Source organism: Syzygium oleosum, unplaced genomic scaffold, assembly GCF_021117445.2.
Source record: "Syzygium oleosum isolate NSW1041296 unplaced genomic scaffold, Sole_v2.1 Sole_v2.09, whole genome shotgun sequence".
Taxonomy (NCBI): Eukaryota; Viridiplantae; Streptophyta; class Magnoliopsida; order Myrtales; family Myrtaceae; genus Syzygium; species Syzygium oleosum.
In genome coordinates, this window is record NW_026607493.1 from 8,248,448 (window position 1) to 8,312,860 (window position 64,413).

General features: G+C 41.8%; 6 protein-coding genes and 1 pseudogene across 7 annotated transcripts; 3 read left to right on the plus strand and 4 right to left on the minus strand.

Annotated features, from left to right (window-relative positions):
• The first annotated feature begins 7,673 nt into the window (after positions 1 to 7,673).
• Positions 7,674 to 9,215, plus strand: LOC115692373 (protein NODULATION SIGNALING PATHWAY 2-like). Its single transcript, XM_030619212.2, has one exon. The coding sequence runs from the start codon at positions 7,674 to 7,676 to the stop codon at positions 9,213 to 9,215; it is 1,542 nt and encodes a 513-aa protein (XP_030475072.2).
• A 5,799-nt stretch (positions 9,216 to 15,014) lies between these two features.
• On the minus strand, positions 15,015 to 17,965 carry LOC115692369 (gamma-interferon-responsive lysosomal thiol protein-like). The gene is made up of 5 exons (XM_056314931.1): positions 17,685 to 17,965; positions 17,510 to 17,575; positions 17,181 to 17,378; positions 15,478 to 15,570; positions 15,015 to 15,393 (listed from the first exon to the last, which is right to left on the minus strand). The coding sequence occupies exons 1-5, from the start codon at positions 17,946 to 17,948 to the stop codon at positions 15,268 to 15,270; spliced, it is 747 nt and encodes a 248-aa protein (XP_056170906.1). The 5' UTR covers positions 17,949 to 17,965; the 3' UTR covers positions 15,015 to 15,267.
• Positions 17,966 to 19,064: 1,099 nt separating this feature from the next.
• On the plus strand, positions 19,065 to 21,508 carry LOC115692712 (40S ribosomal protein S4-3). Its single transcript, XM_030619665.2, has 5 exons — positions 19,065 to 19,222; positions 19,902 to 19,979; positions 20,084 to 20,264; positions 20,665 to 20,762; positions 20,893 to 21,508. Exons 1-5 carry the CDS (start codon positions 19,070 to 19,072, stop codon positions 21,325 to 21,327), a joined length of 945 nt encoding a protein of 314 aa, XP_030475525.2. The 5' UTR covers positions 19,065 to 19,069; the 3' UTR covers positions 21,328 to 21,508.
• Positions 21,509 to 21,703: 195 nt separating this feature from the next.
• Positions 21,704 to 24,959, minus strand: LOC115692723 (ferritin-1, chloroplastic-like). The gene is made up of 8 exons (XM_030619676.2): positions 24,566 to 24,959; positions 23,285 to 23,368; positions 23,139 to 23,199; positions 22,942 to 23,029; positions 22,745 to 22,806; positions 22,568 to 22,633; positions 22,342 to 22,405; positions 21,704 to 22,147 (listed from the first exon to the last, which is right to left on the minus strand). The coding sequence occupies exons 1-8, from the start codon at positions 24,871 to 24,873 to the stop codon at positions 22,098 to 22,100; spliced, it is 783 nt and encodes a 260-aa protein (XP_030475536.1). The 5' UTR covers positions 24,874 to 24,959; the 3' UTR covers positions 21,704 to 22,097.
• A 7,245-nt stretch (positions 24,960 to 32,204) lies between these two features.
• On the plus strand, positions 32,205 to 34,390 carry LOC115692705 (uncharacterized). 2 transcript variants are annotated; one of them, XM_056314985.1, is made up of 2 exons: positions 32,205 to 33,063; positions 33,737 to 33,876. In XM_056314985.1, exons 1-2 carry the CDS (start codon positions 32,293 to 32,295, stop codon positions 33,764 to 33,766), a joined length of 801 nt encoding a protein of 266 aa, XP_056170960.1. In that variant the 5' UTR covers positions 32,205 to 32,292; the 3' UTR covers positions 33,767 to 33,876. The 2 variants fall into 2 exon arrangements, with proteins under 2 accessions (XP_056170960.1, XP_030475513.2); XM_030619653.2 differs by having other exon boundaries at positions 32,212 to 33,063; positions 33,839 to 34,390.
• A 1,143-nt stretch (positions 34,391 to 35,533) lies between these two features.
• LOC130139008 (uncharacterized protein At5g01610-like) lies at positions 35,534 to 38,741 on the minus strand. Its single transcript, XM_056314902.1, has 3 exons — positions 38,494 to 38,741; positions 36,827 to 36,881; positions 35,534 to 36,051 (listed from the first exon to the last, which is right to left on the minus strand). The coding sequence occupies exons 1-3, from the start codon at positions 38,578 to 38,580 to the stop codon at positions 35,681 to 35,683; spliced, it is 513 nt and encodes a 170-aa protein (XP_056170877.1). The 5' UTR covers positions 38,581 to 38,741; the 3' UTR covers positions 35,534 to 35,680.
• Positions 38,742 to 49,781: 11,040 nt separating this feature from the next.
• LOC130138988 (protein trichome birefringence-like 34) lies at positions 49,782 to 52,138 on the minus strand (annotated as a pseudogene).
• Between the last annotated feature and the right edge of the window lie 12,275 nt (positions 52,139 to 64,413).

Below are 64,413 nucleotides of genomic sequence, written 5' to 3' on the forward strand. Positions count from 1 at the left end.
GGAAGCTCGGGACAAGCAACTGGATTCTTTGATGTTATAACGATATCCAATGCAAGTAACTAGGCTGTCAAAGTTATTCAAGAGTGGGTTGCGATTTTTTATTTCGTCATACTGAACCCGCTAAAATTTACGAAGAAAGGGGACAAAAAGAGCCAGTGAACTTTATCCTGCTTATAATTGGTTCTGCTAGTACAAGAAGCAGCAGGAGTCAACATGTTCTTTACAATGCTTTCCAAATATCATAGCATTAAAAGTTTTCCAGTTTTAGCTTAGCCTTTTAGTTTTACAAGGGCAGCCAAGATCTCATCTATGCGTGGTCGGTCTGCTAGATCTGGAGAACTGTACTAATGAGCCAGTTGGAAAAGCTTTTCTATGTTTTTCTGCTGTTCCTTGGAAACATTCGAAGCTAGCAAAGGGTCCGAGATTTGGCACATCCAGGGGCTGCCTTGCAGAGGACAGCGCACCAAGATCGATTGCCGGACACTGAAGGGCAATGAAGCAAAGCAAAACAAACACAAGTTAACAGCGATAATGCTTGATTAAAAAACAAACAATGTACAGCCTACCTAAACTGAAGGAGAACTTTTCGACCAAAAAAAAAAAACTGAAGGAAAACTTCGACAAAAAAACAACTGAAGAGAACCGGTTGCACTCCGGCACATCCTACATATAGGTAGGTTACAAACACCACCCTCATAAACCCAAGTAGAACAAACGATACACTATTTTTTGCAAAACGAGACTAAACTGCAAATACAAGTGAAAGTTCCCAAGTCCATGCGCTTCCATTTCACCTAGACTTCGTCTCATCTGCCGCTGGGGAGAAAATGAACACACGAGAAGGAGAACGCTCAGCTCAGTTATATGCTAAACCCAAAATGCCATGGCGGAGGCGGATCTGAGCTCGGGATGCGACCGACGGGCCTCTTGGGAGCGAGCAAGAGGGAGGAGTGGCTCCTGGAGCAGAGAGCGAGCGAGCGTCGGATTTTTTCAAACGAGCGCCGGAGCGAGCGTCGGAGTAGGGGCGGCTTAACGTGCTTCGTCGGCGACGACGGGGAGCAAGGAACGCCGAAGCAGCAACAACGCCACGGAGCAAGGGCCGGAGCAACCAGGAACGCCGAAGCCGAGAGTGAAATTTGAGAGCGAAGTTACAAATTCAAAATAATTTGAAAGCAACGCCGAACGCGTTGGTTTTCTTCTGATAATGAGTAGGAAAGAACGAAAGAGAGGAGAGAGGAGAGAAAAGAGGTGAGGGGCTAGCCTGCAGGCCTAAGGAGAGAGAAATAAATTAATTTTTGTGCAAAAATTCCACCTCAGTTGAATGGGCCCCCACATACCCAGGTGGCGTTTCATGATTGGTCCGGGACCACGCTGACGTGGAGCTCCCGGACCACCTAATATTTTCTCGACTGACTGAACCATGTGATCCAAGTTGTCGTCACCGTTGTCGTCGCCTGGGCTGTGTCGTTCATCACCACACTCACATACCCATAGAAATAAGTGGACACGTGCGAGTGTGTGTAGCCAAATCAGGTCACAGGAGAGGTCGTGGCCTCTAATCTAAGGCTGCCCCATATGAGGAGTCGCATGAGGTTGGCATCGCCATTTTGCATGATGATCCTAACCTCTCTTGCCATCGCCGCCATGTGAGCGAGCCGTCAACCTTCAAACCTAAATGGTCGAGGGCAAGGAAAGAGAGACTAAGAATTATCAATTAGGCGCGACGATGAGAGAGGAGGGATGGTCGCATCGTGCAACGGTAGCCAAGTGTAGTAACGGCTCAAATGTCAAGCGCGGCGGGCGTGGTGGCTGTGTGGAAAGGGCAGCATAGAGGAATTTTTTTTGGATTTTAAGCGAATTCTATTAGAATTTAGGGGTATTTTGGTCATTTTACTCCAAAGGTTCCAATCCTTTTTATTAAGGGTAAAAGCTACCAAAAACCTAAAACTATGCCTACTGTGATATATTTACCTTGAACTTTTTTTGTGATATACAAAAAATCCTAAACTTGTATCTGTGTGACACATTTATCTTTTGTCAAAATTCTGTCAATGAAAACCGTTAAAAATCTGTTCACATGAACGCTAGAAAGTAAACAGTATTGACATGATGCCCACGTGGCTTAAGTGAAATAAAAACGACATTATTTTGGCTGAAAATCATCTAATGAAACTTAGACAAAGGGTAAATGTGTCATATAGGTATAAGTTTATGGTTTTTATGTCACAAGAAAAAATTTAGGGTAAATATGTCACAATAAACGTAATTTGGGATTTTTTTATATCACAAAAAAAGTTCGGTCACAATGAATATAATTTGAGATTTTTTGTAGCTTTTTCTCTCTTACACATCTAACATCCCCTCCCAATAAGAAAAGACTGGGAAAAGCTGTAGTCCAACGATTTATTTCACCTGCAAAATCCACCTAAAGGAATACATAGGTCAACATGTCAATGAGATAATTCTTATTTAATGACTAAGCCAGTTGCCATCCTGGCTTCAAAGCACAACAAGAACTTCATGAGATAATTAATATTTTATATTTATCTTTTGAGATGAAAATGACAGGAAGAATCGCAAAGACAAAACTAAAAACAATTGGCCAAGAAGGAGATGAACATCAGAAGACAAAAAAGATCCCATTTCGTGGCCTCCAAAGCAGGAGGAAAAATCACCAGAGCCGTCAAATGCTGCAAGCAGTTTTTTGATCAGCAGTAATTGGCATTTGCCGATCACGTAGCAGGAAAATATTCTTTGCCGCCGCTTACGACACCAGGAGGAGCCTAGTGCATGAGTTAGAAAAGAGACGTATTTGCTTCAAACTTACAGTATTTCATGCATATGCATGGTCCCGCGAAAACATCTCTATCAGATGAGTCTCGTTCTCTTTAACCACCAAGAAGTTCCAAATCAACATTCTTCAGGCTAATTTAATAATAGTCTTTCAAGTACTTAATCTTGTTTCGTTTGACTTACAGAAAAGTTAGTCTTCACTTTTTTTTTGGTTATTTTTATGTAAGGGTAGCTGAGACTTTTTTAGTGCCCAATTAATCTCCACGGATACAAGTTACCCATCCCATGCATACGTTGGGGTAACATTCCTATGGAATTTTGATGATTCCAAAACCATGTTTAGTACTAATGTATATTATGACTGAGTGCATATTGTAAATTTGGCTAAAAAATTATCAATGATTCCTTGTATCAGCAAGATGAGAAACTTTGCTTTGACAATTAGGGGTGCGCATGGAATGCATTCCGGAATAAAAATTCTGTTCCGGAATGCATTCCGGAATAGAATGGCGTTTGTTAAAAAATTTCGGAATGCGTTACTGGAGCGATTTTTGCATTACGGAATAAAAATGTGTTTGTTAAAAATACTTGATTCTAGAATGCATTCTTGATTCAGAATGCATTCTTGATTCGGAATGAGCTTTTGGCAAGAAAAGAGAAGCTACTTTTTGTAGGCTTGATTCGGAATGCATTCTCCTATTTTCTCACAATGATTTTTTCAGAAAATGCATAAAAATTGAAAATTTCTAGAAAAATTCATAAAAATTTCAGAAAAAAAAAAAAGTCAGATTTCGGGAAAATATGAAATTTGATGAATTTTTTTAAATAAAAAAATCAAAAATTTCAAAACTTCTGAATAGCTTAAAACACATGTGGCCAGCTTTGAGTGAAATTTAAATTCTTTGAGGTGCCCAAAAAAATCAAAAATTTCAAAACTTCACAAAATGGCTTAAAATACGCGTGGCCACCTACTTTGAGTGAAATTTAAATTTTTGAGGTGCCCAAAAAAATAAAAATTTTCAAAACTTCACAAAATAGCTTAAAATACTGTGGCCACCCACTTTGAGTGAAATTTAAATTTTTGAGGTGCCCAAAAAAATAAAAAATAATAAAAAATTTCAAAGCTTCACGGAATGGCTTAGAATATCGCAGCCACCCACTTTGAGTAAAATTTAAATTTTTGAGGTGCCCAAAAATAAAAAAAATAAAAAAATTCAAAACTTCACAAAATGGCTTAAAATATTTGTGGCCACCCACTTTGAGTGAAATTTAAATTTTTTTAGGTGCCCAAAAAAAATTAAAAAAAATCAAAAATTTCAAAACTTTATAGAATGGCTTATAATACATGTGGCTACCCACTTTGAGTAAAATTTAAATTTTTTAGGTGCAAAAAAAATCAACAAATTAAAAGCAGAGTTACATTCGAGAAATCAATTACGGAAGCGAGAATTAGTCATGTTTTACCAAATGATTTCTCCTCCAGGAAATCAATTTACGGCAAGAATTCGGAAATCAATTTACAGCAAGAATTTGATTTACGGAGCGAGAATGGTTACCATTCGCACCCTAGGAGAACAAGTACCAATGTGAGTGGTATCTTAAAGGTGGGAAGATCATTGGTCCTGACATCATGTGTCATTTGGTCAGTATAATCATTGAAGATCGTCAACCAGATCACGCACAATCTGCGCCAATGATAGTATGCATTGGATCGTGTGGTGATGCATTGGCTCTGATGTTTGTGAGATATGTAATGGAAGATACCGTTGATGGTACATAAATAGCCGTTAAAGAACTAGACTCCATCACTGGACAACCAAGAAAAAAATCAGAAAAGCAACCAATAGTTTTCTACTTTAGGATAGTTACAGCAGACTCCATTTTAGGAAATCTGTGACAATCGAGCGATTGTAGGATTAGTCCCGATTATATCTGAGGTCTCCAATGACTCTCAAACGGCTAGCTAGGCATCCTTGAAGGTCTCCAACGGATAGATTGATGACTTCAATATATAAGGAGCACCAAAGCTAAGAAGAGGGTTGGGCACGTTGAATATTGCAACTACAATCTAAGCTAGAAATTGTCTCTAATCTTGTTCTAAGTTTCTCTCTGTAATTTTAGCACTGTGATAGTTGATAGTTGAGTGTACAAGTGCAAGTGCAATGATTGTGTCTTGATAGTGTGATTTATCATGTGAAAGGAGCAACACTAGCCAGTTGTAACTTGCTTTACTGATTACTGATGTAATCCAACCGTTGTTAAGGTTGTTATGAGATAGTAGACATAGGCTTAGATATAAAGCTGAACCATGATATATTGTTGTGTGATTTACTTATCTCACTCTGTTTACTTACTAGCATCACACACATAAACTTACATCTGACACTATTTTGTGTGCTACAAAGGTTTTACAGTATCATCACACAACCTATTCAACCCCCACTTCTAGGTAGTATTGTTATCGAAAATGCACACTTTTATGCTCCTAGGGTAGTCTCGAGAGAATTTGAAAGTGTAGTAATTTGAACCAGGCTTGAATGAGGAGGGTAAACATGCTTACCACTTGAGCATACCCACGGGGTAAATATGCTCTTCATTTTTTGATACCTTTGGACCTGCTTCGAGCTGACTAGTCCCCTCACTTTGATTTGTCTCAAGTGGGAAGTCGATATCCCATTCCTCCCAATAATTCTTGGAGGGTGAAGAGTTTCCCCTAGACTCTGATCGATTCATCTTAGTTGCTTGATTTCCTGAAGTGAGAAGAGCTTTGACAGGAAAAATTATCCAAAAAGTGATAAACTTATTGTATAATTGTCAATTCTGTCATAAACCTTTTAATTTTGCTAATTGAGTCCTGAACCTTTTCACGTTTTGCCAATCAAGTAAATTCGGCCACTTTTGGCCGTAAATTGATGATGTGGGCAGCGGTCGTCTTACGCGGCACGACCTATGTTGATGTGGATATTTTTATAATAATATTTTAGTTTTTTAATTTTTTTTCCTTTCTTTTTCCTTTTTTTTTGTTTTTTTTACACCTATAGTCGGTGACCTCGCCGGCCACAGGCTAGGGCCAACGCCCTCGTCAGCTACAAGCAAGGGCGTCGGGCCCTCACCCAAATCCAAGCAAGGGCCATGAGCCCCTTACCTGTGGCTAGCGAGGCGTCGCGGCCCTCGCCAAATCCAGGCGAGGGCCACGAGCCCTTCGCTATGCTAGCCGGCAAGAGGTGTTAAAAAAAACAAACAAACAAAAGAAAAAAAAAAGAAAAATTATAAAAAAAATATTTACGTTAGTGCTGGTCGTGTCACGTAAGGTAGCCGGCGTTCACGTCATCTTGGTCGGATGAACTCAATTGGCAAAACGTGAATAGATTTAGGATTCAATAGGTAAAATTAAAATATTTTCGAATGAATTGGCAAAAGTACAATATGTTTACGACTTTTTTGACGATTTTCCAGCTTTCACAGCAAATCCAATAGCAAAGGAAGGCCTAGGGGAGCATCCCAGCTTTAGCAAAAAAGGCAAGGTCGCTCTCCCAGTTGACGAGAAAGCTGTTGTACCCAACAAGGAACAAAAAAGATTCATGGCGCTGAAAGAGACAAACAAAATAGAAAACACTAATCAAGATCAAAATCATGAGAAGAGAAAAAGAGGGATTTTCCTAACACACCATGTAAATAATACAGAGTGAGGATCTACCTAAGCCCCTTATATGCTCTTGGCTAATCTATTTTGAAACTATAATGTGTCTTGCCGTGGGCTTCGAATGTTCTGCCGAAGGAGCGGTGGACGGTGGTCAAGAATGGAGGGTGCAAGTGATGGCGGGAGAGAGAGAGACTTTTTGGTGGGATGTTTGGTAGATATGAGGTGCAAATCCGATCGTTAATTGGGTTGGGATTGTAGATGAGTCTTTGGAAGTAGGATAGTACCCCTCATTCCATACTTTACATCTTAGTAAGCAGGTAATCCATGAAGTCATCTAATCAAAGACCATAATTCCTTTAAAACAAACCCGGGTTGCCTTTTGTTAAATCTAAAACATAAAAACATTGTGATCCGGGTCGTAACTCGGCTTAATAAGTTTTTCACTTATGTGATGTACTTAGGGTACTTTTGTTCAGAAATTAATGTGGCAAAAAAGTTGTAATTGAGCGGATTTGGACAGGGATCAAAACCGCATAAACTTATTCAAGTTGGGTTAGAAACTGCCATCAAGAAACCCGCCTTTGAAATTCAACTAGGCTAATCGAGTCCTTGCTTTGGATAGAATTAATCCGTTTTTAATCCTACATATACCGGCAGAACCTGTCTGACCGCAAGATCATTAGCCATGCAAAACTAATATTTATTTTGTGGCCGCCTTTCAGCGTACTAGAATAACTATTTCACGAAGACGAGGATCTCTATGTTCACGTGGAGGTTGCACTACAAAAGAGGGTCCCACTTCGACTCTCTTTCCGCTCTTTGAAGAGTATAATATAAAGATTAATCTATGGCCCGAAAGAGACCCGGACGGTCTTAATTACCAGTTAAAAGATAATTACCTTGAAAAGACGTGGCCGACTATGGCCCCCTTAACAATTAAGTAATAAATAATACATAATAATTTCCATAAAAAATTAAATAATAGTTAATTAAACATATTGCGGTATTGTAATGAACGCTTCCGCAACGTAAGAACTTCCAAGAATCTTCCAAGAAAAGGAAGAAGAACCTAGCCGGGAAACTTGCCGGAACAAAACTCTAGCTTCCTCATCTTTATCTCTATTATTATATTGCATGAACAGCATGTATAAGTACCCTTGCCGTCTCATCGATCAAACTCCCCCCAAAAACCTTCAAAAAAAAAAGAAGAAAATTCCACGGTATCTTCAACAAGATGATGCCGTCAGAATTCCATAGAGTACCTTCATGGCCTTTCTTTGAGGTCGTGAACGATCCTGTTGGTGGTGTTATGGGGTCTTGTCCCAATTCGGATTTCTACATTGGAGGAGATGAATTTTGTTCACCCTTCACCAGTACAGAGGACTCCTCTCAGTCTCTATCCTCCTCTTACTTGCCCTCCGAGTTTTCGCCGAATCTCGGTGAGATTCATAGCTCCAAGATTAGCGAATTGGAGACTCTTGAAGCTATCCTGATGGAGATCGATGGGTTCGAGCCAATCTCAAGCTGCAATGATAAGGGATGGACCGCTAGCCCCAGTATCGGTAACGATGTCTCATCAGTCCAACCGACTTTAATCCTGCCATTCGAGGGAATGGAGGTCGATAATAAACTCGGCCTCCCTCATCTCCTTAAGGCATATGGAGAGGCCATGGAAAGCGAGCAGAGCAAGCTCCTCGATGTGATCTCCGGATGCATCAGCGAGAGAGCAAACCCACTTGGTAACGCGATGGATCGCCTTACCTTCTACATGTTGGACAGAAAACAAGACCTTAATTACATAAAACAAGAGGCTTTCAAGAACTTTAAGCCTGCATCAAATGCAATATACCAAATATCCCCCCATGGGAGATTTGCCCATTTTGCGGCAAATTCAACGATTCTCGAATCCATCCCCAAACACATCGAGGCCGTGCATGCCATAGACTTTGACATGGGAGATGCGTTCCAATGGTGGGCATTCATTGAATCCATGGCAATGGAGAGGAGACGTGTAGCTCTAAGGATAACTTCGATGAAATGGGATGATGAGGACAGTTTGATCGGATTTGAGGAGGCGAAGAGGAGGCTTCAAGAGCAAGCAAAGGCTCTTGGTGTGGAGTTGGTGGTGGAAGAGATGAGGATTGATGCGTTAGTGAGTGAGATGAACAGACTAAGCAAAAGAGGAGGTAATAATAATGGTATGAGATCACAATGGATGGTCTTCAATGTAATGCAGGGTCTTCCACACATGGGAAGGAGGAGAAGTGAGAGGCTAGTTGGCGAGTTCTTGAGATTGGCCAAAGAAGTGATTGCACATCCCGCGATCGGAGGCATAATAACTTCGGGCCAAGGAGAAACTAGCTGCGAATCGCGAAATTGCTCGGGTTTTGGCGAGTTCTTCGAAGAGAATATCAAGTATTACCATGCAATTTTGGAATCAATTGAGTCAGATTTCCCAAGCCAGCAGCTTGTAGAGGCAAGGCTAGCTGTGGAGTCTCTTTTTGTCTCACCCTTTGTTTCTTGTCTTGACTGGTTCCAAACTTGGGAAGAAATAAGGGAACGTTTGGATGTTCCGTTGGGGTCTTGTTGTGTGGATGGTTGGAGAATAAGCCAAGCAAGTCTGATGGAAGCCATGAGGTTGATCAGTGGGAAGAGGTCATATTCAGTGGCAATTGGAGAAAATGAGAACGAGATGGTGTTGGAATGGAAAGACTCCCACATGCCTCTGGTCAGATTTTCAGCTTGGGGGAATCTCTTTATGTTCAAAGCAATTGTATAGAATTTTACGTTCCAAATGCGTTCTTTTTCTTTTGGAACGCATCGAAGAGTGAGAGTAAATATTTGTGTATATGATTTGTTTTATCTGTGAAAGGAAATCTGAATTCAGTCTAATAATTGTTTCTATGATTCCATTCCATGGTAGAAAAATTAAAGGGACGATTTGATGATCATTGAATCCTATGCGTAGACTATGATTAATTCGTATAAGACGACGTGGCATCTCACCTTAGTTTTACATACTTTTAGCACTAGACTGGTTAAATCTTGACCTGGTTAAATATTTACCGTATTTAGAAGGAAAACTCAAACTTGGCATAATTAAAATGTGCATAATGTCTCCGTCAGTGTTCATCTGCTCATAGAAAATCAATAATTTGATAACCAGTTTCCCTTCATTCCCAACTCCTTGTGCAGGTTCGTTCTCTCTCTCTCTCTCTCTCTCTCTCTCTCTCTCTCTCTCTCTCTCTCTCTCTCTCTCTCTCTCTCTCTCTCTCTATGTTCGCAAAACTCCTCATGCCGATTGCCTCAATCCGAGGTCACGGCATCACGGGCTTGGAGCTGAAGGAGGCAATTAATGGTAATCAAGAGAGAGATTGGTAGGATGTTCGGTAGATATGTGATGCAAATCTGACCGTAATTGGGTGGAGATAGTAGATGAGTCTTTGGAAGTGAGACAGTTCCATACTTTACGACCTAATAAGCAGGGATCACCATGAACCCTAAAATCCGTGGAGTCATCTAATCAAAGACCCCAATTTCTTCAAGATAAACCAGGTTATATACATCGTTTTATTGAATCTAAAACATACGAACATTATGATAGTGATTGCTACATGGCTTGAGATGATTTTCACATATTGTGTGTGCTAGAATACTTCTATTCAAAATTTAACGCGGAAGAAGAGTAGTAATTGACCGGATCTCAACAGGAATCAAAATCCCATTTATGCTTATTTGAGCTGGGTTTGAAACTTCCATTGAAAACCCGACTTTAAAATTCAATTAGGCTTCTCGAGTTCACGCTTTGGATAGAATTCATCCAATTCAAGGCAGTCTCGCAGACATTCCCAACTTCACAGGGAGACGTAACTTCCAGATATACGGGTAGAAACTCTCTGATCTTAAGATTATTAGCCATGCAAAACTAATATTTCTTTTGTGGCGACGTCTGCTTGTGCTTTCAGCGTACTAGAATATGTGTTCCTCGGAGACGAGGATTTCTATGTACGTAGTGGTTTTACTACAAAAGAGGGTCCCGCTTCAACTTTCTTTCTCCTCTTTCAAGAATATAATAAAAGATCATTTTTAACCCTAATGTAATACGATGCACACGGATGATTGCAATTTGACGTTGACACCCATCGCATTCCTGTCCTTTTCTTGTTCAACTTGGGAATATTTCTGACTAATGGAAAGGTAATTATCAAGAAAAGACACGATAATGGCCCTTAACGATTAAGTAACCATTATTTAATCTTATTGTGTTATAGTAGTGAACGCTCACGCAACGTAACAACCTCCAAGAATCTGCCAAGAAAGGGAGAAGACCCCAGCAAGGACACTTGCTTGAATAAAACTCTTCAATACATAATCCTCATTTATGTATTGTATAGCATAAACCACAGACATAAATACCCTTGACGTCTCATCGATCAAACTCCCCCAAAACCTTCGGAAAATAATGCACAACATCCTCAACAAGATGGTGCTGTCAGAACTCTATAGAGTACCTTCATGGCCATTGTGTGAGGTCACGAACGATCCTGTTGGTCATGTTATGGGGTCTTGTCCCAATTCGGAATTCTACATTGGAGGACATGAATTTTCTGTTTGTAAGAAATGTGTTTGTAGGAAATGAAATCGGAATGTAGTCGGACTTTGAGGCGTGTAGTCACTCTCTTTTATGATCAATTTGCCCCACAAAGTTGCTATAGGTTACTGGCAAATTCCCTTCAAGATACAACAAAGTCACTGTGAAAATACTGGATAGCAATTCTAATAAATCTCCTAAAATTCTCTACGAAACAATTGAGAAAATGGTTGTCTTATTTTTCTCTTAAGGAAGACGAAAATGAAGGAATTTCTGTTCATCTTTTAATTGAACAGAATTGTCCAATATATATAAGCAAATAGAACACACATCTTAGTGTCTAACTGCCAATACAGACACACCCATTCATGCCCAAAAAGTTGCAAAATTCGGACATAACCATTCACGTGCAAAAATCGCCATTCGAACACAACCGTTCATGTCCGAAAAGTTGCAATTCGGACACAACTTTTCAAGCACGAAAACTGTCAATTTTGTACATAACTTTTCGTATTCTAAAATGGACAGTTTTGTCCGAACATACAAAACGTTCCAAAGGTTGTAAGAGAAGCAGAAAATAAAAATTCGAAATTAAATTATTAAAATTAATCGCCACTCTATTGCAAATAGTCACACTGCTTTAATAGAACAAAACAATTATTTTATAATAAAAAATTCAAAATTTAATAAATAAAAATAAAATAAAATAAAAATAGATTGTTGATTAAGGCTTATTTTGGTCCGCGGCGCACTTGCGTGCTAAAGTGCGTGTTAAAATCGCACACCCGCACGCAGGTATAGTGGGGTTTAGCACATTCACCCATTTTCTTCATTTATAATAAAGGATAATACCTTAACTTATAAATAGACCAAAACTTTCCTTTCTTTCTTATGTGGGACAAGGAAATAGCCTTTTTTGTTTGTTTTACAAACAAACACCAACATTTTCCTAATCCATCCCTAAACTTGGAGATCACCAATGATGTCGGTAATAAACTCGGCCTCCCCCATCTCCTTAAGGAATATGGAGTGGCCATGGAAAACGAGCAAAACGAGCACCTCGATGTGATCTCAGGATGCATCGAGAGAGCGAACTCGCTCGGCGACTCGATGGATTGCCTCACCTTCCACATGTTCGATATAAAACAAGACCTTCATTGCATAAAAGAAGAGACCTTCAAGAACCCGAAGCCAGCATCAAGTGCAATATATGAAATATCACCCCATGGGAGGTTCGCCTATTTCGCAGCAAATTCAACAATTCTCGATTGCGTGCCCGAATAGGTGGAGGCCGTGCATGTCATAGACTTCGACATGGGAGAAGCGATCCCATGGTCGGCATTGATCAAGTCCATGGCCATGGGGAGGAGATGTGTAGCTATACGGATAACTTCGATGAAATGGGACGATAAAGAGGGTTTGATCGAATTTGAGGAGGCGAAGAGGAGGCTTCAAGGACAAGCAAAGGTTCTTGGTGTGAAATTGGTGGTGGAAGAGAAGAGGATTGATGCGTTGCTGAGTGAGATGAATACAACACTCCATTTGTTTCGCGAAAAATATTTTTCAAGCAAATATTTTCCTTATTTTTCAGTGCTTGGATCACTTGGAAAAATGAGCCAACATAAAGCCTATATTTAAATTCATGAAAATCATTTTTTAAAAAAAATTGTAAATCATTTAAAAATATGACTAGATATTGGCATTTAGACCACAAACTTTGTGCTTGGATATGGAAACTCTTTCTCGGACCTTAGTAGCAGGCCCGAGTTGGGGTTGGTTTACTGGGGTCCACTAAGGGCAAGACCGGGTACATCAAGGCAAGGTCCAAGACCCTAGTGCCCATGCCCGGGAACTCGACGCATGGGCCCGGGTCCATCAAGCCCAAGCCCAGGACCCCCATATATACCCGTACTTGGGTTCCCTGCACCAGGGCCTGGATCCATCGAGGCCGAGCTCAAGACACCCGTATTTGTGCGCTAGTCCTCGACGCTTGGGCTCGGGTCCATCGAGGTCAGGCTTGGGACGTTGGTGCCCAGGATAAGGTCCTAAGCGCCTGAGCCCAAGTCCATCGTGGTTGGGCTCAAGTCTATTGAAGTCGAGCCCGAGACCCTGTTCTCGTGCTCAAGTCCCTAGCGCCCATGCCCAGGTCCTCGGTGCTCAGAAAATATGTCCATTGAGGTTAGGCCAAAGATCCCGGTGCTCGAGATCGGATCCATGAGACTTGAGCCTAGGCTCAGGTTCCTAAGTCCCCAGACTCGTGCTCGGGTTTTCGACGCTCACATCCCTAGTCAATTGAGGCCAAGCCCAAGTCCCCAGCACCCACAACCGGCTCGTAAGCACTTGAACCTGAGTCTATCAACGTCGAGCCCAGGACCTCGGTGCTCGTACCGAGGACTTTGGTTCTCGCGCCCAGGTTCATCAAGGTTGGGCCCGAGTCCCCGATGCCCTTGCTTGAGTTCCTAGCTCTCAAGCCTGGGTATATCGAGGTCAGGCTAGGGTCCCCAATATGCTAAAGTTCCCGACACTCGGGCCCAAGTCACGGTGCCGCACCTAGGTCCATCAATGTCGGCCCTAGGTCTATCGATGCTAAGCCCGAGTCCTTGACACCCGAGCTCGGGCTCGAGACCCTAGTACCCATGACCAGACTCGGGCACCCGGGACCTATGCCCCGCCTCTATGGACCACAGCTCGGGCTCAGGGACTTGGTCTCAGGCACTCGGGTTCTAAGCTAGCCTTAATAGACCTGAGCGTGAGCATTAGAGACATGGGCATCTGCATCGGGATCTCGTGCTTGGCCTCGATAGACCCAAGCACAAGTGTTGGGGTTCCGAGCTTAGGCGTGCAAGACCTGAGCATTGGCACCGAGGTCTTAGGCCCGGCCTCGATGGACCCAAGCACGGGCACCAGAATCCTGGTGACCCTAGTGCCCACGATCGCAGCCCCAGCCTCAATGGACTTGTGCTCTAGCGTCGGGGTCCCAGGCCTGACCTCGAAGGGCTCATGCTCGGGCGCCAGGGCCTTGGCCCGGCCTTGACGAACCCATGCTCAGGCGCTGGGGTCTGGAGCTCGGCCTAGATGGACCCGAGATCGGTAGCTCAAGAGCCAGGGATCCTGGCCCGGGACCCCGATACCTGTACCCGGTTCCCTAGCTGCCCATGCACTAGTCATGAGCGCCCGAATAATGTATATCTATTTGGAAAAATCAAATTAGATTTTCCTTACCAAATGACGAAAGATATTTTTTAGTTCATTTTCATCTCACACTCATTGATTTATGAAATTTGGAACCTACAACCTACTTTGCAACATTTGTCAGCAAAACGCCAGTACTTTTACTTAAAATACATGTATATACGTGGTTTAAGTAAACCTTCCGACTTTGGCGTGTTAATCGAACATACAAAAATGCTTGTTCTTTTAAAACAAACAAGTAATATACGTATAGAACACATGGCATATTATACGCGAGCAAACCTACTTTAATGTTTAAATTGTTTCATATCTTTTCATTAGCGTATTCAGGATGTAACATGTTAATTATCACTTTATTTTTCGAAGCACTTCAGGATATCATGGTCCAAAGTTCTTTTGATAGTACGGAAGAGTAACAAAATTTCAATTATTAGATATGATTATCTTTACATAACTTTGTAATCCAAATGCTACTATTCTAATATGCAAGCTCTTTCAGTCGTAGCACCATCGATGTAAAGTCATGAAAACATCATTTTCAATTATGATTATAAGAACGCCAAAGTTTTTCCACGTACTTTTACGAAAAAATGGCGACATAAAATCTAGGAGTGTGTTATCCCGTTGATGCTAAATGGTATGCTTTATCCTTTAGATGAGGCTAATTACATCTTCCAAATCCATGTATTCGAAAAAATAGATCCGAGACGTGGTTTCGCCTAGTCATACTTCAAAATCGAGCAATCTCAATCTCGAAAGTAATTCCAAGCAACATAAAAATCGATAGCCAGACTATACGCAAACCAGATGACATGACCATGCTCTAACAAAAATATTTGGCGACCTAAACTCGATTAACCAGTAGCCAATAGATTTGTTTAGCTGAACATGCATATGCATTTTACTTAGAAACATACCACAAACTATTAGTTAACCACACATGGTTTTATTCTTCCACTCCTAGTTGATTTGGTCTACGTGGACCACAAACAGGGAAGGACTAAATCAACAGACAGTATATCATATACTGTGCTTAAAGGATCTGGCGTTATCTTGCTTCGTCGGCACCACGGACAGCGGAATTCGCTCCTCGACGAGCTGAGTTGCAAGCGAGGGGTTTTGCCGGGCCGCCCTTGTAAGCCTTGCACACATGGTGAATGAAATTCAAGAAGTCCTGCAACCACAACGTATCAGATCCAAGCGAGAGAGAGAGAGAGAGAGAGAGAGAGAGAGAGAGAGAGGGTATTAGGATACGAACATCGTAGAGCGGTTGGTTGTTCACAGCAACCCACGGGGTGTACTCGTGAGGTGGGATAAGCTGATCGGTCTCGGTTTTGTATCGTAGTTCAAGCTGCAACAGACAAGTTTATTAGGGCAAAAGTACACCACAAGTGCCATAACTTATGTACGGCGATCACTTCGGTGCCATAACTTTTTTTCGGATCACTTTGGTGTCAAGTTGGAGCAAAAGAAATCACTTTAGTGCCAATTTGGCCGGAAATCCGACGTGGCATTTTTATTAATTTTTTACTCCGATGTGGCTCACATGGAGAATTATAGAGTCAGGCAGTGTACGATCGGCATTTTTAATTTTAAATAATTTTTTTTAGCGTGTACAGTCAGCATTTTTAATTTTAAATATTTTTTTTTCCTTTTTTTTTCTTCTTTCCTTTTTCTTTTCTTTTCTTTTTTTTTCTTTTCTCCCCTCGCCGGGTGGTTGCCGGTGGCCGCCGCCACCAGCGAAGCCGGAAAGGGCTGGGCGAAGGGCGGCCTTGCCCATGGCTGCGAGGGGCGGCGACCCTCGCCGGCGACGAGGGCGAGGCCGGCCCTTGCGAGCCCGGGCGAGGCCGGCCCTCGCCAGCCCCGGGGCGAGGCCGCCCCTCGCCGGCCTAGGCGAGGGCGCCCTCGCTCGGCGCGCCGGTGAGGGTCGCCCTCGCAGATCCGGCGAGGGCGACCCTCGTCGGCGTCGGCGAGGGGAAGCCCTCGCCTAGGCGGGCGAGGTCGCCCTCGCCCCGGAATCCGGCGAGGGCGACCCCTTGACCCAGGCGAGCTTCGCCTTCGACGCCGCGAGGGTCGCCCTCGCTAGATCCGACGCGGCGGCCCTCGCGGCGTCGGGTGAGGGCAGCCTCGTCTGGGCAGCGAGGAGGCCGGCACTGCTCGCTTCGCGGCGAGGTCGGCCGCCCCTCGCCGGCCATGGGCAAGGCCGCCCTCGCCCTAGCCCTTCCGGCTTCGCCGGTGGCCGGCCGGCCACTGGCAACCGGCCGGCGAGGAGAGAAAAAAAAAAGAAAAGAAAAGAAAAATGAAAGAAAAAAAAAGGAAAAACTATTTAAAATTAAAAATGCTGATTGTTTACGCTAAAAAAATTATTTAAAATTAAAAATGTTGATCGTATACCTGACTTCGCCTCATGAGCCACGTCGGCGTAAAAAATTAATAAAAAATGCCACGTCTGATTTCGGCTAAATTGGCACTAAAGTGATCTCTTTGCTCCGACTTGGCACCAAAGTGATCCGAAAAAAGTTATGGCACCAAAGTGATCGCCATACACAAGTTATGGCACTTGTAGTGTACTTTTGCCAGTTTATTAGTTTAGATCACAGGACACAGGCGCATCACAATAATTACTGAGGTGATGATTCTAGGAGAAATAGTTGTAGTCACAGCTTAATTCGACGCAGGAGAGACATTCAAAACGTCGTCGTGCAAAATGAGAAACAAATTTCAAAGTGCCAAGCAAATCTAAGCAGGAGAGTGTGGGTTCTGAAACTGACCACACTATTCTCTTCCAATTCCTAGACTCAGAGCAGGTTAAAACAGAGGATTGGTGAGAGGGCGGCAAATCCATTAAAACAAGCATGGTTCGTCGAGCTACGACACGTTTCTTCATGTATGGATCGCGAAACAGTGGTGGAATATGCTGCGAGCAAGCATCGGCTTACGATTACGAAATTGTGGTTTTACCTCTCTTCCACGTCCGCTGGTGTAGCACTTGTAAATGTCTGCTTCCTCCAATTTCTGCTCTTCAGCACAAGACTCCCAGACTTTTAAGGCTGCAACGTTTGAGGACTTTTCCTGATACACAGCAGAGACCTTCCCCGATTGCAGCCCGCCCTTGGAGATATTACGCTCCACGCAGCGAATGAAATTGAAATGCCGTTTCTGAACCGAGTACAGTACATTAAGAGAAATAATTTAGTCAATTCGAACCAAAAGCATGAAATCTTTTGGCACATCGTGTATTTAGATTGAAAATATAGATAAGGGCCAAAGCAACCCGAAGCCACTCTTACCTGATCAGACCAGACATCGATGGCACAAGCTTGAATGGTGTTGAGGTAGCATTCATCTTCACCATGCTGAAACAGAATTCAGAGGACTCATAACGGGTAGTAGCCAAATCATCGGGCGAGAGAACTTATTGACACGAAGAAGAAGGAAATTTGAGTTTTGATTTTGAAACTACACCTGGCATATGAACGCTCCGGTGCGATTGTCGATTCGAGCATTGCCCCAAGGGACCATTCTGAGGTTGATGATGTTTATGAGATCGGTCTCGAAGGTTTTCACGAGGTAGTCGGCTATGAAATCTGCGCTGCCGGGGCATAGGCTTTCGTAGTAGACGGACAAGTTCACCTTATCATCATCAGAAGACAACGAAGGAGATGGGGAGATGAGGAAGAGGAACAGAGTCACAAGGGCGAAGGGGAATAATCTGCCACCAGAAGCCATTTTTGTGCTTGCCTTGTTAATTGCCAAGCGCAAATGCGACTTGCATGACGGCCAATTTATACGCGCTAATCCGCCAGGACATACATCCGTTCACGTCACTCTAAAACGATCGCCTTTTCTGACTAGCTCGTAAGTGAGATTACAATCTTCATGTTCATTAAATTCTCGACCGATGAATCCGATGTCACCGAGCACATGACCGAGGTTCATGTTCCATTTGCAGCAGGTGAATGAAATGTGACCAGACACTACACGCAGGGTCGCATCCAAATCGAATTAAACCCATGGAAAGGACCAAATCGACGCGTACAAACGCAAGATCAATCTCGATTAGGTTCGGTTCTGATGCTTAAAACTTCACTGGCCGGATACAAAACCATCTCAAAACAGCTAAAAAGTTGACTCGGCAGGCTAAATCTGAAGATGTATCGCCAATGCATTAATTTGCAGAGTGCGGCCATAAACGTTTAAGTGTCATCATCCCAACCTCAATGAATGAAGTCAACTGAATGCATCTCTCCCTTGTAGAAGTAAAGAGATGGAAAGTGGTGGCCCTGGTGCAGTTGCAATTGCATCAGCTTGAGGATTCTCTTTCTTATAACCCGTTTCAATAAGCCTAGCATTGGCAAGGACTATTCACGAATTCGCCGACGTTACATTTACGTCGACTAGATATAAAAAGAAATCATGTACTCATAATCGAGGACAACAATGATCTCGATTTTCGAATGTCTCCAAAATAAAAAAAAAGCACATACTTTTATTTGAGGGACAAAAATGTGGCTATCTTTTCCGTTCAATTGATCCTACATGGCAGCTGACGGTGCATTCAGATAATTACTTGGTGTGCATGAGATTAGAGGTGATCGGACCGGTGCCCTTGGGAACCGCCCAGAATCAGCGGGTCCGGTCCAGTCCAGTCCGGGCGGTTGCACACCCCCTCTATGAGATGTTTCGACGGCCCCCTTGTTTGGGGCAAAGGAGAGAGGAGACACGTTTCCACGGATCCATCCTCGGTTCAAAGCCCATGATGGCGATTCTTTGGGCCGATCCAGTTGGGCCTTCCACGTGGGCCTGTTGAGGCCCGTAAAGCCCAAGCTGCACGAGGAGATAGAATAAAAATGGATCTTAGGGTTTCTACAGAAGCCTCTCATTCCTCCTTTCCATCCACCGTCCCTCTCGCTCAAAGCGGCCGACGCGAGGACTACTTCAGGGAGGACTGGTGGGGAACGCTCCGCCACCGTTTCCGTCTGAGCCGAAGAGCAACCAAAATGGTCAGCAACCCTTCTCTTCGGATCTTCTTTCTCGTTTCTGGGTACCCATCGGCTTAATGTTTTCGTTCCCCCCCCACCTCCCCGCGATGTCTGGCCCCTGTCTCTGCGACCTCCTTGAATGGTTTTGGCTGCGGTAGTGCTTAGTAGATTGGAGTTCTTGCATGGCGTGTTGACACCCTTTAATGCGAAAGGTTGGATGCCTTTTTGGGGGGAGGTGGTTTTGCAAGTAGTTGCGATTGCTGGAAGATTTTGCGTGACGGTGGTGGTGATGAGCTCTCGAGCTCGCGGCTCTGTTCGTGGCCGGTGGAGTGTTTAGACAGGATGGGGGCTCTGTAGATGCCTGACGTTTCCGTATGAACGAGAATCAGTGACACCCGTCTCATTCTGGAGTGATTGATGGGCGCTCTGTTTTTCTTTGGTTGGGCTTTGTTAAGTTGGTTTCCTATGGATGTGTTTGTGCTGACAGGTAAACCAAAGATTAGTTGAATGTGAGTTTTGGTTGAAATGATCTGAGCCCTGAAGGCCCAGAAAGTTTGTGAAATATTTTGGGATAGGGGAATTTGTTCAGATGCGAAGTCGGGCACATTATATTTTTTATCTTTTCCCGCTATTAATTCAAGGAAGTTTGTTTTTTTTCCCGTGTTTTTATCATCAATTCTAATGTTCTTTGCACATACAGGCGCGTGGATTGAAGAAGCATTTAAAGAGGCTCAATGCTCCCAAGCATTGGATGCTTGACAAGCTAGGTGGTGCATTTGTAAGTGACCCCATCAAATCCCCTTTTCTCTTTCAGATGAATCGTTGCTTTACCTTTTCGGAGTCTTTCCTTTCTGCATTCTAATGTCATCTCTGGATGTGCAGGCGCCTAAGCCATCCTCTGGACCCCACAAATCCAGGGAATGTTTGCCTTTGATCCTCATTCTGCGTAACAGGCTGAAATATGCTCTTACGTACCGTGAGGTCATAGCCATCCTGATGCAGCGCCATGTTCTCGTTGACAACAAAGTCAGGACAGATAAGACTTACCCTGCTGGTTTCATGGGTATGTCGATGCCTCGCTTTTCCTTTCTGAGACCTCCGTGCTCTTTTCTGGTTTCAACCATTCCACTGGAAGCATTGGATGATATCCGGGGAGCATTTTGTGTACTATGTTTGTCTTTTGGTCTGCAAGATTGTTGTTTCGATTGCTGATATATGTTTTATCGTTTACAGTAAACTGTAGAGTGAATTGTTTCTTTCTGGCAGCTATGTGAGAACATCAGCACCCAAGATATTTGCCAATATTGTATTACTTAATAGGATAATTCATTTGTCATAAGTTGCCAGTCCCATGTTTTTTAGGAGGATATTCTTGGTTGCAGATGACTGTTGTGAATTGCAATTTGTGTCATTCGGTTATTTACTATATATATGTTAACGTTGTCCAATATCTCACTTATCAGATGTGGTCTCAATTCCCAAGACAAATGAGAATTTCCGTCTCCTCTATGACACTAAGGGCCGATTCCGACTCCACAGCATTAGGGACGATGAGGCAAAGGTTGGTTTCCCATCTCTTTCTGTGGGCTATGTTGGTTGCATTAAATCTACTTAATGCCTGGAGATCGTGTTAAATTTTCTTATGTAGTTTCCATTCACTGTTCTTATTTTACGGAATATGTTCATTGCAGTTCAAGCTTTGCAAAGTTCGTTCAGTCCAGTTTGGGCAGAAAGGCATCCCATACCTCAACACCTATGATGGCCGTACTATCCGCTACCCAGACCCTCTGATCAAGGCTAACGATACCATCAAACTTGACCTTGAGTCCAACAAGATCACTGAGTTCATCAAATTCGATGTCGGGAATGTCGTCATGGTTACTGGAGGAAGGAACAGGGGACGTGTTGGAGTTATCAAGAACCGTGAAAAGCATAAGGGAACTTTTGAGACCATTCACATCCAAGATGCGCAGGGCCACGAGTTTGCTACTCGCCTGGGCAATGTGTTCATCATTGGAAAGGGAACAAAGCCTTGGGTCTCCCTTCCTAAGGGAAAAGGTATCAAGCTGTCCATCATTGAGGAGGCACGGAAAAGGCTTGCAGCTCAAGCATCCGCGACCGCGTGAGTTTACTTTTGATGCATGTGTTGGATTAGCAGAGACTAGCTGTTCGTTATTTAGCTACAAGACGATTTTGGGAAGTGGGCATTTTGTTTTTTGTTCCAGTGCAATTCTGACTAATTTTTCTCTTCCGAGTTAGATTTTCCTGTCAAATTTTATGGGCAATTTGAGGTCATAGTATCTGTTACTGTGTGTTTCTTTCCATGCTTGATTTCTGTTCGTGTTTGACGTATCCTGAAGATTAAGGAGTTATTCTCGTGTAGAAGTGGAAAAGGCTTACAGGGATTGTAATTATGGTGCACTGATGATCTCCGTTGAATCTATGCACAATTTTATCTTTTTTGAGCCGTATTCAAATCAGTAAAACAAGGAACTTCCGCTATAGCTTTCGACATTCCTTTGTATAAGTCAAAAAGTAGAGAAGTTCTGTGCAAGAAAAGTAAAACGCAGAGATGCAGAAAAGAGGGTAAGTCGCAGCACAGTCCAGCAGACCAGCCTCGATTCATTTTATTGAGGGTATGGAAAGGGAAGATGACATGTTGGTAAGCAGCCTCCAATGACTTTAAGTTCTACCCACAGACTTTCAATTCACTAAACGAAATAGAACGAGGAAACGGCAGCTTGTTTGGTGAGCAGCTGAACGATCAACAAACACAAGCTCTTGAAAGAGTATCTGAACTATCTACAAACACAAGCTCTTGAAAGCTTTCTCCTGATGATGATTTGTTCAATCTTAGAACAGGAAAAGATTCTAATTGAGCCCCCTGGTTGTGAGATTACGCCGCCTCGCCTTCATGGAGTAGCATCTGATCGAAATGCCAAACACCTGGGAGTCATCAAAATGGCCCGAGTTAGAACTCAATATTAAGACGGCGAGACAGGAATGCATGTAAGGTCCTATTGTGAAGCCTATTGTCTGATTTGTTAAAGGCTTGAACTTGAAGCAGACGGGTGATGGCATTTTTATTCCAATATGGAATACGAAAGAAATTAGATTGTCTTTCGGTTTCGGATTCGTACCATGGCCTTTTCCAACCATTCTCAGCTGCGTGACAAAATCCGCCATCTTCTTGATTGCTTCAACCTAATGGACATGCCAGAACAGATTAGGACTAGTAGATTCTTTGAAATAACAACAATCAAATCTTTGAGAGTGCAGGAGAGTTTGAAATCAGCGAGCAGATGCAATCGTCCTCCTGATAATCAAAAGGTATGTTCGAGAAAGCAAGCAAGATCTCTAGTTAACCTGCTCATACAAGAACTCGCTTTCTATGAAATCGGCGAGCTGCGGGTCATTGTTTTGTTCCGCGACCTGTAAATATACAGGAGAAAATCATCCAATAACACTTTTCATTCACTTGGAAAAGAAAATACAAGAATAGATAGAGTAGGCACAGGAAGTTTTTAAGAGTATTATTATTACCCCGTGCAGGCTCAGGAGCTTCTGATTTGTTAACTTCTCCAGAGATAACGCTAGTTCCATTGCTGAATCAGTGAATCACGTCAGAAGAAGATGTGAAAGAACCGATTCAATGACATCGATTTCGCAAGAAAGAAACTGCACTTGATTGACAACTTCAAAGCAACAAAGGAAGTCGGAGAAATTAGCAAAAAGCTTACAGTAAAGGGCATCCCCTTTCTCGGCATGATCGAACTCCGAAGGCGGCATCAAGATGGAGTGCAGTTTTACTTTCCCCCCACGTTTGTTCTATGTATTAACAGAAACAAAAGCATATAGAATCATCGGCAATTATCGCGCCTACAGCTACATGAATCAAGACCAAAATGAAGCCAATTCCATTTTCTTTCTATCTAACCTGATACTCCATCAACTTCTCAGCGTGCTCTCTTTCCTCTTCACTCGACTCCTTATAAAATCTTCGATAATCCAAAGACATTGAAACGAGATTTAGTATCAAAACAATCAGAACGGCATTGAAATGAATCTTTTCGATTGGCTTACTTGGCAAGGCCCTTGAGAGCAATGTTGTCCCGGTCAAAATATGCGTACATGGCGTGGTAAACGTATGACACAGCGTATTCCACACTAGTCACAAGACCAAGAACAAAAACATAATGATTCAAACGACGAAAATGGTCGTGTTATGCTTAATCCATTCTTTTGAAAAGCTTAAGCTATCCGAAAAGATGAGCCTCCAAATGGATCTATAGGATATATATTGACATCCACAACTACATCACACAGACAATCAGTGGCATAATAGCACACGGAGTGAAAGACGGAACAAAAATAAGGAGCACCAACGTTAAAACTAAGGAAAAAATTGTCCAAAAAGTCCTAAACCTATTACATTTTTATCAATTCAGTCCTAAACCTTTTAAGTTTGCCAATTGAGTCCTAAAGCTTTTCACTTCTTGTCAATTGAGTCTTTCCGGCCAATTTTGGCTGTCCGGAGTTAACATGGACGCCAGTCAATGCTAACGTGGCAAATTTTTCTGAATTTTTTTTCCTTTTCTTTTTTTTTTTCTGGCCTTCTTCCATCTGGCCGGTCCGACGGCCGATGAGGTCGAATCGGCCAGAGGCAAGCGCCGGCGAGGTCGACCTCACCGACCTCTGGTGAAGCGTGCCCCCGCCGGCCCTTGGTTAGGCAAGGTCAAACCTCGCCCGACCTCGCCGTCTCGACCTAGGCGACGGCGAGGTCGGCCTCGCCAGATCTGAGCAAGGTCGAGCCTCGCCCAGCCAAGGCGAGGCCGACCTTGCCGTCGCATGGGTTGTGACGGCGAGGTCGGCCTCGTCTTTGTTGGGCGAGGTTCGACCTCACCCAGCTACTGGCCGGCGAGGTCGACCTCGCCGGCCCTCAACTCTGACCGGTCGCCGGACAAGCCAGAGGGAAGAAGGCCAGAAAAAAAAAATAAAAAAAAATATTAAAAAGTTCGAAAAGAATATTTAAAAAATATTAAAATTTGCCATGTGAGTGGTATTCAGCTGGCGTCCACGCCAGCTTCAGGCAATCAAAATTGATCGAATGGACTCAATTGACAAGAAGTGAAAAGATTTAAGACTCAATTGATAAATTTGATAAGTTTAGGACTGAATTGATAAAAGTGATATAGATTTATGATTTTTTGAACAATTTTCCCTAAAAACTAAGTGATATATACGCTCTGATATCGGGTTACACAAACCATTCTTCCAAACATGCATGTATGAATATGTTTCTTAGCTCAGAGTTTGTCACAAGCAAAGGAAGGAAGAGGAAATCCATTAATATGCCCTTCTTACTTGATCTGCTCGTTGATCGCGGCTTCGCAGTCCTCGGAATAGTATTGACGAGCGAGGGAGAGCTGAGGCGAGATTGGGACCGCAAGATCGTCTCTCTTGACCTCTTGGAAAGGCTGGAAGACGACGCCCGTGAGCGCCGGGCCATCGGCTTCGGCAGAGGCCCGCACCCTTGCCGCACGGACGTTCTTCGGTCTCGAACTAGACAGCGGGGATCTCAAAGAAGGTGCAAACGAGCTCGCCATGGACACGGGCCAATGCTTATCGCGTGGCGATCGAGAGAAAGCGGAAACAAGGCTCAACGACATCATCTCCGGTCTCTAGAGAGAGGGAAGGGATACACCGAACCAGATCGAGAAAGAATTGGAGATCGGAATCGAGAAGGCGCGACTGCAGTTGCACAACGCGACTTTGCCTTTGACAATTTTTATAGGCCAGATGGAAAGAAGCACGGGGAGGCCGAAGAGTTCCAGATGGGTGGGGGATCGTGGGAGGCCGTCGGATCAGATCCACGTGGCGAGGACCGGTGGATGAAGTGGGGTGGGGCGTGTGGCCGCCTCACGACGACCCAGTGAGAAACCAGGATCTGGATAAGATATCCGATACACGTAGCCATCCCCCTTCTGTACCATCGCTGGCAGCAACCACAAGGTTTTGTCCTTTCTTGGGTAAACAATTCAGCTCACGCGCCACAGCGGGAAACTGGAAACCGGACCCGTGAGAACCGGTCCTGTTCCAAAGTGTACGGAATAAGTTTTAAGCTCCAAAAATTTAATAACAGATTTCAAGTGAAATCTGGATCAATTCTAAAATCGCTCATCCCTATGAATAATACTCACTCCGCACATTGCAATCTGTCACTTTCATTGGCATGTCGATAGGGCTATAGTGATTAGCTCATCGATCCCGGACATTTCAATTTCGAGTAGATAGAGTTGTTACCGCTCAGATAAAACAATCCGTTACAAGTGTGGGATAATTATGGTAACATCTTCCTCATTTTTCACTTGTAACAAGAAGGTATGATCGAGTTTTGTCGAGTTGAGTCAAGATAGTCTACTACTCAGGCACGATTTGAGTCAACTGTTCGAATTTGTCAATACTAAATTAACAAAATGTGAATTTCGATCTAAGCTCATATTTAGCCGGAACTCGAATTCTAAAGCGATCTTAGACCGAAACCAAAGCATAACATTGTGAATGTGTTTCTAATCAATAACTTGATTAAGCTCAAACCTCCTTGACTGGAGTAATCTTTTGTTTAGGTCGAATCTATTGAATGTTTAAAATCAAAGTAGCTTCACCCGTAGACCTGGTCATTTTCACTTTAATAAGCGAAAACTCGCTTTATTGATTTTCCCACCCATTTAAAAAGTTATGAAAATATTAAAAAACAAATCCTTCTATCATTAACTTTTTTGTTCGAAGAGTCTCAAGTATTTCTCGTTAAATAAAAATCCAATTGCGTTAATCTCGAGTGTTAAAAAATATTTAGAAGCAATAGTGTATTAAAGGAAAAAGGGGGAAAAAAAAAAAAAAAGAAGGAAAAAAAAAAAAAAAAAAAAAAAAAAAAAAAAAAAAAAAAAAAAAAAAAAAAAAAAAAAAATTAAAAAAAAAGGGGGGGGAAAAGAAGGGAAAAAAAAAAAAAAAAAAAAAAAAAAAAAAAGTAAGATTCATTAATTCCAAGACTTCCATATCACGCGAGATACAAATGATATTTATCCACGTAATGCGAGTAAGCTTTGAAAATTCGGAAAGGAGTGCTTATCTTCTCATCACACGGCTTGACTAGTTTCATATAGAGACAACAACAGCTTCGTGGAAAATGGCATAGTTGCGGGAAAACACGTGCCCATAACAATCAAGGCTTAATATCTAGAAGCCAAGAAGAGTACAAAACATCAATTTATATGGAAAAATGATATAAATGATTCATGAACTTTGACTCAATGTGTTTTATTTGTTTGATATGGTCCTAACTATTGATAAGTGTTTTAATGTAGTCATTTTGTTTGCTCAAACGACGAATCAGACGTAATTCGATGACGTGAATTATTGTATTCGCAGTTGGATTATTAAAAATAGTGAGGCAACATGTTCATCTTTTTATTATTTACTTTAAAAAAGGAAAAAAAAAAAGTAGGGCGTTGCCATCTCCGGCTTTATTTGATTACGGAGATTATTATATTCCGATTTGAGATGAATATTTTACTAGGGTAATCCATGTGTAACATTTTTTTTTAGCATTGTTCAAACTTAACAAATTGGAATCCACGTCAGCAGATTCCGTTAACTTGAATTAGCAGAAAAATGACATTGAATATTCTCATATAGTCTAGTTACTAAATTGAACATTTACTAACAGTTCAAGAGTTACATTGAATAAACTAAGAGTCTACTAATGATATTTTGGACTAAAGTTAAAAGACTATTTGTGTTATTTTCCTTTCATATATCAACTCATCAACTTGAATTGGCTGAGGACTAACCTCTATATAAACTCGTCAAATGAACAGGTCGAGTCAGATCGAAAATAGTCATACCCAAATTGATCCATTTTTTTACAATACAATTGAGCGACCCATAGCCGACTGTCCCATACTAGACCCAAGCTGATTTCATTTTTAGCAATTTTTCTCTGTAAATTGTTACCTTTGAAAATTGAGTGACTTCATTAACCAGCTTGTCGAGTTAGTAAGAGAGCTCGGGTGTTTTGGTCGGGTTATGGGCTAGAACTTCACGCGGCACGTGAGCAATGTGGAGACTGTAGCAACCCTCTCAAGATTAATCAGATATGTTAACTGGAGGAGAGTGAATGATTACCATGTAAGCGCGGACGATTCCTCTTTTAATTCATTCTTAACTCGGGTTCTTTCAAATCTTACCGATCACAATTTGGTTTTGACTCTGTGAAAATTTTGTTTCTTACTTTAAGTAGTCACCATTAAACTATTGGAGGCCAAGTAAAACACGGAAGATCCCCTAAAGTTAAATACTTGAAAATATTCTGAACGAGACACCTTACACTTTCTTAGAGTGTAACGTTTCGATCGCCTTACCAACACCACTGATCCCCTAAAGTTAAATACTTGGAAATTGCTACTTGTTTTACTAGCACTGAATGTTCAAAATGCAGACGTGCATTTTAAACAACCACATCTTCTTCTACTTAACTAGGGGCATATTGTAAATATCTTGTCCACAAGTGGGGCACATATATGCCCCTCGCGGTCTTCTTCCTTTGTTTTCGGTCAAAACCATCCCCTGGCCCATTTAGTTTCGATCCTTCTTCTACCGAAAGGGGTGGGTTCGAAAATGGATCTGCCTCTGACTCACTTTAACCCAAATTTAGGTAATTAAAGGTTCAGAAAACCTATATACCACCTGATGAATTGAAAAATGAGTTAAAAAGTGCGTCTACAACCCATGCATTGCCACCTTTACCTGTGCATCAGCATTCGATACGAGTAACAATCGCTCTATAGCTATCAGTTCGGGGACTTCCGTTTCAACCAATCGATATAGACATATATAACCTATTCATCTTTGCACATTGATTTCAACCAAAAAAAAGAAAAAAAGAAAAATCTTTGCACATTGATAAAAGGCTCCGTTCTCGATGTTACCCTAAGTAAGAGATACAATCTGACAAAATGAGAATTGAACGAGGATGGCAATGAGGTCAGAAGGAGCAATTGTTTTCTCTCAATCTAAACTTGCTATTTTCAGTCCATGGTAAACGTTTTTCATGGATCGATGAATTTTTCGTCATCCAGGCGCCGAAAAATCCAAAAATAATTTCCCTGAAAACAGTTTCCTCCAAACAAATGACCCCTAAAAGTGAGCAATATGATTATTGTATCATGCCAATCGAAGATATGGTTAGAGAAAAACACGGTCCTCATGGATTTTTTGTTCTCTCGTCCTCCATAGATTGATGCACAAGCCGAGGGACCAGTTGGGTAGGAACTTCAAATGTGGAGCGGAATGAAACAAATTCGAGAGCTAGGAGCCAAAGGCTTCGACGGAAAAACTAAATTTGGGCCAAGCCCGATAGACAATATAAAAACTAGGGAGACTTCGAAAGCTTAAATTTCTTAATTTCTTTAATTCGGTCTCTTTTCTCTCTCTTTTTTTTGCCTATTTTGGCTTAAATCGAAGGAGGTGAGCTCCAAAAGCAAAGAATCTTAAAGGCTTGTGCAAAGGAACGAAGCGTGATTTGACTTCTATTGGTGCGAGGGGACCCCAAGAGTGCTTCACGTCAAGCCAATCCCTCTCATCTTTGTCAAGTTGTGGGGATTGTAACTATTCATCTCCTGCTCTGCCTCGACAGACCGACGTGGGAGTTTTCAATTGGGTCCTTGATTACCCAAATTTCCTGATTAATACTACTTATTTTCTATAAATTGCTAAATTTATGATTAATTATGGTTTCATCTCTAAACACATGAATATCAATGCCATATAAAGCTCATAATTTATGGCGTAACGATGTCGATATCGATGCCGATGCCACTCATCTGAGTCGGTTGATTAATATGGTGCGGTTTTACGCAAGGGCACTTTTTAACGATTGTGATGGTAAAATGGTTTGTTGTCTCACAACCAAGCAAATAAAGCTTGTGGACACCACACGATGCCGCAGAAACGTGTCTCTCCGTCTAAGCTCTTATCTCTTGTTCTTTTTCGCGAGGAATGTGACGATTCTGAGAGCGATGGATGCTTTGTTTGGCATGTAATACTTATCGCTGCGATAAGTCTTGTGGATAGCACACGGCGTGCTTTGTGGAGATGAATCTCTGTCTTGTCAAGCTCAAGAGAATTCAAAGGCGCCCGGAATTGATCTTTTAGAAGTTCTGAATTTGAATGTAACAAAATCCAAAATCTGAGGAGTAACAACTAGTAGCATATGCTCTCATGAGAACGCATAGTTTAGTTTTTTGTTGGGAGACGCAAAGGAAACCAGAAACCTTCACTTAGGGAGATCGTTAAGGAAAAATTCAAATTCGAGTTCGTCAATATACGAAGTTAAACTCAATTTCACTGAAAAATCTAAATTAATGGTTACGAGCCAATAAAGATACATATATTCATTGCTTTACTTTACGTCACATCTCCAGTGTAGGGTTTCTTTTGCATAACACCCTCACGCGTGTATCTTAATAAATCTCCTCCTCAAGTATGAGCCTTCTGTCCATGCATCCTTCCGCAACAATTTCAACTTAAATCTCTATCAACTAGACACAACAATCGTCTTGACTCCTCTTTAATTGCCTTGACTCGACCAAAGCTCGTAGGAATGCACACTATTTGCCACCTCGATCGGGAGTCACATTCAAGATTCTGTACTTTGAGATATTCATCAAACCCCAATTCACACATGTTGGGCCAAGCCCATCCAAACCAACGGTTCAGATTTCACTTATTGGAGACAGAATGGAAGTCTGATACCTTTAACTAGGGAGATCCTATGTGAAAGGAAAAAATTGTCCAAAAAATCTTAAATCTATTACACTTTTATCAATTTAGTCTTAAATCTTTCAAGTTTGCCAATTGAGTCCATTCGGCCAATTTTGGCCGCCCCGAGTTGACGTGGACGCTAGCCGGTGCCGGTCGTCTGGCCAACGCTAACATGGTAATTTGAAAAAAAAATCAATATTTTTCTTTTTTTTTTTGGTCTTCTTTCCTCTTGCCAGTCGTCAGACTGATCAGAGGCAGAGGCCGGCGAGGACCTCGCCGGCCTCAGGCGAAGCTCTCCCCCGCCGACCACTGGCTGGGCGAGGTTGAACCTCGCTTAGCAAAGCTGAGGCCGACCTCGCCGTCGCGACCCAAGCGACGGCGAGGTCGGCCTCGGCAAATTTGGGCGAGGTTGAGCCTTGCCCAGCCAAGACGAGGCCGACCTCGCCGTTGTGACCCAGGCAAGGGAGACCCAGGTGACAGCGAGGTCGGCCTCGTCTTGGCTAGGCGGGGTCGAACCTCACCCAGCCAGGGGCTGGCGAGGCTCACCATCGCCAGAGGCCGGCGAGGAAGGAAAGAAGGCCAGAAAAAAAAAAGGAAAAAAAATGAAAAAATATATTTTTTAAAATTGCCACGTCAGCGTTGGCCAGACGGCTGGCACTGGCCGACGTCCACATTAGCTCCGGGCGTCCAAAATTGACCGGATTGACTCAATTGACAAGAAATGAAAAGATTTAAAACTCAATTGGCAAACTTAAAAGGTTTAGGACTGAATTGGCAAAAGTACAATAGATTTAGGATTTTTTGGACAGTTTTTCCTATATGAAAGCCCAAGTTCGAGCTCATCAATATATTCAATTGGACTCACCCTCACTTAAAAGCTTAAATTAATGGATTATTAGTCAATTAAGATATATTAACTACTGTACTTACATCAAAGACTTGTTCACAAAAATCCCTCAACATGCATCTCAACAGTTTTAAAATATATCATTCATGGCTATCCTATCCATTTAAGTCAACAGCCCAAGCGCCAATTGCCTTTCTGTAGGTTCTTTTCTATGTTGGTGTTGAAATAAGTCTTAAGTTTGAGCTCGATAAATGAAATCAATGTAAGTAGATTTCTTAATTTAAGTAGGTTTTCTTATCTGAATAAGTTTTCTATCGTGGAATTAAATATTTTCTATATAGGGGTGAGCGGTTCCCAGGTGGGTAGATTCCAAGTTCCATCCCCGGAACCTACCGTATCGGGATCAACTCTCAGTTTTTGGACCATGGATCTAACCATGTCGGTCCGGTCCGGTCCGGTTCCAAGGTTTACTAAAAAACCGGCCAATTCCATCTTTTTTTTTAGTTTCATTTTTTTTTATTTCTTTAAAAGACAAATTTTAGTAAAACATTACCTTATTTACAACCAAGATAAATAGTAGTTACAACAAAATAGTAAAGCAACAAAACAATGAGAAGTACAGTAGGAAACAAATAGAAGACTAATGTGAGACTGATAAATGCCATATCGAACATGTACGAGAAGCCCTGTAAAATTAATAATGACTACTTGATGCAATGTTTGTTTCACTTAAAGATGAGCAAAGCTGTGTAGATTGCTGAACATATCAATAAATTTGATGTTACCGTTAGTCATTTGAGTTTGGTGAAGATTGACTCTGATGATGGGTGCATACTTTGATTTTATTATTCTTATTGCCTGATAGTTGAAGCACTGTTGTTACTACTTTAAGTAATTCCTCTACGTCGACAAGCTTGACGGTTGATGAGGTTCGCAATTTGATTTTCAGCGAGCACATCCGTTGAAGAGAATTTAATGAATCAGTGCCAACTGCTTTAACAGGTGAAAGTAGAGGAGAACTAGTACCCGTATTGGTAAGAGTAGTGCGAACCCAAACAAATGTAGTCAACCTAAGTGTGGTCTTGATTTTGAAAAGTTAGATCATTTAACTTTAGTTAATTATGTGAACCTAGGTATTTGAGAAGATTTTAGGATTTTAGGGCACTTAAAACCAGCGATATGAGTTTGCAGGACATGCTAATGTGCCCAGAAAAACATCTCTCTCTATACACTATATAGGAAAATATAGTGCAGTCTCTTTCCCTCCTATCCCCACATCCCAAAAAATTCACATTATTGAGCATGGAGACAAAACCCACTCTTATTCCACCCCGAAAGCGATCTCCACACGCCAATAATTTCCTTCCCTTTTTAAACCTCCAAACCAGACACCTCCCACCACCACCACCACCTCCACCGCTCCATGGCCGCCCCCGACGTCTCTCCCCAATACCGACCTGTACCCAAATCCCCGGACTTCATCCCCGAGCTAACCGTCTCCGCCGACCGCCATGATGGACTCTTGTTCTGGCAATATATGGTGGCCGGCTCCATTGCCGGTTCCGTCGAGCATATGGCCATGTTCCCCGTGGACACCCTCAAGACACGCATGCAGGCACTAGCCGGGTCGTGCCGGACCCAACCCGGAATCCGCCAGGCCTTCACCTCCATCCTGAAGCTCGAAGGCCCCGCCGGGCTCTACCGGGGCATCGGCGCGATGGGTCTTGGAGCCGGGCCAGCTCACGCAGTCTACTTCTCTGTCTACGAGCTCTTCAAGGAGTCCTTCTCCTCCGGTGGCCCAAACAACCCTGTGGCCCACGCCGCGTCCGGTGTATGCGCGACTGTGGCGAGCGATGCGGTGATCACGCCAATGGACATGGTGAAGCAGCGGCTGCAGCTGGAGAGGAGCCCGTACCGGGGGGTGGGCGACTGCGTGAGGCGCGTCCTGGTGGAGGAAGGGATTGGGGCGTTCTATGCTTCATACCGGACGACTGTCGTGATGAACGCGCCCTTCACGGCGGTGCACTTCGCAACGTACGAGGCTGCAAAGCGGGGTCTGATGGAGGCATTCTCGGTGGAAGAGGTGAGCGACGAGAGCCTGGTGGTGCATGCGACAGCTGGGGCGGCAGCGGGGGCGTTGGCGGCTGCAGTCACGACTCCACTCGACGTGGTGAAGACACAGCTGCAATGCCAGGTAACGACAGGTGACTCAACCCAAGGAACAGTGTCTAACGGTATTGTTACCAAAGGTCTGTTTTTATGGTGTTAAATATAAGCTCTTGTTTAGAGTCAGTGTGCTAATTGCTTAAACCTCCACTCAGAGCATGATGTTATAGAGGAAGCAGGATTAAACTCACATGTATGAATGAAAACATGATATAGAAATTAAGAGTGGTCATGCTTGGTTCTCCTGATTCCTGAAGTATATGAATGGTAATCTTTTGGTCATGCCAAACAGAGGAATTGTCAACAGAGTCATAGTATAACGAAGTCACAAGTGACAGGTATCTACTGAAATGTGGACATTAGCAAAATGCTGTCTCTAGACAAAGCCTGAAGATCTTTTAGTTGATCTTGACTTGATGCAGTGGTCAGAAGCACGTTTAGTTGTATAGCAGACTATGTTATCTATTGATTTCGGTCCCAAACCATTGGTATGCTTCTTCAAAATTTTTGGTCAGGGGAGAGTATATAGTGACTCATCCGTTGAGTATTCTCTATTGAAGTACATAATCACTTTCGCTGTATTGTTACTTGTCCCTATCTGTTTGATAGTTCATTCATTGAATTTCCTCAGCTGTCTGTGCATCCTTGGTTCATATCATTTCCAACCAATGTTCTCCGTTCTCTGGTTTGTTTTTATGTAGCTCCTATTACAGCTTCAGCGATATCGGTAGGTTTAGGACAATACAACGTTCGTGGACATATCTTCGGAATGAAAACTATTGTTCTTCACCATAAATGTGCAGGGAGTCTGCGGTTGCGATCGATTCTCGAGCAGTTCCATCGGTGACGTCATTCAAGCTGTGGTGAACAAAGACGGGTATCGTGGTCTCATCAGAGGATGGATTCCGAGGATGCTCTTCCACGCGCCGGCCGCTGCAATTTGTTGGTCGACCTACGAGACCTCGAAATCCGTCTTCCAACGACTCAACGACAGTAAAAGCCGAGGTTACTGATGCATGCAAAAGACCGGGAACCAAGGGAATCAAACCAATACGTGTAGCTGTATTTTGGATTTCGGAGTGAGAGCTGTATCAGCAACTTCAAGGCTGGACTGTTCTAAACCTAAAGACGAAGACCACGCTGTATCGGATAATACTGCGATTAGCGAACGAGCGGTCGAATCGGCATTTGACCTCTCTCTAGTGCAAGTTCAACGATGATGACGAAGAACTGTTGTTGTGCTATCATGGAACAATTGGAAACGAAATACTCTATCTTCACTTCACATACTAATTACAATGCAATTGTCCTGAACTGTGATTTAATTATATAGCGATGGAATTAGAAACCCGAAAGCTTGATCTTATGTTTATCTTCTTTTTCCCTTTCTTTTGGCCAAGGCATGATTCTGTGTTCACGCCGCTCTCTGTCATTTCTCGTTCTCTCTTTGATTAACGTCAAGAGCTTTAGATATTATTGGTCTCGAGTGGAGTGGATGGTCGCTCTCTATGCTTTGTCTACCTTGTGGCGTTAACGTAGAGAATCGTTCTAGGTGGTCTGTATTCTAGTCCAAAAATGTCTCCCTCTTCCTCAATTTATCGACAGCCTTTAGATGCTTCGACCGTGGGAAAATTTTTAGGTGCTGTCAGAGTGAATTCTTCTTGATATTCCAGGTATTGTTATCAATATCGCTCTATTCTCGATTCCTGTCTTACGATTCAATTCGTTAAGTTCTAATCGATACATACATGGTTAGCGGACTTGTGTAATACTTAGTCGTAAGCAAATCTCTTGACCCACAATTGAACCTAAGTCCCTCGATCAACGACTGAATCTATCGATTCAATACGTTATTCAAATGATTTTTCAGGACCAAGTCCCTCGATCAACGACTGAATCTATCGATTAAATACGTTATTCAAATGATTTGCTTCTGGGACCAAAGGAAATCATTTGAATAATATCAACTACATTACTTGAATCAGTTATAATTAACATATGCTAAAAAAATTTTAAATGTGTTTCACTTACTTTGATAAAGAGTTTGGGATAGATCTATTGTTTGAATTCATTTAACAGATGGAGCAAATTTATAAATTGAAAAAAAATGGTCATGCTAAATTGATTGAGAGATGGGCCCATTTATGGAATGGATATATTTCTTCTCTTTCCTGGACAGTCTCAAATCAGTAATGTAGCGAGCGAAGTTTTTATGACTTGATTTCTGAACAGAGCACAAGTTCCACATTATTCAGTAAATGTCACAGAAATCGTCACAAAATGCATGATGTTGCTTTCCAAGATGAGAAAGCACATACTTGAATCGCAGGTTCAATCCCCAGTTTGATGTGCAAGTCTAACATTCTTTCTAGCTTTTGATTCCTCAATAACCTGGCTGGCAGATGATTCTGCTCAGGGTTGCAAATTCATGCACATTACCTGAGTCATATTGAATCCTGACAAGAATAGATTTTGAGATTTGGGCAACACCAACACCATGATAGAAACATTTAGAGCGGACGAAGATTACATACACTTGAAAGTTTTTGCACTAGTAGTTAACCATGCCACATCGGTTCGAAGAATGTAAACACAGAAGCTCCGTCAGAACAATAGCAAGTAAACAAATACAAGCTTCCAGTGTTTTAGAGCTTATCTACACCCACTCCATCTCTGAGAGCCTCATAAGCATCTCTGCTCCGGGTTTTCTTCATCCCAGCAGTGAAATGAAGCTTTGATCCTTCAGCTGATATCGCCGTCACCTTCACCCATATCATGACCTTTGTTTTCATCCCTTCTATTTCTGCTAGTTTCCCTTTCTCAAGATATCCGGTAACTGTGGTGAAAAAGCGTAAAACCGAAGAGTCCTTGTAGCCCACTTCGCAGATTGAGGGTATGAAGACAGTGAGCTTTCCTGTCTCTTCATTGAACTCATAGTTTGTTGCGTCACGAGGAAAGATCCCAACAGGCAGGCCATATTCCTTTAGGAGTTCTGGAAGTGGTGTTTGCATCTTCCCTGCAGAAAAAGGGCATCAATGGTAAGTCAATTATTCGCTATTAAGGACAAGGTCCACAACATTACAACGGCTGAAACCTCCCACTCATGTTGCTGATCAGCTATGTAATTCAAGACAATTATAGAAGAATGGAAGAAAGACAAAGGAAATGCTTAAAACAACTCCAGTGGTAGTAAATGTTTCTCAAAAACCAGGAACTGCTCATACTGATGATACTCAATGGAATTATGATAATCGTCATCTCAACTGTGTCATGCACCCAGATCATACCAAGAAGTTCCGTGCAATTTACCTAACCACACCGACAAGCACCAGGATGTATTTAGCGTAGCATAGTTGATGAAAACTTCATGCATTAAAGAACGCCCACGGTTCTGAGAAGTCACAAGTTTATGTCTCATAGCTACATCTTTCACAGAAAAACAGGAACAAGTTCTACTGACATCCACAATCCTTGATTTCTCTATATAAATTCTAGCTAAGGAACAGAGAACACTAAGTGAACCATAAGTTTTTCTTTTGACCAAGGTAGACTATAACAGCACATTTTCGATTTAAAAAATCTGGGCAAGTTATAGCACCAACTTGACAACCAAATGATAAGTTGCAGAGTAACTTAAAACTCTTGCATCCATCCTCTAGAGATTACTACTGTACATGCTAGATGGAAATTCCAAAGATACAAGAAAACTTAAGCCATAGGGATAGCAGCAAGCAAATAGTGAACAACCAAAGCACGCGGCAAATAAGTTGCAGATCGCAGTTTAAGCAAACCTTTGATTTTGTTAACCAACCATTTTGCTCCTCCTTCAATGCTGCTGGACAATGACTATCAGTGAATATATAGTTATGTCAGTATACCAGAAACATTATTTAATAAAAGAAGCCAAAGGGTAAAGTATAAATAGAGTCCATGACATGCCTCATTTGTACATTTGAAATGATGATTTATTAGAAGAGAACAGGTGTCCTTAATAGATGTTCCTTGAGAAGGAAGTTGCAAGGGATCCATTTAGCCATTGAGTAGGTTTCAAATTAATATACAATTAAACCTTGAGATTTGTAGATCAAGTCTTCTGGCGATGTAATATTGAACTAAATCTCAACTTCTGAGAAAGTTTACCATGAAAAAGAGGAAAATCTAAAGCCGTTGTAGATCTAGTGCATCTTACTATTGAGCTGGCCCGGAAATACCAGAAATATAAGCCACATAATTCAATTTTTTTCATGCTAATCAAAAGCCATGTCCTTAATATCCTTCAAAGGATTTGGATACCTTGAATTTGGCAAATATAGTTTCAAACGCCAGACTATGAAACTACAGTGTGTAATCAAATCAAGCTGCAGGTAAAACCAAGTCATCATAATAATCCGAAGCTATTAGCCTTGCGCATTGCGAAGAGAATTCAACATTCAGAATGATCAATCAACATCTACCCCTTTGACAACATACCCATCTGTATATAATATGCGCACCAGAAAAATATTGAAAAGCGCCACCGCATCTGATAGTAGAAAAAGAATTTGCCAGTACGATAGGAAGGGACTGCTTGGATATGACACACAGATTAATCAACATAATAGCACTCTTATGGTTCTCACATCTGGTCTTGCTTTAGATAAATGACAGCTGTTTTTCCAGTTTCCATATCACAACCAAAAGTGATCAACGGACTCTATATCCTAACCGACCCTGATGGAGACGGCACGCCGAAATTCGCTAATATCAAGAGGACACATCACATATAGAAGTTATGTATTATATGATCACAACTTTCCCCTTATTGGCACACTCGCACTTATGGAATGACGACCACGCCTCAACAGGTTTTGAGATGACGCCAGCGCAGCTAAAAACAACGCAATGCATTCAAACAACTATGGTTTTTATACATATCGAGATCAAAATTGGCGCTTCGACCATCATAAAAGAGACAGAAAAAGCCTAACCCAGCGCACTAATCACCCTGAACATGGAATGTGATATCGCCCATCGCCTTGGAATTTAATGGACAATACCAATTCACAGGTTAAACAAGAACAACGCCATCCAATCACCAATACTAGATTGACAGAAATAAAGTGGGAAAAGAAAACCCAATTCTCGAAAATGCAGAAACATGACTGACCACCCTCTTCTAAGCATCGTTTCTCCCAATCCACACCAAATTGTCATCGCAGCTGCATCTCAAACGTTACGACCACCCAATTCAAAACCCACATCGCATCCCCCCGCGCGATCAATTCAAGAACCCATCTCCCAGCATCGCATCGACCCATGACCGAACCAACACCAAATCTCGCCGCAAAAGGTAAAATTTAACACGAAATCGACCCAACGAGTCACATTTGCGAAACCGGAATCACACATTAATTAACATCACGTGGAGATGGAGGGGTGTGGGGGTGAGAGAGAGAGAGAGAGAGAGAGGGAGACGTACATTGATGTCATCGCCGACGGAGCTGATCTCCTTGTTGGCCTTCTTGCTGAACCAGTACGTTCCCACCTTGTTCAACACCTGATCCATCTTCACCGAATTAAAGACGGCGTTTTTCGTTTTTGTTTAATCTGAATCGTTCTTCTCTCCCTCGGATCCGTCTCTTCTCCTGCCTTCGTTAAGCACAGGACCTGCAAGAGAGAAAGAGAGAGAGAGAGAGCGAGAGAGAGCGGGGGACAGACAGATAGGATATGAATTTTCTATTTTCTCCCCCACAAATTCTGACCTCCTGTTTTGTTTTGTTTTTATTTGTTGTCTCTTTCTTTTTCTTTTTTTTTTAACATGAGAAAGGGTAAAGCCGAATACAAAAATTAAACCTCGTAAATTTACTATTATTATTTTATCGCATAGTAAATATTTGTTGCCTTTCAAATGGGAGCATAGAAATGTTTTCGGCACATCGCAATCAATCAGCCACTGCTATACAATTCTGATTAATTCCATTTATCAAATAATCGCCACTTCAGAATTGGTGGCAAGTTGTTTCTAAGGCAATTAATAAGAAATTATCTCGGTGACCCACGTTATTTTTAATGGTTCAAACTCATATTGGAACTTACATCGTGCTGAATAATTGTTCGACAATTTGTTAGGATTAAATTAGCACAATTGAAAAGTTTAAGACTGAATTGACCGTTGTACGATAGATTTAGAACTTTTTGGATATTTTTTCTCGTCAAAATCATGTGGAAATGCTTATTGAGCGTGGATTTCGTGGTATGTGTATGAGAGATTATTAAATATATGAGAGAGATGCTTAACAAAATGCTTGCTTTATTCACTATTTATATTTTAATTTAGTCAAATTGTGGAAAGAGCACCACCCAATTTGATGGGACATAACTACTGGGGTTTGCTCCAGTGGCCACCCTTCCTACTTGGAAAGGAGGAAGTGGGAAGTTCGAATCTCTACCTTTTCGGGGACTAGGGGTGGGGACGTGTAGTTTCAGATGTAGGTTTTGATTCCCACGCCCTGCAAGAGGCAGGACAAAAGTCTGAGAATGAGTTGAGAGTTAGAGTACGACAAACAAAAAAAAAATCGATGGGGCATAAATAACTGGTGGTAATTGTATTCAACAACAAGGACTATGTTATTTTGATTCTTATTTTGACTAAAACACTCATTTTTTAGTATCGAAATGCCTTTATCTCTTTCTCTCTCTTCAAAGTATTATTTCCTTTTTTGTCGGATTAACCAACAAAATTAAATTTATTTCTCTCATCGGTTTCACAATTAAATCCTATTATCACTTTGCTTCGAGAACGTTGTTAATTTTAACTTATAATACCAGATTTTAATCGATACTACGTAGAAAATTAGAATTTCTATTTATGATGGCTTATGAACACAAAATTAATTGCCTTTTTTCATTAGATAGTTGAGCGAAACTACATTTCAAAATTGATAATTCAATTTCAATATAATTATCTAGTCGATCTACATCAAAAATGGAAAAAAATTGATCATAATATGGAGGTTAATTTGTTAGAAGCATGATCAAACGTTAAGCACTTGTATACTAAGACCATATCGAAACAAAAGATAAGGCAAAAAGGAGAAAAAAAGAGACTTTTTGATGTTCTACTTCTACCACGGAGAAAGTAATTAACATCTATTATAAATTGAATGTCATCGAAAGTGGATCAAAAATTCAAAAATATGCTTAAAATTTTCCTTCGAAATAATCTAATGTGAGTTTGAAAGTGCAAAAGGTGTAACTAGATTTTCAACCTCCATATTCCAATTCAGATTAAATTATGAAAAGTTCAAGACAAAGCACGAAATAAGCGATATTTAACTTTAGATACCTACAAATTTATTCCGGAAAAACACACACGTGGTCAAGATTAGCTAGATAATTAGATTGAAATTTACATTTCAAATTTGAAATATAGATTCGCTCAAATTATTTAATAAAAAATAAGCAATTTATTATGTATTCATAAACCGTCATAAATAGGAATTTATGATCTTCTATATAGTTTTTACAATTAAAATATGAGACCATAAATTAAAATTAATAACCTTCTTCAGGCAAAGTGATAAAAGATGCGGAATGAGATGATATTTTGTTGGGCGTAATGGGGTATTTATATTGTGAAACTGACGAGAGAAATGATAGAAATAAAATCAACCTGATAAAAAAGGAAATGATACACCGAAGAGAGAAGAAGGGTATTTTGGTAAGTCAACCAAAAAATGGGACTGTCTTAACCAAATTGATGATAGAAATAGTGTTGTCTGACAACAATTATGAAAAATTCATTTTTCTAATACTCTCGTGATAGTTAACAAATTTGAGTAGAGTCCTTTTTTGTTATAATTACACTGGTTATTTGAGCCATTGGATGAGTCCTAAAAATAATGTTTTCCTCCGTCCCTAGTTCTAAAATATTTTCCACAACCATGCCTTTAAATGGTCAAGTACAAAAATGACATCAACTACTTTTACTCTCACTTGAGCTTATTTGTCAACGGTGTTTATAATTTGTAAGCCACCAATTAGAAGTGCTCGGTAAAAATAAATATAACCTTCTTTTTCAAAGTGAGCCTCAACTTTAGTTTGATTTAATATTAAGGACCATTTTTTTTATAAAAAAGAAAACCTTTTGAGGCAAATTGGGCTCGTTTAAACACGTTTTTATTTCTATGTTTTTCTGTTATTTTGTTTACCGGAACAAAAAAAGAATAGAAATCCATTTGCGTATGTCATTTAATTTTTATATTCCCCAATATAGAAAAGTGGTCAGGGAATAGATTTGGAGCAAAAATAAAAAGTAAAAAGAATCTACTTCTTTGTTTCTGAGAACAATTTCTGAAACAATGTCATTTTCTTTGTTTTCTTTTCTTTTTTTTCCTTGCTTCTTTTTCCTTCTCTAGCTAGTCGCCTAGCCTCGACAATGGCCAGCGAGGCTAGGAGGAAGAAGAAGGAAGGAAAAATAGAAAAGAAAAAAAGAAAACTTACAAAAATTAGAAAAATCTCGTAAAATCATTAAAATAACTAAAAAAATTCACGTCACAAAATTTTTTTAGGATCGTACTAAACATTTTTCTATCCATTTTTTATTCCGATAATAGAAATTTTATGCAGTTACCAAACGTGTTTTTCTGCTAAGAAACTCATCCAGAAAATAGAAATTAAAAAATATATATTTTTGAAAAGAAATTGTCCCGGGAACAGAAATGTTATCATTCGCACCCTTAAACTACATTAGTTCACTTGGTTTAGCGGTTTGAATCATTTTTTTTTCTTTTCGCTCAATTCTACGCGTATTTGGGGCTCCCAATGTTGTACACAACCCATTTGCACAATACAAATATGACACAAGAAACGAATTACAGAAAGAAAATCCGAATATGACACGACAAGGCATGCTAACTTTATATGCTGACACGAATTGACACATACGTTTTCATTGTAATTAAGCTATCTGCCATATAGAATCAATTAGATCAGCATGAATTGATACGAATTACAAACACGATTTAGAAGTGCTCGCAATTTGTATTAGTGCTTGAGTGTAAAACCTAGCTCAAAAAAGGTGCACATAATGATAATCCTTTCCTCTTTTATATGGATGAAGTTTTTTTTTGGTAAGGAAACTGTTGACACTCAAAATTACCCTTGATGGGAACGGGCCGGTTACAAGTCACAAAGGATATAAAGTACGGCCCACATGGCATAAATCCGGAAAAGGCCATGAGTCAGGCTTAGAGGCATTGAGAAGACTTGAGGTAATTATCGACAGGACAAGTCATAGAAGTGTCGACAAGTCCAAAATTACGAGCTTTGCACGTGACGTCGACGAATTCAAAATCACGAGCTTTGCACGTGACGTCGACAAATTCAAGATCACGAGCTTTTCACGTGACGTCGACAAATTCAAGATCACGAGCTTTGCACGTGACGTCGATGAATCCAAGATCACGAGCTTTGCACGTGACATCGACAAGTCCAAAATCACGAGTTTTACACGTGGTCTGAAATCATGATGACACGTGGCGAAAAATTCATTTTCACGTGTCAAAAGGTAAAGATATGACCGTGGGCGTTAAGATCAAGGAAAGACACTTAGAAAATAGCAAGAAATAAAGAGATGCATGGAAGAAAATCAGCTATTACGTGACGCCCAAGGAGAGTAAGCAACATTGATAAGTCAGGAAGCGGTTAAAGCGCGAAACGTAAGGAAGTGGAAAACGACTTTCAAGGAGAAGTGTTCGGTCAACCGTTATCAAGCTGCTCTATAAATACTCAATGATTTCCAACGTAGAAAGGACCTTTTTCGCAAACAACACAACACATATTTTATCTAGCTTTACTTTTAGCACATTAGGAGTAGTTTCAGCTGTAACTTTCAGATTCTGCGTCGTAGATTCAATTTCGGCAAGAAACTTTGTCAGGTTCAGCATTGTTAATTAAATTCCAATGTTGTGCCATCAGTTCAGCGTTGTCGATTAAATTCCGGCGTTGTGCTTGGAATATAGCTGTTGATTAGATTCCAGCCATATTCTCTCAAGTTACGTCATTGATTAGATTCTGGCGTACCTTGAATGGTAATATCGCATATTAGTTGTGTCGTTGATTAGATTCCAACATAGCTTGATCTCGATATTTGCAAGTTATCATCCCACTGTTGGTATTATCGAGTTTAGTGTATTGTCCAGTCAAGTTGTAAGATATAAGTTGGGCTTAATAAATGCATTTGACATTCTCTATCCGAGCTTGACTCAAGACTCTAGTCTCCTCTAATAAAATCCGAAACACAACGTTTAGTGAAAGATTTTCGATGGGATAAAACCAGCGAAACATCTTTTTGGCACGCCCAGTGGGACTGTTATTGAGTTAAGTAGAGAGAGTGTTATGCCACGCACCCGGAGTAGAACCAACTCGGATAATACTACCTATGAACAAGCTGCATCGATGGCGGAAGATAATACCCGTGCTGAGACATCATCCGCTCAACTTCTTTATACCGAGATTGCTAACCAATCTTGAGAGGAGGTCACAGATATGTCGAGGCAGCGTGTTGAAGATAGAAGGCAAACTGAGCTCACACCAGTTGCACTTTCTACCATGAGGCGGACTATTAAAGAAACTCAGAACGAGTTCGCTGATTATATGGTAAGGCGTATGACTAAAGTGGTTAGGCCTTTGATCATTAACACTTATCATGAATGCACGCAAGGTCAACATGGAGGGTTCATCGCACCGACCCAACTGAGAACAGGATCTCCGTCAGTATTGGGGGGTCTTGCAATACAGTTTAGAACAATGATGCAAAGTACGTCTGCGATCCCACCCATTCGAATATTACCAAGGGGAGAAACCGTGCCAGTAGCACCAACGAGGGATTACTTCACGCTAGCATGGACCCAAATAGAGGAATTACTCGATAGTCGGTGATCAATCAAAACCTCCAAAGAGGACATCGGGTTACTCAGGTGCAAGGGCCCCCTGTAATCCAAGTAAATCTTCACCTGTAGTCCTAGATGCTCAGAATCTTGCAACACCCTTGCCTATGGGGCAAGAACCGATCCAACAGATAAACATTCAACCACAACGTCAGGCACCCCAGCCTGCAGTGCCTAAGATAAATCAGCATTTTCCACCCCCTATGAGTTCAAATGTTCAAATCCAGCAACCATTATCAGCACAGTTAAACCCACCAGTCAACCCACATGTCATTGCATACAACATACCATAGCTAATACAGCCACCACCTCAACGACAGCCACAGTTACCACATCAGCCATTCTATCAATTGCCTCATTAAAATCTGAACCAACCATTGCCACCTAATTATGTTGTAGCTCCTGCGCCTGTCGTGGGTCAAGTACGAAATCAGTTAGTAGTGGACCCTGTGATGAGGGGATATGGCCATGATATGGGATACCTTCCAAACATTTATAGAAAACCATATCATGATTGGATGGATACTATACCATATCCAAGGGGTTTTAAAATGCCAGAATTTATATTGTTCATTGGAGAGGAAGATCAGTCCACTTTTGAACATGTTAATTATTTTCTGGCTCAATGTGGTGATGCGGCTCATGCTGATTATTGGAAGTTGAGGTTATTTCCCTTATCCTTGTCAAAAATCGCGTTTACCTGGTATACTGCTTTACCTGCAAATTCGGTTACATCATGGGAACAAATGAAAAGGTTATTTCATTGCCAATTTCAAAGGGCTGTACCAGATTTATCGGTAGCTGATCTCTCGACCATGAGACAGTTAGCTAATGAATCTGTCGATCAGTTCGTTTCCAAGTTTAAAAGGGCAAAAAATAAGTGTTTAGTCCCTTTACCTGAAAAGACTTTTGCGGACCTCGCTTTTAATGGACTGAAGTTTGAAATCCGAGAAAGAATGGTTGGGCAACCATATTCAGATTTGTTCCAATTGTCAACCATAGCTACTAAGCATGAAAGTCTCCTTCAGGAAAAAGACAAAAGGTATGGTCAACAGGGTAAAGTTCGTTGGGCTGACGCTGACGAGAGCGAGGATGAAACTGAATCAGCAAATATAGCAGATATGGCTCTCGCTAAAATGATGATTGATAAGCCATACATATGCAAGGCTCTAAAGCCAGCAAGAGTTAGTCAGCGCTTGGGCAAGAGTGGCCTAGCTCGGCCGGCTGTGCTGGATTACGTCCGTGTACTCCGGGGAGGCACCAGTGAATGCAATCTGCATAGTTCTTAGGATTAGCTATCTGGTCTTCAGTTGGGCCATGCCATTGTCTTCTGTAAATGGCTCGGTGTGCTTCTTTGTGGTACTCGGAGAGCTGTGTAATGTTGAGGACGCGAACATGGAGGCCTCTTATTTTGAGCCTGTCAATACTATTCTCGACCACACGCATCATTTTGGATTAATACGACGAAAAACCCTAAACTGATACATCTATGATAATTTTACCCCAAACTAATTTTTTGACAACAAAAATCCTCAAACTGATACACTTGTGACAAATTTATCTAAAACTAATATTTTGACTACTAAAAACCCCAAACTGGTACATTTACAATAAATTTACCCTCCGTTAGTTTCCGTTAAATTGGATTTATACCATAAAAAATCACAAATTGGTATACTTGCGACAAACAGAGGGTAAAACATAAAATTGGCACATTAGACAATTGCCGCGTGTTATTTAATAAAGCAATTTGACGATAAATTTTAACGGAAATAAACTGAGGATAAATTTATCACGGATGTATCAGTTTGGGGTTTTTCGTGGTTAAAAAATTAGTTTGGATTAAAATTATCACATGTGTATCAGTTTGTGATTTTTCGTGCTATTAACCCTACTCTTCAAAGGTGATTGGCTATGTTTTCATGTAACAGCTTTGCCCATCATCACCAACCCAACCTTCACCTCTGCAAATACAGTAAATCACTTGGCGTATCTTGTTAATGATGTTAATTCAATTCAACGTGCATATTTCTCGTTTTTCCTATTCTTTCTAGGCTCATCGTATCATTCTCTAGGTGCAACCTTTTTACGCACTTGTTTTTCCTTTCGAACCCTATACATTGGACATTGAATTTGAACGCAAATCTTTTGATTAATCATTGAATACGCAACGTAGATTCCCTATATCATTTACTATATTGTACTTGACTATCATTTAAGTTTTAGATGATTTTGTTAGGGTGCACATGTGTGAGCATGCAAATAATCACTAGGGATCCCGTGTAAACTAAGTGATATTGATCGAAAGCAGAAATTAATATTCAATTAGCTCATTACTTAATTATTTAAATTGTAAACGTTGGTTTAATTGGAAATGTTAATAGATTCAAATTTCAACTCACTCTTGGTGATATTTCTAGCTAAGATGAGGTATTAAACTTCTGCAATGTGTTCAATCTTAGTATCGAGATGATGACTGCGTGGTGGTGCCTAATGAGATTTAGTCCAAGAGAATCTCAAAAAGAAATCTTAGATTTGTTTGATGGTTAGCCTGCTTTTGGTCACCCGGATTTGGATTAGGATAGGATATGATAAAGTAGGATTAGAAATCCTTCAAATATCCTCCGGATTGTAAAAAATCCTTTCCCATGTGTTGTGCAATCCATAATAGGATTCAAAATATTTGAAAAACTAATTTGCTCACAGAGGTGATACTTTCCAAATCTAGGGAAGCATCGTCTTGACGTAATCTTGAACGGCCAAGATTTTGAGCGATCACCGTTTTCGCCGGAGCTCCTCCTCCTCCTCTTTTGAAATCTTCCATTTGTCAGTATAGAGTCTCAGATCTAAGCAGAGGATGGGATCGGAAGTCAAAGCATCACAACAAAATTAGGTGACCATCATTCAGGATCAACATACGAACATCCAAAACTTTGTGCATTTTGGTATTTTTTTCTTCTTTTTCTTTTTGAAAGATGACTTTTCGGGTTGATCCATCGATTTCGGGTCATTCATCAGTGATAGCCGATTCGGTTTGACAGTTGTTGGAGGACAATTGGCTAGACGGCGATGACGATCGACGTTGGTCAGAGACGATGAGGATTGCATGGTGGTCAAGAGTTATAGGCTGCTGTAGCGACGGTCCTTGCATGGTGGCCGGCCATCGTTGGAAGGAATTTTATTTTTTTTACTTTTTTATCCAATCCGGGTCTATCCCACCCCCTAACCCGGATTTATTATTTGGCATTTTATCCAGGTTTATCCGATCCAAAAGATGTTGCCAAACATTGGATAGGATAACAAAATATCCTATCCACACTATCAATTCACAAATGGAGTAGATGATGCTCCTATATGTTCATAGGAGGGAGTTAGGGAAATTCTCCAATTAGTTCTAAACCTATTGTACATATATCAATTCAGTCACAAAATTTTTAATTTTGCCAATTTAGTACTGAACCTTTACCGCAAAATTTCAATATAATCTTTCTGGCTAATTTTTGCCGAAATCGTTGATACAACAGCGTGCCACGTAAAATGGCTAGCGATGATTGGACCGCCACGTCAGTGATTTCGGCGAAAATTTCGTGCAAAATTTTTTCTATAATAATTTTAGGACTAATTGGGTAAATTCATCGGAGGGAGTTTGTGCCTAGTTATGGCCAAGGTGGAGATCAATGCGAGTTGAGATACGCCGGAGACTCTTGAACTGAGAGACTGACAGAGTGGAGATGCTTCTCTATATTCAGGATGGAGTTTATGGTTGGTTGTGGGCACGTCAGGTAAGTGGTGAAATGTGAAGCAGTTGATATGTCTGGTTGGCTTATAACTTAAATGACTTATTTAGCACTTGAGTGAAAAATCTAACTGTGCTTTTTATCATGGACGTTGCTTTTTCTCATGCACCCTAATCAAAATAATTGATGGTGGTATTGTCCATAAACACTAAGAAATTTCACTTTTTGCCCTATTTCGTCGGAATTACTTCCGTAACAAAATATCTTTCACCGAAAGTAGTTCTTCGGCTTTTAATGAAAAGAGACTAGGTTTTGTGGAAATCCCAAATAGGAAATATCTAGATAAACACAAAAATTGAACACTGTACTACCAACGGAATTATACAAACACAAATCATGCCGAAATTCAATCGACGTCAAGACTTAGAAAGTACAATCGATACAAACGAACCAAACTATGACGAACTTGCTAGTATTTAATTGATGGCAAAGCTTGACAACACGATGATACTATGTTGGAATTTAATCGACAACGCAACTTCTTGGATGGAGACACACACTGAAATCTAATCGACGACGTGAATCTGAAAGCTACGACTAAGAAAAGTAAATTGCACTATAGAAAAATAACGATAAAGATAAATTGGTTCGATGTATGCTGGGGAGAGGCCTTCTGATGGACTGTTGGTGGTATTTATAGTGGTCTTGAAGTAATTGACTTTTGACATTTTCAAGCGGTTGCATTCCCTTGAGTAACTTTCGTCGATCAACTCCATGTTTCTATATCTCCACAAGTCTCGCACCCATGTTCTCAAATGGTTGCTTTTGCTGTATGTGAACTACTCCAGGATCTTCTTTTCTTGTAATGATGGTGTTGATGTTTGTCTGTAAAACAAACAAATAAGGCTTTTTCCTTATCCCACATAGGAAAAAAAGGAAAGTTTTGGTCCATTTATAAATTAATGTATTATCCTTTATTGTAAATGGATAAAATGGGTGAATGTGCTAGACCCTAGAATACCTGCGTGCGGGTGCGCATTAAAATCGTGCACTAAACTGTCCCTTTTAGAACACGAAAATGTATGTCCAAAATTGACAGTCTTCATACTTGAAGAGTTGTGTCCGAATTGCAACTTTTTGGGCATGAACGGTTGTGTTCGAATGGCGATTTTCAGACACGAAAGATTATGTTCAAATTGCAATTTTTCGAACATGAATGAGTGTGTCCGTATTGGCAGTTAGACACCAAGAGGTGTGTTTTATTTTGCTTATATATATTGGAAAATTCTGTTCAATTGACATAAATTCAGAACTCCCTTCATTTTCATTTTCCTTAAGAGAAAAACGAGACAACCATTTTCTCAATTGTTTTGCAAAGAGTTTTAGGAGATTTACTGGAATTGCTATTCAGTATTCTCATCGTGACTTTGTTGTATCGTAAAGGGAATTTGCTAGTAACCTATAGCAGTTTCGTGGGGCAAATTAATCCTAAAAGAGAGTAATTATACGCCTCAAAGTTTGACTACATTATGATTCCATTTCCTACAAACACATTTATCGCAAGAGATGGTTGTCCCACGGTCTTGCTTTCAAGCGATAACTGTTTCCTCCAAAAATGTGTGCCTTTGACCTCAATTGTCTTGCCGATTTTAAGTTTAAATTATTCATCGCTAGTGCTCACATCAGCAGCTACCGACCATCCATCATCATATTTTGAAAATTGGTATAAAGAGCAACACGTCAATTTCTATGTTTGTCGATAAGCTGGCATATGTGCAATGACACTCGTGTGCCATGCACGTGTTTGTTCTCACTCACACGCTAGGCATGTGCTTATCGATGACCGTGATTATTTTTGGTGTCAACATGCCCATTAAGCAACCTATTTCAATTTCAAAATCAATTTCGAATGAAGGTAATAGTGGAAAATGTGCAGGAGGGGTTTATATATCTAAATATAAAATAATAACTGTGATTAGTAAATGCATAAATCACAGTAGGGCAGTAATTTTATGAGTAGCTTTTCCTTAAGAGCCTATAAAAAAAAGAGAATTATCGAATGACAGTGTAAGAGGAGCGCACTTACATAGGCCCTGAAAACTATTTATAGATTGATTTGTCCTCAATATATCACTATGTATATATATAGATAAACAAAAAGGTAAAAGTATAAGCAATTGCATAACTAATATTTGGAATTGCTTATTTGAACCTCCAACTCAATATTTAGAACCTAGGTGTGTATATAACGGAAAATGTAAGTGTAGAGAAGTTCGTTCCACACATCTGGTACTCCAGGAAGGCACCAGTGGAAGCAATCTGCATAGCTAACCGGATTCGCAAGCTGTTATTTAGTTAGGGGATGCCATTGTTTTCTATAGATGGTGGGGTGTGCTTCCTTGCGATACTCCGAGAGCTGTGTGATATTGAGGACATGGATCGTGACGCCTCTTGTTTTGAGTTTCTCGATCACTCTCTCTACCACACACATCATCGCGAGAACTGATCTGGTTCCCCAGTATCCTTCCCAGGTAACTGGTTCGGTTTCGCCTAAACAGCTTCTGCCAGGGACCCCGCTCCATTCCTTTGCTCTGCCATGTAGAAAAAGAGCAACGCCGTAAGTAATAAGAAATTTGTAGAAGTTGGCTTAAAAACGAGGTGTTGGACTTGTTTAAATGACCAAGAAAGGCTTAGTGCATGATTTGATACATCGAGTTTTGTAAACCTTTTTAGTTGGATTGATTACATGTAATAGGAAATTGCAAAATTTCAAGAAACAAAATGCATTGCATGAATATGTTTTTGTCAATCAACCTACGAACCTTTTCTGTTGTTTTCGACCTTAGACTTTGTTGATTCATTATTAAGTAGATCGAAGAGCTCTTGGAAAAAAGAAGTGTAGGCTTCAATGAACCTAACAATTTGCTTTAAGACAACTGAGGCATCGAGAAGTTCAGTAAAATGCATGAGCCTAATGTTGTCCTACTCTCGGGGAGAATGCATCACCAACTCATTCATACAAGTTGCAATTACCAATAGATTCAGAAAAAGAGGCATGTGGTGAAAACTTACTCCTCGTGAGTCGGAGACATGCTAACGAAGAATAATCGGGTCTTTGATCTATTGACATGCATCTCCAACCAGTCAGACCAGGTATTGAGAGCCATCTCATATGCACGAGGCATTTTCACCACTTTGTGTATTGCATTCGGACTTTGGAACGATCCCCACCTGGTTGAGATGTTAAAAAGCACAACCTTATTGAAAGAACAACAAATGGACGTAGAGAGATCGGCTTCCATTTGAAAAGTAATTAAGGTGAGTTGAGCACCGACCTTAAGAGTTTCTTGTGCATTTCCAACCCTTGTGTCCTAAAGAAATTTCAATTGATATTTGGCTTTTTATCGAAGCATATGGCTCTCTCCATGTTAATGTGTTCGCTTGTATCTTGATGAATTGAAGAAGTCATTTTACTCATAGATAGAGGGATCCCTATCCTTTAATTCAAATCATTCAATCTATATTTTTAAGTTTAACATTTCCATGAGTAGAAGTGCATAGATTGAGAGATCCGAATCCTTTAATCAAATAATTCAGTTTATATTTTTAAGTATAACATTTCCATGAGCATCTCTATGTCTCCATTTTAATTTTTATTTAGAGAGAGAATAGGATTTGAAACGCCACATTTCGGACCTCGGGTAAAGAAAGTAGAGGAAAATAGTCAACCAAGAAGTAGAAACGGATATTTCAAATTTCCAATCCCCTTAACTTAGAAAAGAAACTCGTCTCAACATTAGAGGGATCAATGTGCAATAGGAAAAACCTCTAGAATATTAGAAAAGATGCATAAATTTTTAACCAAAATTTAAGGGGTAAACGTTTATTTCTTTCTTATAACCCAATTTAGTTATCAAATATTCTAAATTTCATCGGATGTCTCCGAAGAGACATCAAATATTCTAAATCACTTGTTAAGTAATTAAACAAAAGTAACGCTTCAGTTTTCAAGATAGTGATGACCTTTTTTTTTTTATAATGCGTGCATATAATATTTTCGGAATTGAAACTTTTCTCATTAAATATATGATTAATAAATGCTCTTGAGCTACTCATAAAACATAATTTCTTATAATATATACTCACAGGAGTTCCATCTTGGGTAACCTCCACCAGAGATAGGAGTTGAAGACGAGAAAATCAGCATCATTCCAACGCTTGGCATGTTTTTCAATGGCATGAACTCGAGCAATGCGATGATCAGCCGGGTGGTTCTCCGCATTATCGCAGTTGGACTCCACAAGCACTGGCGCCCAGCAGTACTCAATCGTCGCATTATATTCCTTCACATTCATGAAACACGGTAATTGTCAAAAACCGAACGCATCAAAGTTAAGGCACCAGATTATACATTATTTGGCTAGCAAGAAAAAATGATCTATACAAGGTACATCGGCAATGCATTGTATTTTTTATGCAAGCAGTTTTGAAATGAAAGCCCTCATCTACTTATTATAAAACGAATTCATTTGCCAAAATTATCAACTGTATATGTATCAGCGTCAGAACTTTGCTTGCCTAATGATTTTTTTACACTGCCGGTGTCCAAAAACAAAATTATAAATTCTTTTTTCTAACGGGCCTTTGAAATAAAAAAATAAAAATAAAATAGGCTCCGTCTGCTTCTGCTAACTTGAAGAAGCATCCATTATTTAATTATTGGTACCGTTATCTTTTCATTTGTTGACACTGATATTCTTCGGCTCGAGATCCGTGCGACTTATGGAAAAGGAATACCAGGAGCTACACAATGTTATCTATCTAATTATGAGTAAATAAAGAAAGAGTAAAGAGCTTTCAATCGTACATTGAGAAAATTGTTGGCACAAACACTGTATTTTGTCGATAAATGTCGACAAAAAAGGATCTATAAACCTATTAATGAAGGAAATGAGGGGTCCTTTAATGACTTTTGGACATGAAAGTACTTTGAAGAGAAAACTAAAGGTATTAACTTTTGAGGTAGTCGCGGCCAGTTATGTAAAGATACTAGAAATGTAAAGATAAACTGGAAGATAAAAGTGAATAGCTAGTGTTCATTAATTAATTGATGGTTTGTTTCTTGAATTGCGATTCTAATACTTATCACTACTACCAACGGTTAATAACGTTCACAAAAGAAAGCAAACACATCCTAGATGTATTTACAAGCAATTACTAAATAAACCCACTACTCCAACGTTGTGTCCAACACTGACAAGTACTCCTGCGCTTTCACTTCATGACAGTCCCCGGGAAAATTGTCAAAAAAGTCATAAACCTATTGTACGGCGACCAATTCAGTCCTAAACCTTTTAAGTTTGCCAATTCAGTCCTAAACCTTTTAAGTTTGCCAATTCAGTCCTAAACCTTTTAAATTCTTGCCAATTGAGTCCTTCTGGCCAATTTTGGCCGGCCGGTGCTAATGTGACCGCCGACCGGCGCCGGCCGTCCGATCAACACTGACATGGCAATTTTTAATTATTTTTTAATTATTTTTTCTTTTTTTTCTGCTTTCTTCACTCTGGCCGGTCCGGCGGCCGGCCAGAGGGGAGGGTCGGCGAGGTCGACCTTGCCGGCCCCTGGCTAGGCGAGACGAGGTCGACCTTGCCTCGCCATTGCCTTGGTCTCGACGGTGAGGCGAGACCAACCTCGCCTCGCCTAGCAGAGGCGAGACCAACCTCGCCTCGCCTAGCAGAGGCGAGGTCGAACCTCGCCGTCAAGACCAAGGCGACGGCGAGGCGAGGTCGACCTCGCCTCTGCTGGGCGAGGCAAGGTCGGCCTTGCCTCTGCTGGGCGAGGCGAGGTCGAGCCTCGCTGTCGCCTGGGTCACGATGGCGAGGTCGAGCCTCGCCAGATCTGGGCGAGGCTCGACCTTGCCTTGCCGTCGCCTTAGTCTCGACGGCGAGGCGAGGCCGACCTCGCCTCGCCTAGCAGAGGCCAGGTCGAGCCTCGCCGTCGAGACCAAGGCGACGGCGAGGCGAGGTCGACCTTGCCTTTGCTGGGCGAGGCGAGGTCGAGCCTCGCCACACCGTCGCCTGGGTCACGACGGCGAGGCGAGGCCAACCTCGCCTTGCCGTCGCTCAGATCTGGCGAGGCTCGACCTCGCCTCGCCCAGCCAGGGGCCGGCGAGGCTCGCCCTCTCCGGTGGCCGGCGAGGGTCGACCTCGCCGGCCCTCCCCTCTGGCCGGTCGCCGGACCGGCCAGAGGGAAGAGAGCAGAAAAAAAAAGAAAGAAAAAAAGAAATAAAAATAATTAAAAATTACCACGTCAGCGTTGATCGGACGGCCGGCGCCGGCCGGCGGCCACGTCAGCACCAGCCGGAAGGACTCAATTGGCAAGAATTTAAAAGGTTTAAGACTGAATTGGCAAACTTAAAAGGTTTAGGACTGAATTGGCCGCCGTACAATAGGTTTAGGACTTTTTTGATAATTTTCCCTGACGGTCACGACGACTCAAATTTCCGGCCACTACAGCTAGTGGCTTCCGAAACTAGCGGCTCCATGATCTGATGATTGTGTTGGTCTTACAATTGTATTGATTGTTTTGATATTCACGAGTGCTTGCAAGGTTGTTGGCCTCATGACTTAAATAACTGATTTATTTATAATCTATTGCAAATCACTTGGGTCGTGACTTTCTTGTCGACTTAATTGAACTTCATTCACCGACACCCATACCTTAGGACTTACTAATTTCCTTTAGCTTTTACTGTCGGCAACTATTTAATCTTTTTGTCGACTGTCTATATTTGTTGACTAAAAGCTCTTCACGCTAGGTCAATTTTACTTCTGCAAAGTCTTGTGCTCGACCTCTTCTAGTCCGAGTCGATGGTTAGGGACTTGGGCAATTTTTGGTGTTAACAAACTCTAGAGACCACATGACATCGTATTCCTAGGTATTTACTTAATATGGATCTAAATCGTCCATGTCACCCGATGCTTTCACTGGTGTTTCAACCAATTCTCAACTATTGATCTACGATATTGTACGTGAATGAAGTATGCATCAATATTTAAGATACATGGAGACATCATGAGAACACCATGCAGGACATAGAAGATCCATATCCAAGTGGTGAAATGAACCAGTGCACGAACCGTATGAAAACTCGTGCATTTGAGCGACACCCTGTGTGAGTCTCGTATATTCTTAAAATGTGATTTGATTAAATTTCCGGACATACTCGGCATAAATATTTGACTTTATATCTGTTATTATTATATGAAAGAAAATGTCGCATACTTGTTGACACCTATTTTTAATTTGCCCAAAATTAATTGCACAAAATTTAGAAGTTAATTTTCTTTAATTCCTAAAACAAAAAAATATTTCTATTTAAATGCATTGCATATAGAAATTAGGCACATTTGTATTAATAGAGTCTATTAGAGTGTTAAAAAAAAAATTTCGAGTTGGGCCGGGTCGGGGCCGGGCCGACCCGGCCCTTTCTTTTTCCTCTTCCTTCCCCCCCGGGCCCAGGCCCTTTTCTTTTTTTTTCTTCCCCATCTCTGCGCGACTGGGCCCAGCCCGGCCCAGCTCCATTCTCCTTCCTTCTCCCCCGTCGCCGGTCCCTTTCGCCTCCCCTGTTTGCCCCTGTTCTGGCCACAGGGTGACGCACGGCAGCGTAGCCCCGCGTCGTCCCTATCCGGCCAGAGCAGGGCCGGGGGAGCACGCCGACGGGACTGGCATTAATTGCCAGTCCCATCCTCCCCGTTTTCCCGGTCTCCCTTATCCCCTCCGTCCTCTCTTCTCCCTGTTCCTCTCTGCCATCTCAGAACCAGCCCCCCCTGCTCTGCACCGGTCTAAGTGGCCACGAAAGTCACGGGCCAGCGTAGGCCGGTGCAGGCCATCGTCAGCAGACGCAACGGAGTAGAGAGACGCGTCGTCGCCGGCTATATATAGCTAGAGAGAGAGAGAGAGAGGCCGATCGGCCATTTGAAACAGAAACAGAGAGAGAAAATAGAGAGAGACAGAGAAAACCGAGAGAGAAAAAGCGAGCCCAGAGCGTTTACAGGTAACCAAGGACCGCCCGAAGCTTCGTCGTCGCCTGCCAAGCAGTCGGAAGTCACCCAGGCGCGCCGTCGACCGGTGAGCTTCCCCCCAGGTTCCCACTGCCCTGTTTTCCCCTGTTTTGGTATCCGGTTTGGCCGGGACTCGCGCCGGCCGTTTCGCGCGAGTCCCAGCCCATACCGCCATTCCCCGTAGTCCGTATGTCTTCTCTGAAGGTAAGTACAGGTCTCTCGAAGATTGCGGGGCCTCGAGACAGGTCGAAATCTCTTATTCTTGTATGTGTACGCCATGTGTTCGCTAAAATGTCTCAGTGAAACAGGTTTGTTTTTGGCCACCGGCCGGCGAGTGGGTGGCCGGACGGCAATTGGAGTGACTGAAGAAGTTTGGTGGTGGCCCCAGAGGCCGGATTTGGGGCCGGCGCCGGCCTGGGTCGGCTGGCGGAAGGCCAATTTTGGCTCCGCCGGTGTCCCCGCGTGTTTATGCACGCGGGGTTGACCCGACCCGGGTCAACGCCCTAGGTCAGATCTATTGACCCCGGTCGGTTCCGACCCGGATCAACTGACCCGACCCGAGTCAACGTCCTGGGTCGGATCCGTTGACCCGGGTCCGTTCCGACCGACCCGGATCCGCCAACCCGGTTATTATATTATTTAAAAAATTTAAATTTTTTTTTCTTCTTTTTCTTTTCTTCTTTTGTATTTCCTTTTTTTAAAATTTAATTTTTTTTAAAATTATGTGGTATTTCTAAATGTTTTGTTTTATTGTTGTATTAGTAGACATGTTGTTAAAATAATTGCCGTGTTTAATTTAGATAAACCTTTAGGATTATGCAGTAGTATTTTGCATGTTTTTTTTTACTACCGTTTTGTTATTATTATGCATGTTTTTAATTAAAACATAATTGCATGAATTGTTATGTTTTGAATGTCATTTGACTTAGTTAGGATTAGAACCTTAGGTTGCATATCTATCTTGATTGCTAATCGTTTATGATTATGCACTCGCTTGATCACCTCACATGTTAGGAAAAAGGTCCTAAAATCAATCCAAATTGCCTGATAAATATTTTTAGAAACGAACAGGGTAAAAAGGTACCGAAAGGGCATTAATTATCTAACTAGTGTAACCAAGTCCTCGGATTTAGTTAATCTCTGGTTCGCAGGAATATGGTGATTCTCCCATCATCTTATTTGGGTTTCTAATCGATCCACCCCAAATCGATTAGTGGCGACTCCTTGATATAAACCACTTGTATGTTAAAAAACTTAAACCCTAAGTCGCGATATGGTATGGGCTTGGGAGAGCCCGAGTTAAGTCCCGAACCTAGACTTAGCACGTACCAGGCAAAACCCCCTCTTTTGCATGTTCGAAAAAATAGCGGGAGGTCGGTCGCGACAGACTGGCGACTCCACTGGGGACTTGCATTTTTTAAAGTGGACTTAAGCCGAATTTTTTTATCCTATTCAAAATGATTTTTGTTTGGCAGCAAGGACTCGAGGTATGATCCTGACATTAAGGTGTTATTTGTTCTTGCAGGTTCGAATTGATTGTTTATAAATTGTTGTGTATGCTCTAATGATTTAGCACTACACTATTGCACACACAACCACGCTGCCGGACCTGGACCACAATAGGACATTTTAGGATGGTGTTAAGAAAGATACGATCTCAAACGCGATGTAGAGGTTGCCTTTCTTTTCCCCGAAATTTATTTCTAAAGAATCGTAAAGAAATATCTTTAGCCGCTATTCGCGTGATTATAAGATATTCCTTTCGATTTGGTCGAGGTTAAAAGGACTTGACACCAACGCGAGACTGCGACGGTCAAGCACCCTTTTAACTTCATTTTGCTAAGCCAGTCTAGATAGAAATTGAACCTCACTCCTCATGTGCATGTCGTTGTGATTACCATGGTTCAAGAAAAGGTATATATTCTGTCCCTTCTCATTTTATTATGCAGCCTACTTATTGATTTGATTTGTTATTGTTAGGCCACCCGTTGATTGCATTCTATATACGATGGGAAGAGCTGATGTCCAATTCGTCCCCACTCCTAAAAAAGAACTTCTGGCATGGTGGGACCGACTCGATCGAAATGGCCAACAGTATGTCAAAGCAAAAATTGGTCACCTACTCCCATTGCTCAAAATCAACATCCATTCTGGCATGATGCAAGCATTAGCACATTTCTGGTGCCTGCAAACATCCACTTTCATATTTGGTAAGTTTGAGATGACCCCGACTCTGGAAGAGTATAGTGTTGTCGTTGGAAAGCCTTTGGGATCTGAACTCATCAAACCACTTTTGGGTGTGTCCCCTCTACCCGAATTATCCCAGTTTTTGCGAACCGAGAGCAATACCGTGAAAAGAGTCGTTAAAGTTCATTGTAATGCATGCCCCTGGTTTTTCTTAAATGAATGTTTTGAAAGCCAACCCATGAGCCAAAAAGCTAAGATTTTTATCCTTGCTTTTGTCGGGTGTATCATTTTCCCCCATCGCAAAAATTCAATAAACCCCTCGATTGCGTATGTGGCCAAACAAATTTGCACCGGTCTGGGTTATGTTAATTCGGTTCTGGCAGAAACATTTTTGTCTCTAAACCGTTTTAAACAAAATGATGAGAAAATCATGCGGGCCGCCCCAGAAATTTTGCAAATCTGGTTTTTTATCTCATTTAAGAGGATTTGGGCACCTCATGCAGCTTTTTGAGGTTGATGACCTTATGCATCTGATACAAAGATTTGAGGTTTTAAAAAATAATTCCCCTCATAAGGATTACTCTGCCTGGGTAAATTTTTTGAAAGACCCCGTTCCCAAAGCTTTCCTATGGCATGCTAAATGGTTCCATGAGGGTCAGGTTCGGTATGCTCACCAGTTTCACAACCCTGTCCCATTGCTCGATTTATCTGGCGTCACTTCGTACTACCCCTACCGGGTAGCCCGCCAGTACAGGGCCCTCCAGGAGATCCCGCCACCTCTCAAGACAGACTTGTTTCGAGTTCGATTCACTCGCTCGAATTACAATTACGCTGGCGAAATTCGTGCCATCCAGGGGGTGTGGACTGAATGTCAACCTGAGAACATTCTTGTGCCTAGACTATTGAAAGGGCAGGAAAAGGTCCACCATGCTTCTCTGTTTTATATCATACATCACCAAATCCCGGCAGATCTACAGCCAAAAGTCCCGGATGTATCCAACAAGTCCAGTCGCCAAACACAGATTGACCATCTCGAAAGGACTGTGGGGACGAGGGATATGCTTATTGCGGAGCTTGTCCGTGAAAATAAGCTGCTCTGAGAGACTGTAGCTTCCCCATCGCTTATAGAATGAGCATCCGGGAAGGGCGCCTTTTTGTAAAAAGCCCATGTCTTTTATTTTTTCCTAGTATTTATGTTTAGGGGTTTTGGTTGTCATCTTTAAAAGTGTTTATGGGTTGTACTAATGTTAATATGACTCGGACCGTTTTTTATTCTATAAATAATATTTTTTGCGCCTTAATGACACCACCGTGACCTTCGGCCCAGTGGTATCCGGGGATGTAGCGTAACGGTCCGAGGCGACCGGGGTTCGAACCCCGGGGACGCCGCCTGTAATGTTAATATTAATAAAAACCTTTTTTCTCATTTTTTCTTTGCAAATAAAGAAAGTATGTAATAATAATATGCCTAGGTCATAGAATGATTCTTTATTGGACATTATACTCATTCATATCAGCGTTTTCACAGGTAGTTACAAAAAATGGCCGAAGAAAACGTCCGCCTCAATTATATGGAAGACGAGATGAAGTCGGTCCTCAACGCGATCCAAAATCTCACAAAGCAGGTGGAATCCATTCAGGGCAAGCTCACGCCCACGCCTGCAGCAATTGAGGTGGTGTTACCACCACCGTCTACTGGAAAAGACAAAGCCTCCGCCAGCGACAGCAAAATACCCCCGCTAGAGGACGATCCGCTTCCCCTTGCCGTCAGGAAGCCTGAACTTGAAGCTGTACCTATGACAGAACATGACAAACGCCTTGCAAAGGTCGAGGAGATGCTGAAACAGCTACAAGGCCCGCAACATGCTGTCCCACTTGACCTGTCTATATACAAACGGGTCAAAGTACCAGAAAAGTTCAAGATGCCGGAATTCGAAAAGTATGATGGTACCTCATGCCCCAGACATCATTTACACATGTATCATGTGCGGATGACCCAGTACGTTGATAATGAACCCCTCATGATTCAGACCTTTCAAGCGAGTTTGACGGGGCTAGCCTTGACATGGTATATGTCGAAAGATGTGGATGCTTTTAAGTCTTGGAATGATGCCGCTGATGCATTCCTCAAGCAATATCAATTCAACCTCGATGTCACCTTTACCCGTGACGATCTGGAATGCACTGAAAAGAAGAAGAGTTAGTCATTCAAGGAGTATGCCACCAGATGGAGAAACTTGGCCGCCCAGGTTATCCCACAACTCACTGATCATGAACAAGTGAAGTTGTTCATAAAGTCACTTCCGTATGAATACAGACACCGCCTGGTTGGTGCCACTGCTGAATCCCTTAATCGTCTTATTCCTGTGGGTGAACGAATTGAACTGGGATTGCGTGATGGATGGTTCACAAACCCCGCTTCCACAAGTAAGAGACTCAACACGAGAAATGAGAAGGAATCCCTGACAAATGGGAACGTTGCATACACCCATACTGTTCATCCTTCTCGGACGGTCCAAGTGAATAGTGAGCAGCAGCCGACCTCAAGTCGCTAGCTTCCGAAGCGATATAAGAAAAGGCAATTCACTCCGTTGCCTGGATCCCCTTCTCAAGTCCTGGCCATACTCCGGAAGAAAAACCTGCTTTCTACGGAAACCAAAACGGCCCAACTCAGAAAGCTTTTCGAATTATGATCCGTCCAAAAAATGTGACTATCACATGGGCAAGGTAGGGCATTCAACTGACGACTGCTATATCCTCAAACACCGAATCCAAAATTTGCTCGACACCAAAGCCTTTTCATTTCAGACACTCAAGCCAAATGTCCAAAACAACCCGCTACCCGAACATGAAAATAGAATTAATGCCATATCCACTTTCGACGCTAGTCGAATCAAGAGTGAGAGGGTATACACTGCTGACGTTTATAACGCCCTGGTGGAAGCGGGGTATTATCCTACTGGTGAAGTACTGCCCTTGTCCCTAATGAAAGAAAGGGTTGCCAGCATGGCAAAAGCATGTTTGATTGTGTATACCGACCGCACCAGCATAGTGGCCACCATCTCTGAGGTTATCATCGACTGGGACAAAGAACTCTCAGCATTGAATGCCGAAACAAGTGAATCCATCCCCACGCTTATGAACGAACCTTTGTCTGATAACCCAGACAAGGAGGAGGAGCTGACGATTGAGGTACCCCTACCCGAAGATCACATAGTGATCGAAATACCTCAGCCTTACCGGTACGAGAATGACAAAGCAGTCCCATGGTCCTACGAATTGGATGTTGACCTAATCACCAGGTTAGGACGAACGTATGCCCAAGCTGACGCTCAGCCTCCGAAGCCTGTGACCGACGAAGAATCCAAAGAATTTCTGGCCATCGTCAAAGCCAGTGAATATAATGTGGTGGATCAGCTACGCAAATTGCCTGCCCAGATTTCCCTGTTAGAACTACTCCAAACGTCCGTGAAACATCAGAAAGCTTTGATGAAGGTACTCAGCGAGGTAAACGTACCAGTGACAATTGAGCATGACAAGTTAAAAGTGTTTGTGGGGTCTATCCTTTTGAAGGATCAGATAACATTCTCAGAAGATGAATTTCCCGCCAAAGGAAGGGGACATACCAAGGGCCTCTACATCTCTGTCAAATGTAGAAACGCCCATGTGGCTCGAGTTCTGATAGACAATGGGTCTGCATTGAATATCTGCCCGTTGGCAACCTTGCGCCGTCTTAATGTGGACACGTCTAAGCTCTGTGCCTCCAAAACATCCGTCCGAGCGTTCGACGGGATGAAGAAAGACACTGTAGGTGAGATTAACCTCGATGTCCAAATTGACCCAACAGTATTCAGCATCCTGTTTCAAGTGATGGACATCCCCACTGCCTTTAGCTTTCTGTTGGGCCGTCCCTGGATTCACTCTGCTGGAGCTATACCTTCAAGTCTTCACCAAAGCGTGAAGTTTGTGGCCCAAGGGAAGCTGATCACGGTCCTTGGAAAGGAAGACCATCAGATCTACCAAGAAACCGTCATTCCATATGTCGAACCAAGTGGCAAGGTAAAATCTAGCTATCAGTCCATCGAGCTCGTTTCAACTGTACATGGATATCGAGGAACTTCTCCCCTCGTCCCTGATATGTCAAAAGCCTCAATCATGGTAGGGAAGGTTATGGTTGGGAATGGCTTCACCCCAGGTCAAGGACTTGGCAGAGGAGGCTGGAGCATCTGAGAGCCTATCCAGGCTACCAAGAATCACCATACCGTTGGTCTAGGGTATCGCGGAGGAAACCCACAGGCCAACAAGGGGCACATAATGGGTCAAGTTGGTTTGTTACTTCCCCATATCCGGGAAACTTTCCCGTCACCTGCTAAATTGTTGCAGGATGAAAAAATTTATCTTAACCTCTCAGGACAATTTGGTGAGGGGTTTAAGCAGCCTGCCGAATGTTCAAGTCACCCGAGCTCCTCGACACTTCCTGTAAATGTTGCTGTTGACCGACATCGGAACCTAGACAATCTACCGATTGAAGAAGATTGTGGACGAGAAGAAACGCTGGATAGTGTGGTCACCCTATTTGACGACATCTTTATAGGAGCCATATACGAAGACTCGACTTTAGAAATGAGTGCAAACCCGCCTGATTTGCTTGCACGTTTGCAGTATCAGTTAGGCGAGCTACGAGATTTGCTTACGTCCTTAATGGATACCATTGGACAAATCTCGGACGTGTTACTGCCGTTTCCCGATCAAGAGCAGGTGACCCAAGTAAATCGTCCCGAAGAAGACCCGCCGTCGGGAGCCCTTCCCGACATGACTTGGCGAGATGTCCAACTCTTACAGTGGCAGGGCAATGTACGACGATACTCGCTTGTTCCCAAATCCATGGATGTGATATTCCCTATCCTTTTGCAAAAGGGGCTGATCATAAGAAGGCCAAAACACCCTACTCCTGAGTACTTCATTAACTATGATCCCTCTAGATCTTGTAACTTTCACTCAGGAGAGGTCGGGCACTCGCTGGATGATTGTGACGCTCTGAAGAATAGAATTCAAGACCCACTGGACGCCAGGGCATTTACTTTTCATGCCCCATGGCTGTGTCATTGTGAAGATAACCTCTTGGTGGTACCTAGCCTTCATGACGCTGCCCCTGAGCTTTCTGATAAGGCACGCAAGGGAAAGGCAATTATGGATACTCTGGGCTAGCCTAGTGGTAAGTTCGACTATTACGTTGACTACCAAATGCCATCAAGTTTTTATGAAGACCAGCAGAACAGCATTCTAAGCGGATGGGACAACATGGAAAAGCTGACACCGGTAAAGAGAAGAGCCGATGAGCTGGATTCCTAGAATGATGATTTCGAAGATTTCTTCATCGGCGCAATAGACGAAGGACCGGTGGAGAGAATGGACGCGAGCCCGCTTGAGTAGAATTCCTCTTCTCCTTTCTGCATGAATCCCTGGAAAAGGGGCTATCCTTGTGTTTTGTTTTTGTCGTCATTTCTGCTGAAAGAAATGTCTTTTTGAACTCTCCCTCTTTTGAGGTTGTAAATCCGTATATTGTAAATAAATAATGTTTTGAGGACATGAGGTAGTATACTAAACCGGCCCGTTGATGATATCCAGCCATGAAAAGGAAAGTATTCTGAGGCCCGGGCTATCTCATGCTTCCTTGTTTTAAAAAAATTTTCGAAAATCAAAGGCATTTCACTATTTCTTCAAAAAATGTTTTAAGAGGGAAAGGACAATGAAAAATCCATATCCCCATTTATTTTTCTGATCAATTTACCCTGTGTTTTAGGCATAATCTTGCGACTTGCGAGGGAGTTAGTACGGTCCAGCCTGATGATGTAGACACTGACAGCAGCGATTCTGACGATTCAAGCGATGATCCCGCTGAAATCCGAAGAAATTGGGAGCAATATGAACAAATCAAGCCTCTTACAACCGAAGATACTGTTTTTTTTTTTTGCTAAACAACCGAAGATACTGTTACCATCAATTTAGGTGGTACTCAGGATCCAAAAGAAGTGAAGATTGGGGCCAACCTTCCCGAAGAGAAAGCCATATGTTTGATCACTCTCTTCAAAGAGTATCAAGACGTCTTCACATGGTCTTATTCTGATATGCCAGAACTAGACCATCGGATTGTCGAGCACAGTTTGCCTACCAATCCCAACATGCCTCCCAAAAAGCAAAGGTTACGAAGGATCAAACCCGAGCTGTCGAAAAAGATCGAAGAAGAAGTGATGAAGCTGTTGAAAGTAGGGTTCATCGAGGTTTCGCAATACCCTGATTGGGTAGCGAACATCGTACCAGTGAAGAAGAAAGACGGTCGAATTCGAGTTTGTGTGGATTACCGCGACTTGAACAAGGCCAGTCCAAAAGACGACTTTCCGCTCCCCCACATAGATGTCCTTGTGGATAGCACTGCTGGATTCGAATTATTTTCTTTTATGAA

Coding starts and splice junctions, on each gene's coding strand:
- LOC115692373 (XM_030619212.2), top strand. CDS start 7,674: ATGCCGTCAGAATTCCATAGAGTACCTTCATGGCCTTTCTTTGAGGTC.
- LOC115692369 (XM_056314931.1), bottom strand. CDS start 17,948: ATGGCTTCTGGTGGCAGATTATTCCCCTTCGCCCTTGTGACTCTGTTC. Junction 17,576..17,684: donor CCGGAGCGTTCATATGCCAG/GTGTAGTTTCAA, acceptor ATTCTGTTTCAG/CATGGTGAAGATGAATGCTA. Junction 17,379..17,509: donor TCGATGTCTGGTCTGATCAG/GTAAGAGTGGCT, acceptor TACTCGGTTCAG/AAACGGCATTTCAATTTCAT.
- LOC115692712 (XM_030619665.2), top strand. CDS start 19,070: ATGGATCTTAGGGTTTCTACAGAAGCCTCTCATTCCTCCTTTCCATCC. Junction 19,223..19,901: donor GCCGAAGAGCAACCAAAATG/GTCAGCAACCCT, acceptor TTGCACATACAG/GCGCGTGGATTGAAGAAGCA. Junction 20,763..20,892: donor TTAGGGACGATGAGGCAAAG/GTTGGTTTCCCA, acceptor TGTTCATTGCAG/TTCAAGCTTTGCAAAGTTCG.
- LOC115692723 (XM_030619676.2), bottom strand. CDS start 24,873: ATGATGTCGTTGAGCCTTGTTTCCGCTTTCTCTCGATCGCCACGCGAT. Junction 23,030..23,138: donor AGAAGTTGATGGAGTATCAG/GTTAGATAGAAA, acceptor GTTAATACATAG/AACAAACGTGGGGGGAAAGT. Junction 22,406..22,567: donor GCGAGTTCTTGTATGAGCAG/GTTAACTAGAGA, acceptor CATGTCCATTAG/GTTGAAGCAATCAAGAAGAT.
- LOC115692705 (XM_030619653.2), top strand. CDS start 32,293: ATGGCCGCCCCCGACGTCTCTCCCCAATACCGACCTGTACCCAAATCC. Junction 33,064..33,838: donor AGACACAGCTGCAATGCCAG/GTAACGACAGGT, acceptor ATAAATGTGCAG/GGAGTCTGCGGTTGCGATCG.
- LOC130139008 (XM_056314902.1), bottom strand. CDS start 38,580: ATGGATCAGGTGTTGAACAAGGTGGGAACGTACTGGTTCAGCAAGAAG. Junction 36,882..38,493: donor CCGTCGGCGATGACATCAAT/GTACGTCTCCCT, acceptor ATTCACTGATAG/TCATTGTCCAGCAGCATTGA. Junction 36,052..36,826: donor GTTGGTTAACAAAATCAAAG/GTTTGCTTAAAC, acceptor CTTTTTCTGCAG/GGAAGATGCAAACACCACTT.